Consider the following 71,828-nt stretch of genomic DNA (forward strand, 5'->3'; position numbering starts at 1 on the left):
TAGCAGTGGGGTTACCTGAGCCTGCTTTAATGCCGTAGGGAAGGTGCCTGTAAGAAGAGATGTGTTGAAGATGTGTGTGAGTGCTGGTAAAAGTGTAGGAGAGATTGCTTGAAGAAGTGTGAGGGGATTGAGTCTAGAGGACATGTTGTAGGTAAGGATGTGCGCTATGGCTAATTTGACTGCCGTTTAAATAGAAGTTTTGTATCCAACTAGTCTAAAAGCTAGAAACCCCCCAAAAATGGCAAAAGCAAAAAATATGTGCGTGTATAACAGCCTACACTTGAAATACTTAATCTTTGCATCACACTGTCAAATCCCTCAATGAAATCTGCTAAAAATAGGTCACGACTATGCCGTATGCTTGCCTCACGTTATCATCATTTAATTTTAGGCGGTCATTAAACAGAAAATAAGGAAGAGCATACACTCAACATAAACCAGTGCATAGCTTATTTATTCAGATCAGCTGGAGCAATGCAGAAATGGAAAATTGACTGACAGAATTCTTCATATAACGTTAGCCAACATATTAAAACACAATTCAAAAACAATAGGAAAGTTTATCAAGGAATAGCATTAAAACTGCTTTTAAAAATGTACTTCATGTTGGATATATTGTCTAAAAACAAAACAATGCTCGTTTTACTTACTCAGACCATGCGCATTTGTTCAGTGAATTTAATATGTTAATGTGGTCTGGCGAAAGACGGGACTAGAGGCGATTCTGCACTTGAAAAAAAAACACGCTCGGCAGGAACTGAAGTTACAGGCACACAGAGAGATAACTACAAGCAAGTAGACAGTTTCAAAAAGAGCCTGGAAATCCCGCACCACCACCGAAGTGGGTCTTAGAGGAATAGACGCGGATGGGATCGCAGACCTCAGCGACGGGTTGTAGTGTATGACATGATTGACATTTGCTGGCTTTGGCTAGCCTCAAAGCTAATGCATACGTGCCTGTATTGAATATGATTACGCATCGCTCCAGTAGAGTTATTGTAATCCAATTTGACATTACACAGTTTACACAAAACTTTTCTATTTCCTTCTAATTCAAAATAATCCCACACCTTGCTGGTTCTTCGCGTGGTCATTTCGAGCTCGCCGCAACTGACATGAAGAAAACACATGCGAGGTCTGAGTTAAAAATGTAGTTTCCACCCAGATACGCTTTTAAAAATATTTATAAATTTTGATATTTATTATTTTTCAAAAGTTTTATTTTAGCTTGTTGTTAAAATGTTTTAAATGTAATGTTAAAATTATGGTATTTTTTTTTCTCTCGTGTGATCGACTATTGATTTCAGTGTCGAATAGCAGGAGCTGTACCGTTTAGTCGACTAGTCGACTAGACCCGCACATCCCTAGTTGTAGGATGGCTGGAGAGGAGAAGTTTGGATACTTCCGCCTCAATAAGGGGACAGAAGGAGAAGATGGGAGTTTTATCAGTGGATGTGGTTGATTTGAGGTCCTGTGTGAGTGGAGGTGAGAACTGACTACTGATTGTTCTAGTTTTGTCTGTGAAAAAAGTGGCAAAGTCATCAGCTGTTATAGAAGTGGTGGGAGGTGGTGGAGGGGGACAGAGGAGAGAATGAAATGTTCTGAAGAGATTACGCGTGTCTGGAGCGCTGTTGATCTTGCTGTGGAAATATGAGGATTTGGCAGTGTGGACTTCAGCAGAGAAAGATGAAAGCAAAGACTGATACCTACTCAGGTCTGACGGATCATTTGATTAGCGCCATTTTCTCTCTGCCGCTCTGAGTTTGGTCTGATGCTCATGAAGAACATCGGATAACCAGGGGTTAGAAGGGGCAGCCCGTGCTGGCCTGGAGGAGAGAGGAAAAATGTCGTCTAGACAAGAGGTTAAAGTAGAGCATAAAGTGTCAGTAGCTGCATTCACATCCAGAGATGAGAAATGGGTGGGTGAAGGTAGAGAGGAGGATACTACAGAGGAAAGATGGGAGGGAGAAAGGGAGCATAGGTTTCGTCTAAAAGTAAAGGGGTTGGTGGCACACGGGTAGCGAAATGTAATTTAAATGAAATGAAGAAATGGTCAGAGATATGTAGTGGTTGTACCGAAATGTTATCTGCAGTGCAATTGCGTGTGTAAATTAAATCAAGTTGGTTGCCCGATTTGTGCGTGCTTGTAGTGGTAAGGCATTTAAGATCAAATGAAGCTAGTGAGTGGAAGTCTGTAGCATAAGGCTTGTGTAGATGAATGTTGAAGTCGCCAAAGACTAAGAGTGGAGTGCCATCCTCCATGAAAGAGGACAGCAGCCCGTCCAGCTCCTTTAGGAAGGCGCCTAGAATTTGCCCAGGTGGGCGGTAAATTATCACAATCTGGAGTTTTATAGGAGCTGTTACAGTAATCACATGTGATTCAAATGAGTTGTGATTGCATAGGGGAGAGTGGGTTGAGTATTTCCAATTGTTTGAAATGAGCAAACCAGTGCCCCCACCCCGGCCAACTTGACGTGGGGTCAAGTTGATCAACTTTTCTTATTTCATTTTAAAAATGCATAAAAATGTTACTGAGCAGCTGTTACAAAGTTACAAAGTTTCAGTGCAGATTTTTGTTTTGAGTTTTGGACTTTGAACCCTGTCCCTGGCTAACAAGCAGATAGTGCCACGAGCTACAATTTATTCGGTCTTTTCGCTTATTCGATATTCACAGTTTCGGTTGCCGAAGATTCGATTCATCCTTAGTGTCCAAAGTCTTGTTCAGAAAAAAATTAACACACCATCTTTATTTTTTTGTCCTGTGTTATAGATTGACTTGATGTAATCTCACTGATCAATGCTGTGAAAGTTTGTCTTCTCTACAATCATCAAACTCCTCACTGAGAGAGCTGGATCTGAGTCACAACGACCTGCAGGATTCAGGAGTGAAACTTCTCTCTGATGGACTGAAGAGTTCACACTGTCAAATTAACATACTGAGGTAAGATAAAAAGGTTCACTTGGTTATGAAATTAAAGATAATCTTGACTGTAGCTGTGTGTGTTTGTAGAATATCTGGCTGTATGGTGACAGAGGAAGGCTGTTGTTTTCGGGCTTCAGCTCTGAGTTCAAACCCCTCACACCTGAGAGAGCTGGATCTGAGCTACAATCACCCAGGACAATCATTAGTCAAGCTGCTCTCTGATCCAAACTACAGACTGGACAAACTCAAGTATGTTCAACACTAACAAATCATCTTTCCACAAGTATTTGCACATGTGTGTATCAGTGGGGTTTTCTTTAAGACTGCAAGGGAAGCTCGGCTTCCCCTATAATGTCTAAAAATTAATGGCCAAATATGTACTATTGTGTTAACATTTTATTGACTAAAAATGCGTTAGAACACGTTCATCTCGAAGATGAGTTCGTTCAGAATCAGCTACATCGGCTGACTCGATTTCCTTCTCATACATTCCCTTAGCGTCAGTGCATTTCCCTGTTGAAGCCGAGCGTCCATTGACTTCAATGGGGCTGCTTTGAACAGTTTTTTTCAGTGCCTTGAAACTAGACGGTCATTGGATAAATGCTGCGATTATGTCCCGCCCACGGACGCTCAGCGTCTCTGGGGGTGAATGGAGGAGTGGGCTGGCCTGGACTCTGGGCTTCTGCGTGATGATTGGAGGGTCTGTCGAAAGACTGCATCTCCTTTTGATTGACAGCGATTTTGTACTATAAAAAGTCGTTGACGCTGAAGCTATTCGAGCTCAGTCCCATAGCGGCTTTGCACTTGGTTCTTATCAATCATTATATATTTTTTTTATTCATTTATAATGTTATGTTTTAATATACATGCTGCTAACTCGGAAATTTCAAGATATGCAAGCAAAAAATGCTCCTGACAGTTCGGCAATACAACATGAGCAAGAGTGCTGTTTTTGTTTCGTTTGTGTTCGAATCCAAATCCGCATTGATTTGGGTGAATCACTGATTCACTGAGCCATTCATAAAACAATCATTTGATTCGCTCCTGAAGGATTCAGCCGTTTTGAAAGAGTTATTTGAATGACTCAGTGATTCAGTCACAAACTTCTGCCACCTGCTGGCCGTTTTTAAGTTTCCCGTCTAAAAGTAGGCATATTACATTATTTTCCAACATATTTCTATATTCAGAATTTAGTATTTAAAACATTAATCTCATAACATTATTTATGCAATTATAAATACAGTCTAAATGAATAAATGCCACATCTAAATGTCACTTCATGCAGCTTCTGTGCAGTGCTAAGATGGGTTTTGTTTAGATCATTTCATGGATAACAAAATGAGCTTCCCCTCTTTGAAAGACCAGCAGCCGCCACTGGTGTGTAAATATTAGGCAAAACAAATTCAAAATTCAGGATCAGAGATCACGGTCTAAATGAGAAGAAAAAATAAATAAAAAGGCCCGTGATATTTCAGGCCCTGTTTACACCTGGTATTAAAGTGTTACTCCACCCCAAATTAAAATTCTGTCATTAATTACAATTTTGATGCATTCTGAGAGCTCTCTGACCCTCCAAAGACAGCAAGGTAATTACCACGATCAACGTCCAGAAACGTAGCAAGGACATCTGTAAAATAATCCATGTGGCATCAGGGGTTCAACCGTAATTTTACGAAGCTACGAGAATACTTTTTGTACGCAAAGAAAACAAAAATATCGACTTTATTCAACAATTTGTCTTCTCCGTATATGGGCGTTTCTTCAACTAGGGGCACTTTTAGCCTTGTGAAGTTGAATAAAAAAAACTTGTTCAAAAGTCACATAACATAGTCTCATAAGTTTAAATAATTTGTCTAGTTTTAAGGTCTGTAAGAGGACAAACTTAGATTACAAGAGAAATTGTTAATATTTTACATTTATTCCGACCTGCAATGAACAAATGTAATTTCCAATACATCTCAATATACAGCTGTTATTTAAATATAGAATAACTTATGCCACTCAAGAATTGTCTAAGATCATTTTTTTAACTAGTTTTTCCACAATGTACAATAATTATACATTTGTCAATGAGATAAATTAACTGCCCTAAGGACCAAATGCTGAACTGCACACCTGTCACACTCTGAAATTTAATATTGGTTTGGGTAAGAGCTTATTAGAAAATTAATAACTTTAATTTTTATATTAAGTAGAGCTTGACCTCATAAATTGTGGATACATTTTTAATGTGTGATGACAACTTTTTAAATATTTTTTAAACGTGTGGTGGAAGTGACAATGAAGTAACATGAATGTAGAGAAACAGTAGAGATATTTATTATTTATTTATAACTCATCACACTCATTAAACTCAATTCACTAAGTCATTAAACATATCAATTGTACTTTGTAACCATAAATGTCATGACATTTCTGTAGTTTTTTTGTGAAAAAATGGAAGATAGCTTCACTGATTAGCTTTGAATTAATACTTAGCATTTCATGTATGCAAAATACTCTTATTTAACTTAAAATCTTTAGCTTTTTAAAAACACCCTTGAAGGTACAGCATGTTTGTAAATGACGTAGAATAAATATATTAACTGATCAAGCAATATTTACCTTGATTTTTCTTCACATGTTGTTGATGAAAATTTAAATTCCCTCCATGTCCAACATGTGCTCTGATGTCACTGAACATCTCCATAGAAACCACCTAAACAATCTTTCACACAAACTTTTAAAGGGACATTACAGTGTTGTGGTGGAAATGACACCAATACTGTGCGACAGCTATATTTTGTATAAAAAGTAATATTGAGAGTGGTCTCACATTAAATACTATAATGTATTTTAATTATTTTACTAGTGCTTAATTCAGGTACATTAATAGTTACCAGATAAGTCATATTTTTAAACTGTATTTTCACTGTTGAAATTGAAAAGTCTGGGTGTGTCAAAAAGTTTTTTAGGTGGTTTTATTGTTAGTTTGACAAAGAAAGAGGAATTTGTCCAAAATTATATGTATTTTTAAAAATATGACCAAAGAACATAAAAGTGCCCATAGTCTAAGAATCACCCATATATAGCGCCATTTTGGAGAGTATCCACTGAATGCAAACAGCGTATGCTGTTCTGTGTCAGCTGCGCCACACAGATATGCTGTTTTCATTCAAATCAAAGTGTAAATAAACATAGAAAACGTATCCGTGTAACTTACGGGTTTGGAACGACATGAGGTTGAGTAAGGATGCCTTTTCGCCAATTCGTTCACAAGTGGACAACACTAAATACAGGTGTTAATGCATTAGATCAGATTGCGCTCATAGTGTAGACCAGTGCTGTAGACACTCATGTGGCCAAATGCATTTGAACAGCCACTAAAGTCTGCCTACTCTCCACTGACCGAGCTAATTTTTAAACCTTACAATCTTCGTTTCCTATCTATTCAACAAAATTTGAATCTTAAATTAGATTTAAATTTAATTACAATGGAGTGTGTATGTGACCCATTAAAAAATAAATGTTTTTCTTTTCAGTGGTTTAGTTTTGCATGTACATAAACCCCTGCTAAAAAAAAAACAATAGAAGCCTAATAGAAACCATCACAGAAATTCTAATGGTTTCCATTAAAATACCATTATAAACCGTTAGCTTTTTCCAGTAAAACCATTACAAAATTCCTTTTTGTAGTGTGTTTTGGGCATTTTTCCAATAGGATTTAACACCCCACCAATAGAATCCATCACATACCAGTAGACACCATTATAGTTTCCATTAAAACCAATACAATTTCCATTATAACCATTAAAACCATTACATTTTCTATTGTGTTTTGGGCAGGGTGCTATTGTTTTTTTTTTTCAGCAGGAACAGGAGAAAATGGAGAAAAACAGAATAAAATGACGTGATAGGAATAAAATAAATAGGCTTACACAAAATATGTTTAATTTAAATAATTAACTAATTAACAAAACCAAAGGAAGAAAAAAACTAATCTGTTTCTTTCATTTTTTATGGCTGCACCACAAGTTTAAGGAAACAGAGATGACAAACTGCATCCTGTTTGTTTTCTTTAACAAAGGCACAGTGTTATTTTTATTGTGAGTAGCCTATAACAAAAGTAAACCCTTTACAGTTTTCAAAGGATGTCTTACTCCTATCCTTAAGACCAAAAATGACAGATTATTTTATATTTTTTCCGCTGCGACAAGGACTATCCGTGATCACGCCAGAGCCTCGCTGGGCACACATAAAATATCAGTTATAGCATTGCTAGATATTTATAGGCCTATGTTAATAGGGCCTCCGAGTACTTACAAAGCCAATCAGATGCCAACTGTCGTAAAAGCCTCCGAACAGTAGGCGACGCTGTGAAATCACGGCCCTTCCGAACGGCACCAGAGCGCATGCGCAAGACACGCACCGGCGGAAGTCGTCAGGATTCAGTTTCCCGTCGCTTCATCTTGAACTAAAACACAACAAACCCATACAAGTATAATGGTCGCACCCGTTTAAAAGAGTTATTTTGTTTCGCGCCTCATCGTCATGTGATGTAAATGAATTCCTGGACCAATACTAGCGAGTAATCCTGAGAAAAATGGATATTTCCACGCCGCCAGAAGGTAACAGTGCGCTCGCGCGCGTGATTGTACTGCACCGCGAGCGCGAATGAACTGATATTATATACTCCAAAACTTCACTAATAAACACACAGTTGTTACATAAAAGTAGTATTTATGTTCTGGTTAGTTTGTATTGGCTGTCTAGTGTGGATGGGATGGCAGGTTAAGTTGCTATATCGCCTGGAGGTGTATTCACTTGATTTCTATACAAGTTAAAGCGTTTACAGTTGATGCCAGCATTACTAGTACAAATATATTACTACACTAAAACTGTGCACAGTTGATATTAGCGATTGCTGTCATCACAAAAATATGTGAAAGGAAATGGCTGAAAGCTTCTTGCACTTTGAAAAAGCATTTAAAAATATATTTAAAAAATAATTAAAATAATACTATATAATCTATCATATTTTAAAATATACTATGTATTTATTTTGTGTTTTGTATTTTTTTTTTATCTCTCTCTTTGATTTTTCCCATCAGATCAAGAGCTGCGTAATGTCATTGATAAACTGGCTCAGTTTGTCGCCCGAAATGGACCCGAGTTTGAGAAGATGACCATGGAGAAGCAGAAGGACAACCCCAAGTTCTCCTTTCTGTTCGGAGGGGAATATTTCGGCTACTACAAATACAAACTGGCCATCGAACAGCAGCGTACGTGAATGAACCGCTGCAGAGCACAAGTCGCTTTTATTTCTACTCACCAGTGTTATTTTAATATTATTTATATGTTCTTGTAGTTTGTAGGAACATTTTGAGTGAGCCTTAATTTTTTTTGTTTAGATTTTATTGACATTTTTATTAGTATTTGATTTGTATTTATTTATTTTAAATATTACTGTTTAGGTTTATTTTATATTATTTTAATTGTAGGCTTAGTTCTGTTTTAGTTCTTTGTAATGTTATTTATTTTTGGTGCTATATTTTGGTAACTTGGTGCTTCAACTTAAACTTATTTCAGTTAGTGGTCAAGGCATTTTAAGTTTTACATCTAAAGTTGACTTTTATTTTATTTCAGCTTCAATTGACAAAAATGTTTGAATGTTTTTCGGTTTAGTTTTAGGTAACGCTAATACCCAGCTACTAATATAGGCTTGTGTGATGGAAATGTACAGCTAGATTTGCCTGTTTGACAGATGTATTGTGTATGTATTCGTCTTTAAGGTGTGCTTCTCTCCTTTATAGATTCTGGCACTCATGATGATGAATATAATATGGAAGGTATTTATTAGACCGATGATCAGAAATGTTTCATTTTGCCTGGTATTCATGGAGTTCTTATGTATCATTAGTGCTTGAAACTTTTGTTTTTATCTTTCATTTGTCAGATTATGTTATGGCTTATGTTTTCTCAAACAGATATCAACCTGTATAATTGGTTGAAACTTTCAAAAACCAGCCGTGCAACACTTTTGGTGGTGTTTGCCAACCATCGCTGTTACTATCTCTCATTTTCAGGGATTTGAACCAAGAATTAATAGAATAGTTCACCCATAAATGATAATTGGCTGAAAATGTCCTCACCCTCAGACCGTCCTAGATGTTGATGAGTTTGTTTCTTCATCGGATTTGGAGAAATGTAGCATTACATCACTTGCTCACCAATGGATCCTCTGCAGTGAATGGGTGCCGTCAGAATAAGAGTCCAAACAGCTGATAAAAACATCACAATAATCCACACCGCTCCAGTCCATCAGTTAACATCTTGAGAAGACAAAGTTTTGTGTTTGTAAGAAACAAATCCATCGTTGATGCGTTTTTAACTTGGATGGAGAGTTCTCTATCCATAATGTTGCTTTTGCTTTCTCCAGTGAAAAAATCATCTCATCTGAATCAGGAGAGAAAAATGCACAGATCAAATGCCTGAAGTTGGGATTTGTTTATTACAAACACGCAGTTTTTTTGCTTCTCAAGATGTTAATTGATAGACTGGGGTGGTATGGATTACTTGTGATTTTATTATTTTTTTTAATCAGCTGTTTGGATCCTCATTCTGACGGCACCCATTGTGATGATATTCCTACATCTCTACAAATACATTCTGATGAAGAAACAAACTAAATTTTCAGCAAATTAATATTTTTAGGTAAACTATTTATTTTAAGTAAGCACATTACTTTCCTGCACTGTTTTTTGCTACATACATGATATTTTTGGTTTACTTTTGTTTGCAAATGCAAGTATTCTGTATAAATCTTGATTCGAACTTAAGTTTCGCTTTCAACCTAAGGAAGCCTCAAGCAAGCAGTTTTTCTTTGGGTTCTTTACTTGATTTCTTTTCCCCTCAGTTATTTACAGTCAGTTCAGTATGTCATATCCACATGCTTTCCTCAGCTTAATATTTTCCTACTCCCGAGTTTTTCATGCGACTCTCTCCAGACATGGAAAATCATAGGGGAACAAACCAGCATGAGTGATTTCCTGCATGTTTCTCTGATCTCAATAGCTTTGCTCTGGGAACGTCCGTTCAAAAGAGTCACGTTTCCTTCAGTAGTGTGACTGTTCGTCCTCATCCATCAGATCTGGACGCACTGGCAGGCAGATATTTGTCTCAGCACACAGTAGGAGTTATAGATTTGCGTCTGTGTGTTCTTGTGATTAGCAGTGCTCTGTAAACCTCCGGGAAAAGAGGTCGCTGATGTTCCTGCGCCGATGACGATGCTCCCACCGCCGCCGATCCCGCCGACCACGCCGTCTGTGGAGGAGCTGATCCAGCAGAGCCAGTGGAACCTGCAGCAACAGGAGCAGCACCTGCTCAGCCTCAGACAGGTGCATTAACACACTCCATGCACAAAAGTTTTGACCCCCTCAATGAAAAGTCTGTGGGAGTAGTTTTGTTGGTCCATTTGTGTTCTGCGCACCAGGGTCGTTCAAAAAAATACAGTGATATTGTGAAATACAACTCAAAATAACTGATTTCTGTTTGAATGTATGTCACCCTGGAGCACAAAACCAGTCATAAGTAGCATGGGTATATTTGTAGCAATAACCAACAATACATTGAATGGGTCAAAAATCATTAGGATATTAAGTAAAGATAATGTTCCATGAAGTTTTATAAATTCTAATTTATAAAACTAATTTATAAATAATTTTGATTAGTAATATGCTTTGCTAAGAACTTAATTTGGACACCTTTCAATGCAATTTTCTCAATATTTTAATTTTTTAATGTATTTTTTTTTTAGTAGTTGTATCTCAGCCAAATATTGTCCTATCCCAACAAACCATACATCAATGGAAAGCTTATTTATTTATTCAGCTTTCAGATGATGTACAAATGTCAATTAAAAAAAACATTGACCCTTATGACTGGTTTTGTGGTCCTGGGTCACACATAATATTGGCTTGACAAAGCCAACCTAATGATTTACTATATAAGCTGCTGCTTCATCCAATTTAATAGGGAGCAAAAAACCACCAAATTCGGGTTGCTATATATTTTCTAACTGATCAGATGTTAAACAGACCACCTAAACTACGCAAAGTCCCATAGACTTTCATTGAGGGGGTCAAAACTTTTGTACAATAAATAATATATACAGTATTTAGGCTGTGTATCACTAGCAAAGCCACATACTAACAGCGTGTTAAATCATTCTAGCAACATGTTAATTCATGCTAGCAATTTCTTAAATTGTTAGAATAATGGTAGTAATGGCCAGCAACATGTTAAATTATGCTAGCAATATATTAAAACCTGTTAACAACAAGCTAGCAATTTGTTGAATCACGCTAGAAACACTAAAACATTAAGCAGTAGTGCAACATGTTAATAAAATTTTTTGACTTTGAGCAAAATCTTCAAACTACAAGCTTTTCAAAGTCATTTCATTCAGCAGAGCCGAGAAAATAATTTCTTATCCCAAAATAGTCCTGCTGATCCCATATACTTTTGAACATTGATACATTCTGTTAAGTAAATGTGTTTTTGGGGTTTCAGGAGCAAGTGACGGCTGCCATCTCTCTGGCGATGGAGCAGCAGATGCAGAAGCTACTGGTGGAGACGCAGCTGGACATGAACGAGTTCGACAACCTGCTGCAGCCCATAATAGACACCTGCACCAAAGACGCCATATCGGTACATTACATTTAGTTATTTAGCAGACGCTTTTATCCAAAGCGACTTACAAATGAGGACAATAGAAGCAATCAAAACCAACAAAAGAGCAACAATATGCAAGTGCTATGACAAGTCTCGGTTAGCCTAACACAGGACATGTAGCAAGTTTTTTGTGTTTTTTTAAAGAAAACAAGTGGATAGAATAAAAAAAAATAAAGCTATTGTCCGAGGGTCAGATAGATACAAAGAAGACTAATAGATACAAAGAAGACAGATAGATAAAACAGAATTAGAATAGAGATGTTACGAGTTCCGAGTTAGAGGGTCAAATGAAGATGGAAGAGATGTGTTTTTAGCCGTTTCTTGAAGATGGCTAAGGACTCAGCTGCTCGGATTGAGTTGGGCAGGTCATTCCACTAGGAGGGAACAGTTATTGAAAAAGTCAGTGAAAGTGATTTTGTGCCTCTTTGGGGTGGTACAATAATGCATCGTTCACTTGCAGAACGCAAGCTTCTAGAGGGCACATAAGGTCTAAGGTGCAGAGCCAGTGGTGGTTTTGTAGGCATACATTAATGCCTTGAATTTTATGCAAGCAGCTATTGGTAGCCAGTTCAAATTGATGAACAGAGGTGTGACGTGCATTCTTTTTGGCTCATTAAAGATTAATCTTGCAGCGGCATTTTGGATTAATTGTAGAGGTTTGATGGAACTGGCTGGAAGACCTGCCAAGAGAACATTGCAATAGTCAAGTCTGGACAGAACAAGAGCTTGAACAAGGAGTTGTGTTGCATGTTCTGAAAGAAAGGGCCTGATCTTCCTAATGTTGTATAAAGCAAATCTGCAGGACCGGGCAGTTTTAGCAATGTGGTCTGAGAAATTCAGCTTATCATCAATTACAACTCCAAGGTTTCTGGCTGTTTTTGAAGGAGTAATGGTTGATGAACCTAACTGGAAGGTGAAATTGTGATGAAGTTATGGGTTTGTTGAAACCACAAGCAGTTCTGTCTTAGCTAGGTTGAGTTGAAGGTGATGGTCTGCAAGAAATGTCTGTTAGACATGCTGAGATGCGAGCAGCTATCGTCGGATCATCAGGATAGAATGAGAGGAAGAGTTGAGTGTCATCAGCATAGCAGTGATATGAAAAGCCATGTTTCTGAATGACAGAACCTAGTGATGCCATGTAGACAGAGAAGAGAAGTGGTCCAAAGACTGAGCCCTGAGGTACCCCAGTAGCTAGATGTTGCAACTTGGACACCTCACCTCTCCAAGATACCTTGAAGGACCTATCTGAGAGGTAAGACTCAAACCACTGGAGTGCGGTTCCTGAGATGCCCTTTCTCAATAGGGTTGACAGGAGGATCTGGTGGTTGACCGTATTAAAAGCAGAGGATAGATCCAGCAAGATAAGTAATGAAGACCTGGAAGCCGCTCTTGCAAGTCTTAGGGCTTCAACAACTGAGAGCAAGGCAGTTTCGGTCGAATGTCCACTTCTGAAGCCAGATTGGTTGCTGTCCAGGAGGTTGTTCTGTGTGAGAAAGGCAGAGACGTGGTTGAACAATGCTCGTCCAAGTGTTTTTGCAATGAAAGGTAGAAGGGAAACCGGTCTGTAATTCCCTAAAAGAGTTGGGTTAAGAGTGGGTTTCTTAAGAAGAGGGGTTATACGAGCCTGTTTAAATGCTGAGGGAAAAACTCCAGTGTGAAGGGATGTGTTAACGATGTGAGTGAGTGCAGGTACAACTGCAGGAGAAATGGCTTGAAGGAGATGAGATGGAATGGGATCAAGCGGACAAGTAGTAGGATGACTGGAAAGGATGAGTTTAGAGACTTCTGCCTCAGAGAGTGGAGAGTGGAGAGAAGGATGTGAACGAGTGTATATTTGTTGGTAAGATGTGTTTGACAGTTTGTGGTATGGAGAATTGTGCTGTGAGGTTTGTAATTTTATTAATGAAGAATGTGGCAAAATTGTTTTAAAGAGCATGCGAGAGTTAGGCAAATTGTTAATTTTGTCATGATAGTATGTCCTTTTAGCGGTGGAGACAGTAGCAGAGAAGTCAGAGAGGAGTGATCGATTTAAATTAAGGTCAGTAGGATTTTGTGATTTGCGCCATACCCTTTCAGCAGCCCTGAGCTTAGAACAATGTTTGTGGAGAACGTCAGATAGCCAAGGCGCAGAAGGGATGGTACGGGCTGGCCTGGAAGATAAAGGGCAGAAAGTGTCTAAACAAGACGTCAGAGTGGAACAGAAAGTATCAGTAGCACTGTTAGCATCAAGAGATGATAACTTTAGTTATCATTAGTTAGAGTGTGGAAGTCTGCAGCCTGAGGTTTATCTAAGTGGATGTTGAAGTCTCCAATATAAGTAGGTGAGTACCATCCTCAGGAAAGGTTGAGAGCAACACATCTAATTCTTCCACAAAGTTACCTAGTGGTCCTGGAGGTCGATAAACAACTACAAAATTAATTTTTAGAGGGTAGGTAATAGTAACCGAATGTGATTCAAAGGAACTGTTGATACCGAGAGATGGTAAAGGAGTAAATTTCCAATTATTAGAGATGAGCAAACCAGTACCTCCACCTCTTCCAGTCAAATAGGGAGTGTGGGAAAAGGAGAAATTATTGGAGAATGCTGCAGGTGAAGCATTGTCCTCTGGTTTGATCCACATCTCTGTCAGGATCATGAGGTTTTAGCCTTGAATGAGTAGTAATGCAAGAAATAGAATCAGCTTTGTTAACTGCAGACTGAAAATTCCAGAGACCAATAGAAGAAGAAAGTAGTGTTTTAGTAGACATAGGCAAAGTGCGCAGGTTGTTAGGATTGCACTGCCTACCGTGTATGATGTGTGGTCTGCAAGTGGTAGTGATAGTAGTGATCTGGAAACACATAGTAAGAACTGGTTATAAAAACTAAAACAGAAGTGAAACAAGTAGTAGGAAAGAGGATAAATAAAAAGCGATACTTATGTCCCTTACTGGTGTCCCTGCTCGGTGGAGTCGCACGGTAGAGTCTATCGTCTTTACACTCTTCGGTCTTCACAGGAGGAGGGCTTCACACGAGGGCTGCCATGGTATACTAAGCTTTTTATACCCGTCTAACAACACACTAATTGAATTCAGCTGGACACTCTTTCCTGTTTATCACAACAAATGGCCAAGCAAGCATATTGCGATACAGTATGAGACCAAACGCGATTTCAGCAAGTCTTAAAGGAGTCATGTAATGCTACATGCACTTTTACAAGTTGTTTGAACTGAAATGTGTGTTGGCAGTGTGTGTACACAACCACCCTATAATGATAAAAATCCACCCAGTGTTTTTTTTTTGTTTTCTTTGTTAATCTACTAAAATGTTTACGCCTTTCTCAAATCGAGCCATCTCTCATGGTGTCTTACCTCAGACCCGCCCTGAGTGAGCTGCCATCAGCTGTTTCACCGCCGGAGCAGACGTAGACAAGAATGACTCCTAAGCGATTGAGGTGTTTTGTTGTTGGATGTAATAATGAACATAGCAGTAGTCATTTACTCCCGTTATCTGAGCGGCTGAAGAGGATTAGGTTTGTTTCTGAAGGGAATGCGCCCTCCATCTACCTAAATGCGTCTGTTCGCGCGAATCATTCGTGATCCAGCTTCACCTACAGAAGAAGTGAGTACAAGGTTTTTTTAAATGAATCTTTGCAAATGGCCTTTCCTAATAATGTGCTAATTAGCAAGTTTCACGATGAATGCGGCTAAAGTAAACAGTCCCTCAGAGAGCGGCTCGGAAGAGAGGGGCGGAGTCAGCAGAGTTCATTAACATTTAAAGGAAAATGACACAATACGGCTTGCTCTGAAAAGAGCTGTTTTTGACAGGGTAAAAAAGGTGTTTTTTACACTACCAATGATAAATTTGAACCAAACTATGTAACAGACATTTCATTAAGACTAAAGAATAATATCAACTTGTGGAAAATGGGCATTATATGACTACTTTAACACAGTAAACAAAACAAGAGTTTCCTAGCAACGACAACTGCGCTAAACACTAATGAGACAAGTAAATACACTTACGAGCTGCTTTTAACTTCCGCTGATAGACTGCTTCTCTCAAAGAGTATTTCTTTACACTGAACACACTTTTCTGTTTATCACAACAAATGGCCAAGCAAGCGCACAACACTGTGATACAGTACTAGATCAAACGGTACGTGCCGGAAACCGGCCTCACTCACAACCATTCCGTCTGATTCGTCTCAGATTAGTCATTTTCTGGTTATTTCTCGCTCTCAGGCTGGAAAGAACTGGATGTTCAGTAATGCTAAGACCCCGGCGCACTGCGAGCTGATGGCGTCGCATCTCAGAAACCGCATTACTGCGGATGGGGTGCATTTTGAGCTCCGCCTGCATCTCATCTATCTGACCAACGACGTCCTGCATCACTGGTGAGACTCAGAGTTTTCATCAGAACTGTTACAATGTATTTGAATACTTAAATCAGCTGTTCGGGGAGTGGTATTTTAGTATTTTTAATATGCGATGATAGTATTATAACGTTAACATTTTGAATTAGTTTTTATATTTTAATGAATTTCACATTGTTTTCTATGTTTTTTTTTTTCTTCCAATTTTGTGTATTTTTGTAATTTTTCTTAGGTTTTTAATATGTAAATATTTTAAAATATGTACAATATATTATAAAGTGTTTATTCATTTTTTTATACAATACAAATATATTTATAATGTTATATTTTAAAAAATGTTACAATATTTTAAATGTTGAAATACAATTTTGTTATATTAAATAAAATTTTTAATTACAATTTTAGTTTTAATTGTTTTAGTACTTTAACTTAAACTAAATAAAAATGAGAAATGTTGCCTTGAAAACTAACTGAAATAAGAGTTTAGTAAATGTTTATTTTATTTCAGTTAACAAATGTTTTTTTTTTAATTAGTTTAATTTGCGTTTATAATTAGGGGTTATTTTAATTATACACATCTATAATAAATTTTCAATTAACATAAAACAATTTGATAGTTTTAGTTAATGAGAACAACTCTGGTCAGTAATCTAATTTGACAATTTAATGTAATGCCAAATATATATTTATTTATGTATGTATTTATTTATGATGCCTAATTTTCACGAAAATGATTAATTGTCACTTAAATTTTGGTAACACTTTACAATAAGGTGTCATTTGTTAACATTAGTTAATGTATTAACTAACATGAACAAACAATGAACAATGCATTTATTACACTATTAATTAAACTTTGTTAATGTTAGTTAATGAATATACAGTTGTTCATTGTTTATTCGTGTTAGCTCACAGTGCATTAACTAATGTTGACAAACACAACTTGTGATTTTAATAATGCATCAGTAAATGCTGAAATTAACGTTAACTAAGATTAATAAATGCTGTAGAAATGTTGTTCATTCTTAGTTCATGTTTACTAATGTTTAACTAATGAACCTTATTGTAAGTGATAAGCTCCGAACTATTGGAATTAGAAAATGGAGTTGTACAACTCCGTGTTTTTTTTTATGGTGTTTTATTGATTAAACCCTTGATTTTTCTCCACAGTCAAAGGAAAAATCAGAGGGATCTTTTGGCGGCTCTGCAGAAGGTTGTGGTTCCCATTTACTGCACCAGCTTCCTGGAAGTAGAGGAAGACAAGCAGCAGAAAATCACACGCGTAAGATCATCCATCCCCATTTCTTCCCATTTGCAAGATTTGTAATGTCTTTACGGTGTCAATTTGACATCTAGCAGAAAATTGAGCCGTAGCTCTTCATGTTTTCAGCTGCTGCTGCTCTGGGAGAAGAACGGCTACTTTGATGACGTCACGATTCAGCAGCTTCAGAGTCCGGCTCTGGGTCTCGGACAGTATCAGGTGCATCTCGTGCTCTCAGTATTTGTTTTCTGGTTAAATCCGGAGGATGTGTTTCTCATCACGTCTCTGTTGTGTCTTGTCCAGGCGTCACTCATCACGGAGTACGCGCCGGTGGTGCAGCCGGTCCAGATGGCCTTCCAGCAGCAGATCCAGGCGCTGAAGACACAACACGAGGAGTTCGTGAGCAATCTGAAGCAGCAGCAGACAGCAGCGGTAGCAGCAGCCGCGGCCGCTGTTGGTCAGCTGACGCCTGCAGACGCCGACGTGAAGACTCAAGCGCCCTTGACCTCTCAGCCTGGTAAAAACATTAAATAGTATATATTTTAATGATTATATTACCTATATTTAGAATGTAATATTTTTATTAGTGCTGTCAAACGAATAATCGCGATTAATTGCATCCAAAATAAGTTTTTGTTTACATTATATACGTGTGTTCTTGTATATTTATTATGTATATATAAATACACACACACACACACACACACACACACACACACACAGTGTATATATTTTGAGAACATTTACATGTTTATACATGCATATTCTTATGTATTTTATTTATATATATATATACCGTATTGACCCGAATATAAGACAATGTTTTTTTCTTGGAAATACATCTGAAAAAACGCTGTCGTCTTATATTCGGGGTCTAGACTTTGACATGTCAGTAATACACCCACAACAATAGGTGGCGCCAAAAACGCATAAAACGAGTGTGCCATGAAATATGTAATGTAATGTGTGCTGTAAAGATTGCAAGTGAAAACAAAAGAAAAAGAAAAGCTTACATTGGCATGAGTCGTGACTGTCATGTTAGCCTGATGGGAACAAACTTCCTCTGTAACTGATTTTAAAACATGAGACAGTACCCAGAAGACTACAATAAGATTTCACTTCTACTGTTAATAAAATTTTGGTAGGCTACTATGAGATGGATAGCCTAAATGTTATATAATTCAGATGGGCTATCTGTTATTTCAATGGTATATCAAAAAGTGTATATTTTTCAATGTCATTGTTGGTACATTTTACCAGTATTTACCATACTTTCAAAACAAAAATTAAAATAGGAAAAATATGCAATTTGAAAATAATTTAAGAAAAAAATGTGTTTTACAGAGAGAGAAAAAAAAACAAGATTTGGTTTTCAAAAAGCCTTTTTCCAAAAGGTACATCTGGAAAAAGGGGGGTCGTCTTATAATCAGGGTCGTCTTATATTCGGGACAATACGGTGTGTATATATATATATATATATATATAAGAAATATATAATATTCTTATAAGAAATATATATACACATACACAGTGGGTACGGAAAGTATTCAGACCCCCTTAAATTTTTCACTCTTTGTTATATTGCAGCCATTTGCTAAAATCATTTAAGTTCATTCCTCAATGTACACACAGCACCCCATATTGACAGAAAAACACAGAATTGTTGACATTTTTGCAGATTTATTAAAAAGAAAAACTGAAATATCACATGGTCCTAAGTATTCAGACACTTTGCTCAGTATTTAGTAGAAGCACCCTTTTGATCTAATACAGCCATGAGTCTTTTTGGGAAAGATGCAACAAGTTTTTCACACCTGGATTTGGGGATCCTCTGCCATTCCTCCTTGCAGATCCTCTCCAGTTCTGTCAGGTTGGATGGTAGCGTTGGTGGACAGCCATTTTAGGTCTCTCCAGAGATGCTCAATTGGGTTTAAGTCAGGGCTCTGGCTGGGCCATTCAAGAACAGTCACGGAGTTGTTGTGAAGCCACTCCTTCGTTATTTTAGCTGTGTTTAGGGTCATTGTCTTGTTGGAAGGTAAACCTTCGGCCCAGTCTGAGGTCCTGAGCACTCTGGAGAAGGTTTTCGTCCAGGATATCCCTGTACTTGGCCGCATTCATCTTTCCCTCGATTGCAACCAGTCGTCCTGTCCCTGCAGCTGAAAAACACCCCACAGCATGATGCTGCCACCACCATGCTTCACTGTTGGGACTGTATTGGACAGGTGATGAGCAGTGCCTGGTTTTCTCCACACATACCGCTTAGAATTAAGGCCAAAAGGTTCTATCTTGGTCTCATCAGACCAGAGAATCTTATTCAGGTGTTTTTTAGCAAACTCCATGCGGGCTTTCATGTGTCTTGCACTGAGGAGAGGCTTCCGTCGGGCCACTCTGCCATAAAGCCCCGACTGGTGGAGGGCTGCAGTGATGGTTGACTTTCTACAACTTTCTCCCATCTCCCGACTGCATCTCTGGAGCTCAGCCACAGTGATCTTTGGGTTCTTCTTTACCTCTCTCACCAAGGCTCTTCTCCCCCGATAGCTCAGTTTGGCCGGACGGCCAGCTCTAGGAAGGGTTCTGGTCGTCCCAAACGCCTTCCATTTAAGGATTATGGAGGCCACTGTGCTCTTAGGAACCTTAAGTGCAGCAGAATTTTTTGTAACCTTGGCCAGATCTGTGCCTTGCCACAATTCTGTCTCTGAGCTCTTCAGGCAGTTCCTTTGACCTCATGATTCTCATTTGCTCTGACATGCACTGTGAGCTGTAAGGTCTTATATAGAGAGGTGTGTGGCTTTCCTAATCAAGTCCAATCAGTATAATCAAACACAGCTGGACTCAAATGAAGGTGAAGAACCATCTCAAGGATGATCAGAAGAAATGGACAGCACCTGAGTTAAATATATGAGTGTCACAGCAAAGGGTCTGAATACTTAGGACCATGTGATATTTCAGTTTTTCTTTTTTAATAAATCTGCAAAATGTCAACAATTCTGTGTTTTTCTGTCAATATGGGGTGCTGTGTGTACATTAATGAGGAAAAAATGAACTTAAATGATTTTAGCAAATGGCTGCAATATAACAAAGAGTGAAAAATTTAAGGGGGTCTGAATACATTCCGCACCCACTGTATATTTAATATATAAACAACATATTTTTCTTAAATATATACATGCATGTATTTGTGTGTGTGTGTGTATATATACATGTGTATATATATATGCGTGTGTGTGTGTATATATACATGTGTGTGTGTATATATATGCGTGTGTGTGTGTATATATATATATATATATATATATATATATATATATATATATATATATATATATATATATATATATATATATATATATATATATATATATATATATATATATATATATATATATATATATATATATATATGCGTGTGTATATTTAAAATATATATATATAAAAAAATGTAAACACAAACTTTTATTTTGGATGCAATTAATCGTTTGACAGCACTAATTAATATAATGTATATTTAAAATATTGTAAGATATTTTTATATTAAATCTTAAAAACATTGTTTTTATTTTTATTTTAGTTGTAGTAAATTTAGTACTTAAAGGGATACTCCACCTCAAAATGAAAATTTTGTCATTAATCACTTACCCTCATGTCATTCCAAACCCGTTTAGTCCTCGGAACACAATTTAAGATATTTTGGATGAAAACCGGGAGGCTTGTGACTGCCCATTGACTGCCAAGTAAATTACACTGTCAAGGCACAGAAGATATATATATATATAAAAAAATGTAAACAAACTTTTATTTTGGATGCAATTAATCGTTTGACAGCACTAATTAATATAATGTATATTTAAAATATTGTAAGATATTTTTATATTAAATCTTAAAAACATTGTTTTTATTTTTATTTTAGTTGTAGTAAATTTAGTACTTAAAGGGATACTCCACCTCAAAATGAAAATTTTGTCATTAATCACTTACCCTCATGTCATTCCAAACCCGTTTCGTCCTCGGAACACAATTTAAGATATTTTGGATGAAAACCGGGAGGCTTGTGACTGCCCCATTGACTGCCAAGTAAATTACACTGTCAAGGCACAGAAGAATATATATATATATATATATATTTAAAAAAAAACTCAAAATAGTCCATCTGTCATCAGTGGTTCAATCTGAATTTTATGAAGAGACGAGAATACTTTTTGTACGCAAAGAAAATAAAAATAACATTTATTCAACAATTCGTCTCTTCTCTGTCTCAGCGTAGCGCCATTTTGGAGAGCATCCGATGTAAGTGCGTACGCTATTCTCTGTCATCAGTAACACATGGATACATATTGTACGTTTATTTACGCTTTGATTTGAACGCAAACAGCGTATCCATGCGTTACTGATGACAGAATAGTGTACGCACTTTGCGTCCATCGGATGCTCTCCAAAATGGCGCTACGCTGACACAGAGAGACAGAAAGGAGACGAATTGTTGAAAAGTCGTTATTTTTATTTTCTTTGCTTACAAAAAGTATTCTCGCCGCTTCATTAAATTCAGATTGAACCACTGATGGCAGATGGAGTATTCTGACGATGTTTTTTTTATACTTTTCTGTGCCTTGACTGTAATTTACTTGGCAGTCAATGGGGCAGTCACAAGCCTCGCGGTTTTCATCCAAAATATCTTAAATTGTGTTCCGAAGACGAACAAAGCTTTTACGGGTTTGGAACAACATGGGGGTAAGTGATTAATGACAAAATTTTCATTTTGGGGTGGAGTAACCCTTTAACTTTAATGAAGATTAGATATGTTTCCTTTGGAAGCTATCTGAAATTAGTTTTAGGTCAACCTGGGGGAAAAAAAACTGTTTCACATCATATACAGACAAAGTTGCTTATGAAACACACTGCTGATCAAACGTTTGCAGTCATAAAGTAATTAATGCTTCTACTCAGCAAGAATGCATTAAATTGATCAAAAGTGACAGTTAAGATATTTATAATGTTACATAAGATGGGTCACTGTTTCCACTAAAATATTGAGCGGCACAACTGTTTTCAATGTTGATAATAATCAGAAATGTTTCTTTAGCAGCAAATCAGAATATTAGACTGATTACTGAAGGATCATGTGACACTGAAGACTGGAGTAATGATGCTGAAATTTCAGGTTTGAATTACAGCAATAAATTGGATGTATTTACATAGAACACTGTTATATATGGTAATAATATTTCATAATTTTACTGTATTTTTGATCAAATAAATGCAGCCTTGGTGAGCAGAAGAGACTTAAAAAAATAATAATTGTATGTCAGTTTTAAATTGTGTTTTTCTCCAATTTGCTCTGATTATCACTACTTTATGATTTCTTGGCTTGATATCATACTTTTTTGAGTTAAGAGCTCACACATTGTATTTTTGACTCAATTTGATGTTAATCTTGCTGATATGTGATTTGTGATTATGATATTATTCTTGTCTTATGATTTTATTTATTTTTTATTAATTTCATCAGCAGACCTGAAGCCTCCATTGGCCGGTCCTCCAACTGGCGATTATGAAGGCTCTCAGAGCCGACCATCAGACTCGAACCCGGCAGCGTCGTCTGACATGACCTCCTCTAAACAGGGCTGGTTCGATCCGCAGCACAACATGCCGTCGTGGAACCCGCAACAACCTGTGAGTCAAAAAACACTTTAAAACCTTACAGATCTTACGTTATTTGTAGCTGTTTTTTAATACTAACTCACTAACTGATCATATGTGATCTGGATTACGTAATCAGATTCCAAATATTAGGTATTTGTAATTAGAATATACTATGTTTAAAAATGCTAATAATCAGATTACTGTTACTATTTTATTGATTACATTCTAATCATGTAATGGCAGTAAATCGTTCATAATTAATTTTTCAGTCTTTTTAAATTTTTTCATTCTAAAAAAAAAATAACCACTTTTATTAGTTTTACAAATATTTGTATTATTTAGAAATAGTTATATTTGCATTATAAGTTAAGCAGGTTTTAAACCCTCTGTAGTTTCTTCACAAACCCGCTGTAATGTTTAATACACTTCATGTTGTTGATAACAAATGCATTTTCTTTCTCTTGGTATTTTTATAACAATATAGAGCAAGATTATCCTATTTAGATCAATGTGATAAACAAATTAGGTCAGTAGAATTAGGTCAAGTAAAAGTAATCAAAAAAGTAGTTTAATAGATTGTTACTAATTACAATTTTCGTAACGTAATTTGAAATCAGTAACTGATTACAATGTATTTTCCAAATAAAAATCAAATAGACACCTATTGCAGTATAATTATTTTTTTCTTTAAAAAAATTCATTTAATTATTTTTTTGCATTGTTTTCAGATAAAAAAATTTGTCTATGACTATCTTAAATTTTTATTTTACTTATTTAAATATTTAATCCAGCACTGATACTAATATGTTTCCGCCTCCAGCCGCCTTTCGACCCGACTCAAGCCCCGCCCCCCTGCCCGCCCTGGAACAGCCACGAGGGCATGTGGAACGAGCAGCGGGACCCCAACTGGAGCGGCCCTCGGGATGGGGGCCCCACAGGCCCCTGGAGCAGCCAGAATGAGCCGCCGCCGTCCTGGAGCGGTCAGTTCGACCAGCCGCCGTGGAGCAGCCAGCCGGATCAGCCGCCGCCGTGGGGCCAGAGGGAGCCTCCCTTCCGCATGCAGCGTCCGCCGCATTTCCGCGGGCCCTTCCCTCCTCATCAGCAGCCGCCGCCGTTCAACCAGCCACCGCCACACAACTTCGGACGCTTCCCGCCGCGCTTCATGCAGGACGAGTTTCCTCCGCGGCATCACTTCGAACGGCCGCCGTATCCACCGCACCGATTCGACTACCCGCAGGGAGACTTCCCTGGAGGTGAGACCTCGGCTTTTCTATTCGCAAAACTACTAGAGTTAAAAATGACTCGATTCATGGAAAATTTACACAGCAAGTGTAACTTGTTTGATATATATATTATTTTTTTTCTGTATTTCTACAAATTTCCATTTTTCCATCCTGAATTGCATAAACTTTTATGTTTGAAAGAAAATAAGATGGCAATAAATATTAATGTTAGTGTATTTTATTATTAGTGTAATTTAGCTGTTCTGAAAAATTAAGTTATGATAATTAAATATTCTTCTTAGTAGTTATTTTAAGCATTTAATTAATTTGTTTCATTTATTTATTTTACAGTTATTGTATATTATATTAATATAAATATTTTAAAATAACATAATATTAATTTTAAATACTATTATAGTATACTACTATTTAAGTAAAATTTTAATTCAGATGTGACCAAAAATGGTCATTTATATTTTACAGTACAGTATTATTGTAATAGAAATGTATTTCTTTATTGCTGTTTATTAAATTCAAGTTTATTTGTATAGCGCTTTTTACGATACAATCGTTGCAAAGCAGCTCTACAGGAAATTAAGTTTCTACTATATATATATAATATATAGAATGTTAACAAATAGAGACATAATTAGCGTAGCTGCTGTTCTATTCAAGCAAAAATGATTTGTTCAACCCAAGCTAAAGAATTATAATGTACATTTGATCAGATATAAATGCAGTCCAAGATCATAAGATGCATTATGTGAATGCTTGGCTAAAGAGATGTGTCTTTAATCTAGATTTAAACAGAGAGACTTTGTCTGAACCCCGAACGTTATCAGGAAGGCTATTCCAGAGTTTGGGTGCCAAATGTGAAAAAGCTCTACCTCCTTTAGTGGACTTTGCTATCCTAGGTACTACCAAAAGTCCAGAGTTTTGTGACCTTAGGGAGCGGGTTGGATTGTAGCGTGGTAGAAGACTAGTTAGGTACGCAGGAGATAAACCATTTAGGGCCTTATAGGCAAGTAATAATATTTTGTAACTGATCCGGAACTTAATAGGTAGCCAGTGCAGAGACTGTAAAATTGGGGTAATATGATCATATTTTCTTGACCTGGTAAGGACTTTAGCCGCTGCATTTTGGACTATCTGTAGCTTGTTTATTGAAGATGCAGGACAACCACCTAACAGTGCATTACAATACTCCAGTCTAGAGGTCATGAATGCATGAACTAGCTTTTCTGCATCTGAAACAGGTAGCATGTTTCAAAGCTTGGCAATGTTTCTAAGATGGAAGAATGCTGTTTTTGTAACATGGGAAATATGATTTTGAAAGGACAAGTTGCTGTCTAATATTACACCCAGATTTTTGACTTTAGAGGACGTAACAGTACATCCGTCTAGTTGCAAATTGTAATCCAAGAGATTCTGAGTACTGTTTTTTGGTCCAATAAGTAATATCTCTGTCTTTATCTGAATTTAATAGGAGGAAATTATTGGTCATCCAATCTTTTACATTTTTAACACAATCTATTAGCTTAGATAGTTCAGAAGTTTCCTCTGGTCTTGTTGAGATATATAGTTGAGTATCATCAGCATAACAATGAAAACTAATCCTGTATTTTCTGATAATATCACCAAGGGGCAACATGTATATTGAAAATAGCAGAGGACCTAGGACAGATCCTTGTGGTACTCCATACTTTACTGGTGATAATTGAGATGACTGTTTAATTTTTACAATTTAAATATTAAAATACTGTTTTGAATATTAATAACAGTATTTATTACTGTTCTGTTGTCTTAAATTTCTTGAATTAATTATTATAAAACAAATCGCCTATTTTCCAAATAAAAATAAAAACAAATAGAGACGTATTGCAGTGTAATATTTTACTATTTAAATTAACCTTTTTTTCCAAAATAAGAAACAATTAGACACACATTGCAGTATAATAATCGCATAGTTCACAGACAGTTGTTGTTTTGCTCCAAAAAGTCTGCCTAAATTAGGCAAATTGTTTTCTGATTTTGTTGTGCATGTTTTATTTTTATTCAATTCAGACAGTTTTGAAACTTTAAAAAAATTCTAAAAATAGATAGAACGTAATGGTAAAGAGAAATTAATAATTTATTTCAGATATTTAGTGGAGTTTATATTGAACAGTTTTGAGTAGCATGCTGAAATTTTAGACTTGGCATAAGTAGGACTTAAATTCCCAGTTTACTCCATGCTTTGTCATGCATAATCTATTGTTCTTCTCACCAGAGATCGGTCCGCCTCCTCATCACCACCCAAACCAGAGGATTCCTCCTCCTGGGATGTCTGATCCTCCTCCGTGGGGTGGGAACCAGCATCCGGATTTCGGACCGCCTCCTCACGGCTTTAACGGTCAGGCGCCCCAAATGCGGCGGCAGACCCCGTCTCACGTCAGTCAGGACGACCCCAGCCTGGTGCCCAACGTGCCCTACTTTGACCTTCCTGCCGGACTCATGGCGCCGCTTGTGAAGGTGATTTCACGTTTGATGTAATCTGGTAAAGTAGATGTTCATTTTTGTCAGTCTCGTCTTAAATCTGACATTAAGCATTCTCTTTAACGATAGCTTGAAGATCATGATTATAAGCCTCTGGACCCCAAAGACATCCGTCTGCCGCCCCCGATGCCTCCCAGTGACCGTCTTCTGGCCGCGGTGGAGGCATTTTACAGCCCGCCGTCCCACGATAGACCCAGAAACAGGTGAACACCAATGTGGCTGCTCTTGAGTTGTAGTTTTGTTGGTTGTTTTTATTTAATACTTCAGTTGTATTGACTAAAAATTATGATTTTTCCAGTGAGGGTTGGGAACAGAATGGCCTGTACGAGTTCTTCCGGGCCAAAATGAGAGCGAGGCGGAAAAAGGAACAGGACAAACGCAACAGGTTTGGAAGAAATTAATTGTTTCCGTGTATTCTAACAAAAACTAAAACCTTTTCATTAGTTGAAATGAAGATGAATTAAAATAATGTAAATATTAGATGAAAAAGCTGAAACTAAATTATAATTACTATTTTGCCGTTGCAACTCACTTGTTGAAATGCTGAAATTAAGACTAACACTGAAATAAAAAGACATTTATATAAAAATAAACTTACTAGAATGACAAACAAGGAAAACTCACAAGAATAAAAAACAAGAACACAACAAAATTGATAGAATTAAAATGAAAGCTGAAAATGGGAAAATTAAACTAAATTAAAATATTAGTGGATATTATAATAGAATACAAAAAATTCTGAAAAAAACTGAAATAAAATACATAATTGCTAAAACTTTAACATTATACTGAAATCTGAAAAATTGAAACTGAATATAAATACAACAATAAATGATTTATAAAAAAGCTAATAAAAATGACAAATATCAAAACTAAAATTTAAGTTAAATTAAGAAAATAAAATGTAATATAAATATTAATAAATACTATAATGGTATACTAAAATTACTAAAACTGAAATACAAACTAAATAAAAAAAAGCCTAATAAAAAAGACAAAATACAATGTTAGTAAAATTTGGATTAAAGTGAAAATATAAAACTAAGATACTATAAAATATTAATAAATACTATTACAGTATACTTCTAATATTAAAATAAGACTAATTCAGATGTGACCAAACAAAAGTGATTCCCATTGTTTCCTTTTTTTGGCAGCACCCGAGGGAGTCCTTCGCGCAGTCGGTCACGCAGTCGAGGACGATCCACGTCACGCTCCAGCTCCAGGTCTTCCAAATCCTCTCGCTCCAGATCCCGATCCAGATCTCGCTCTCGTTCTCGCTCCTACTCCAGATCTCACTCCAGGTATCCCAAAAAAAAAAAAAATCTTCTAATATTTATAAAATTTTTCCAGCCACACGAAGTTGTTGAACACATTTTTGACTTTCACCCGTAGGAGCAGGAGTCACTCCAGATCCAGGTCCCGAAGTCGCTCCCGCTCCAGATCTCGCTCCAAGTCACGATCTCCAGACAAGCGTCGTCACGCTGCAAAATCACGCAGTCCGACCCCACCGTAAGTCAATCTACTTTTGGTACCCAAATCCAGTTTGCATTTGAAAAGCAGATTTTTGCTTTGTAATCTGTGTCTGCATTTTTACATGGGTTTATTTGGTGTAGTTATTACTATCAGGATTTCATTTATTTTTATTCTTAAATGTATGTAATTTTACATAATTTTTATGTTTATGCTTAATTTAAAAAATAATACAATTAAATAAATGAATCCACTTATTGAATTAGATTTAAATATTTTTCATTGTTTTTAATTATTTGTCAAATGAATAATGAAAAACAATATTAATACAAAAGGTGATATTGCAACATTTTTATTTAGTGAAATTTCAAATAAAAATATTGAAATAAAATATCAGTAAAAATTATGGAGCAAATTACCTAAATTCTTTTTACTCATTAGGGGCTCCTAAATTTAAATCTAATCCCATCCTACGAAATCACATGACAAAATCTATTGTTGTATTTTTAGTTACAAATTTTAAACTACTTGTTGCGTTGCATGATAAAAATGATAAACAATTATAACTGGCGGTATCACAAAATTGATCAAATCCAAATTGTGATTTAGCATGATGTTGACATGAAATACGGCCTCTCTGCAGCTCCACATCTGGTTTGGGTTCAGGCCCTGCTGCATTACCAGCCGAACTCAGGCTGGGCGAAGAAAACAAGGGCCATCAGATGCTCATGAAGATGGGTATGTAATCTAGAACATGTTTGACTAAGACCACATGAACCGATCTCTCCATTGATCCAGCAATAATTCTCTTCCTGTTCATCCTGCAGGCTGGAGTGGATCAGGAGGTCTTGGTGCTAAAGAACAGGGCATTCAAGACCCCATCAAAGGAGGAGACATCCGGGACAAGTGGGACCAGTATAAAGGAGTGGGAGTCTCGCTGGACGACCCGTACGTGAACTACAGGCGAAACAAAAGCTACAACTTTGTGGCAAGGATGAAAGCACGAGAAAAAGGTATTCATGTTTTTGAAATGGAGACCTTAATGTTAGCGAAAGCCTGTTTGCCAAGTGAAACATCACTAATATTGATGATGATACTTGGTCAATAGTTTGAATAAACCCCTAACCCTAAGTATTGAACTTACTATTAATTGTAACCAAGTATGTATGCGTTTTATCTTTCTTCATCCTCAGTAAGCAGAGACCCCCAGGAGCCCTCCAGCACAGAGTGATCACCCATCATACTTTTTTTTTTTTTTTTTTTTTTATACTGTAGATGCCATAAAGCTGTTTTCACATTCGTTTGGACGTTTTATCTTGCCCTTGGTTCTTTTTTGTTGTAAAATGCATCAAAGCATCATATTGTAACTCAGAAGTGTCATTGCAAGTGCTTCCTTTGATTAATCTGAGACTCTGTACAAGCAAAATAAAGATGTTTTAAAAAGGGCACAGTGTTGTATGTAAACATTTCATTTATGCATGAACGATTGAAGTGAAACACAATGAACAGATACTGAAAAATGCTGGTGTATTTAGGCACGTTATTACATGAACAATGATTGAAAAGTTTTGGCTGTTTATAATCTATGGATGATGCATCCAAAATATTGATCATCTATTCAACTGTACTGATAGTCTCTCATTTCCTGTAGAACTTCCTCTAAAGCGTCTTCAATACTCATTTTGGGTGGCCTGTGAGTGCGAATAAACTAGAAAAGAAAAAATCCTGTTAGCAAACACAGAAGATATTATTATAGGAATATAAAAAAAAAAAGATACATAAACTTGATACAATTGACATCGGTAAGCCCCGCTCCCCTTAGTTGCTATTACTCCCTCGGACAAACAAAGGGAGTTGCTCAGTTTTACAATGACAGCTGTCAGTGTGAAAACCTCGTCACAAGATGTTGTTGAACAATTTTGGACACAGAAGGACCACCGTTCAAGTGGGAATTAAATATGCCATGGAGGGATATATAAAAGATTTTAAAATAAACATGGTGGGTAATTTGATTAATTTGGAAGCGAGGGTTTACAAATCACAATGCAAGCAGTCTCATATTATGGTCATCACGATCACAGATGACAACATGCAGGATCAACACTTCATGTATCGCAGGGTACGATTAAATTAATTTACATTTAACCAGTTTAATATGGAGATGCACTGAAATGTAGACCTTCTTTTATGTGTTTTTGACCTACACTGTACAAGACGTGAGAACAGTCCGCTATTTAGGTTTGTACGTTAGCATGGACTCACTAACTTTAACGTTGTCTAGCTTTGGCCAGAGCTTGCTGAAGGACAAGATAATATTAATGTTCTGTTCTCCTTGAGTAGATGAAAATTGTAACTTAAGAGTATGACAACCAGAAAATTTATGTTTTTGTCTTCATTGGGATTAGGGGTGAATGCTTAGGGACATTTTGCTATGTTTTGTTTGGGTTCTGGAAATGGAATAAATAAATTCCATTGCCCATCCTCTCAGGATACCTGGAATCAGTGTTACAAATACCTCTGGCACATCGTTTTTTCCATTTTTGTAGCATAAACGCCATCAAACCGATGTGAGCTTCAGATCTTCCAGTGTTTCTCTATGGCGCTGAAACGTACAGATGTCCAGAGTTCTGCTCCCCGTGCAACTGATACTCGACTGCCATTGGCTCATCTGCGTTTGAGGGGAGGGGCTTACCGATAGGTCAATTGTTGTACGTCTAACCCTCACATCCTCAATCTGTTATTTGTCAAATTCTTACCTCTTTAGTATCCTCTAGTGTGGTGTATTTGTAGTCAGCAGGTCCCAATGACTCAATCACTGACGTGTAGTGACGTCTGGTGGAGTCGATGAATCCTCTAGTGAGTTCCAACTGCTGCCGCAACATATCGTTGAGTGCAAAAACGGCAGGACTGTATGCCGTCAAGCCTGTTAGCATGGAAAATGAGCTGGTTCAACTAGTAAAATAATTTTCTCAGTGACTGAAATGTTCTGATTCTTTATAATAACCACTTAAGATGTATATGTTTTCTAGGTTCAGGGTCATTCAGACGTAAAGCGTGTAGTTCATATTGTATACTCACTCTCAATGGCTTCAGCGCTGACTGTATGACTGGCTATTGGGGTGGGGTCCACGTACGTCATGCCCACTGACGGACCAACAGCAGCCATCCCTGAAAAAAATTCCCAAAATAAATGAGTGGATCTCACAAAATCGTCTTTCCAGGTTTTTTGCATTACGATAATGGAAATTTGGAGCAAAATGCTTAAATTTCATGACATTTGTGTCAATACATATAGAAAAAATGTATTATCGATGAAAAGGACTTGAATATGTTCTTGACCCAAATATGTTTTTTGCAGAAAAAGAATGAAAGTGGTCCTAAACCATAACCCTGAGGTTCACCCCAAAGAAATGTAGTTTGGCTGGACTGAAGTATAAGATAATGTAAACCTACCAGAAGACCATGTGTAAGTTAGTCCATCTGTCTGAGTCTGTACCGCAACCTCCTTTACATGACGGTCAGGACTGGGGCCATGTGTCACTGTTGCATTGGACAAGCTAGACCTCAAGGAAGAGTCTGAGTGGTGACTGGATGACGATGATTGTGATAAAGTATGGTCATCGTCGTCGCCATCCTGGGATTTGTATGTGCTGTGCCTCACCTCGCTGATCAGTGAGGCATCTTTGTCTTTATCTGTGAGACGTTCGGAGATCTCACTGGCGCTCTGTGGTGTCTCAGATGGGATCTCGCTCTCAAAATCGCTCTCGTAGGCAGCCGAGGCATCTTCCATTGTGGGTGGTGAAGCAACCTTTGAAATGTTGGATGACTTCTTGTTACGATCTTCTGTTCTGGCTTGTGTTTCTTTCTGAGTAAAAACAATGTTTTTCAATTAAAAAAAAATAATACTTATGTAAATTATGTTCAGAAATGACATTTTAATGCACCTTTTCTTGTGAGATTTCAGCTGCTTCAAAAGGTAGAGGGGCAAGATCATCCAGTGTCATTACGTTCAGTTTGAAATCTGTGGGAAATCATCAAGAGAGAAAAATGTATTTAAAACACTTGGCTGAACAATTCTATTTAACAACAGTAAAGAACGGTTTCAGATGATTGCTAGATTTTGAATCCACAGGTGTTTTACCATCCAATGCCGCACTCCTCTCACTCAGAGTATCATCAGAATCAAGTGCCGCAGCAACAGGAAAAAGATCATCCAAAGACCGGATCTCACTGTGATCTGTTTCAGAGGACACTGAATGTTCAGTAAACCGGACTATACGTGACTCAGGCCTGCTGGGGGGAGGGGAAAGACTTTGATGGTTGAAAACCTTGTGTCTTTCAGGAGTTGGTGAAGGTACGGTGGACTTTTCACCGCTCTTTTTGTATAACTGGAAGAAAAAAAGTCAAACAGGTTTATAACGACAATAAGGTGAGTAAACCGTGGTCAACCAACTCTTAACAGTTCCGATACCTTTTTAACTGGTTGAGGACTCTTCTGCCTCACTGCATTTTGCAAGGAACCTTCTGATAAGCTAAAAGATTCTCCTAGAAGTCTTCGCATGTCCTGTTCATCACTGTCTAAACTGTCTCTCCTTTCTTTATGTTCATTCGGACCAGACGTTCTTTCAGGAACCTTCTGCTCTTGAGGTGCCGACACGGTCGTCTTCTTTAGAAAGTGACTGCCTGTCATGCTCAGATCGCTGCTGGACTGGACAGATAAACATGTCTCTTGTGGTTCGGAGAAGTTTGTATGTATACTGGGGCCATCGTTTTTGATTTTCTGCTTTCTGATGCGGTTCTCGATGAGCGCTAGTCTACTCAAAGCCACGCTTTGTGAACTGCGTTGAGGTATTAACTTAAATTCATCTATTCCAGCAGGACTTCCTGTAGGAGCAGATGACAGTCTGTCACCAGTGACATCTTTAGAAGTTTTCTTCAGAAATCGGCTCCCGCCACCCAAGCTGAAACTCTCCAATGCTGTCGTTTTCACAAGCTCCTGGTTTTCACTCTCTGATGGTGAAAAGATGTCATTCAGGTCCTGGAATTGCATCTGCTTAGACGGTGGCATGTATTTTCCAGGGTTTTCCTGGGTAAATAAGAGTTATTGAAAAACATCACAAACATTTAATAACAGAATGGGGTTAGAAACAAGATCTGCACATATCCCAATGGTAATGCACTAAATTAGTGCATTCTATTATAGCCCTAACCTTTGTTACAATAACATTAAACAACATTAAAATACTTAATTATTTGTAAAAAGTTTAGAAAGGCCACATTACCTATAGCAGTAGACTGAAACAATGACTAATTAACTGTTTATCATTCAGTTTACACTTCGGTACAACACAATAATTAAGAAAAAACAAAAGTCAAGGAAAAAGGAAACATGAACAACCAATACCATAGCTCAAAATAGAAACATAATAAAGGAAAAAGAAAGAAGAGGGCATTATACAGAACGATAAAAATTATATATCAAATACAGTAGAACATTTGTAGACTGTGCAAATTGTACATGTTCTGAGTGCTTTCTTGTTTAGCGAAACTGAAATTGACTAAATAATTTTAATAATCTTTTGTAAAAAGACTACAAACATATGTTTACAATTCAAAGTTATAAAAGATTACAAAGAATAACGTGATGAATCGTGCGCAATTACACCAGAATCGTCTATTAAGAAAGTAAACATCGTTCCTTTTGTTTTAATGTCGAATGTGGAGCAATTGTGTAATACATACTAACCACATCTCTTTTGTCCCTTGCTAACCCTTTGTTTGTGATTCTCTGTCCAGAGAGCTGAGCCTTTGCCCGGTCTAGAACTGAACTCGGTCCTCCACGACTCCACATCTCGACTAACTGGCAAACATCACCTATTTGCTAAACTAGGCACCGTTTAGACAAGACGAGAACGCGACGCTCGAGCATGTTCACCATGACAACGTCGCGAGCGTTCCGACGTCACCGGAAGCGGATGAGGATATTTTGGTTTCACTTCCTTGACTCGATTGTTTTTATTTTATATTTTAAACAGTTATTTTTGCATCGATTTAAATTAGTTTTTTAACGAATAATCCGCGAACATTCCTTTAAATATAGCAAATGAGACATGAGGAAAATCCTTGCATTTATTTATATTTAATTATTATTTGTATTTTATTAAGAATTGTATTGTATCTCCCTCTAATTCGTGTGTTTGGTGTTTGTTTTCATTTAAATAAACGAGAAAAGAAAAGGTTCAGGTAAGAATCAAGCACATCAGTCATTAAAACCCAAAACTTTTTTTTTTAAATTATTATTATTATTCAAATTAAAATTTTATTCACATTTTATTCACGTTTGAAATCTTTATGAAAAAATATACAAAATTAATTAAAAATGAAATAGTGCAATCAGGTCAGTTTGTGAGTGAAATTGGACTGCTTGGTGAAGCTTTATTTATTTATTTTTTCTGCCATTTTCTCTCTTGCTAATATGAACTCACAATCTTCTCTTCCACACACAACATCTTTACACTGAAATACAGCCAATCCATCTACAATTAAATAAGTGCCAGAGGTCATATAGAGCTCACATCAACACTAAATAACACACAAGTGGATATCTAATTTAATATAAAAGCAATATGTCACGTTCCTCATATTAGCTTTCATACAAGGCCATAATTTTTTTTTTTTGAAGATCAGCTTGTTCATTTTCATGACTTCCTGCAATAAAGGAAACAGTGATGTAGGCTGAATGCTGTTAAGGCAAATCTACACTCAGATAAAAATCACAGTTCAGTCGTGTTTCTGATCAATCTTCAGAGATTTCAGACATTTTAAGCATTGCTGCCTTGGGGTTTTTAGCGAACGGATGAAGAAAATGTTTCTCAAATGTGTTTTGTTCTGTTTGTGTTTGTGGCGTCTGGTTGATGAGTTTGAAATGTGTTTTTATAGCTTTCGTTGTTTCTGTTCTGGTACCATGTAATAAATTACTGGTTAAATTTGTCAGAGAGGATTAACATATTAACAGTTATTCTCATATAGAAATAACTGAACTGAACTTTCTGAGGTCAAGTTTGGGTAGTCAGTTAATAAGGATAATTCAATAAAATGACATAAAAATGAAGCTCAAATGCCATCAGCACTGGTTTTAGTTATAGTACAAGTCTCTTTAAATCTGTGAAAAACTCTGTTCTTCAGGTGTGTTTGGTGTTGAAACAAAGTCAGAGACGGAGGGAGATTCAGTCACTCTAAACTCTGGTCTTATTGAAATAATGGATAATGATCTGATTTTGTGGACTAACAGCTAACTAATGGGAGATTCAGAGACAGACTGAAGCTGGACAATCAGACTGGATCTCTGACCATCACAAACACCAGAACTGAAGATTCTGGAGAATATGGACTAATTACTAACAATGTGTTCAAGACTTTCAATGCTACCGTCTGGTGAGTTACGGTATGAGTTTAACCTGTTCTATTTATTACAGTTTTAAAGTAGATCTAAAAATATACCTTATTCAGATTTATTTAACTCTCTATATCAGATTATCTTCAATGATCCTCAATTGTCTTTCCTTCTCTAATGTTTTCAGCTCGTCTGTCTGTTCCTGTCATCAGCAGTAACTCTTCACAATGTTCTTCATCATCATCATCATCATCGTATTGTTCATTGTTGTGTTCAGTGGTGAATGTGAGTCATGTGACTCTCTCCTGGTACAAAGGAAACAGTTTATTGTCCAGCATCAGTGTGTCTGATCTCAGCATCAGTCTCTCTCTACCTCTGGAGGTGGAATATCAGGATAAAAACACCTACAGCTGTGTGCTCAACAATCCCATCAGCAACCAGACCAGACATCTGGACATCAGTCAACTCTGTCACACATGTTCAGGTACAGCAGCGCTGATATTAGCGTAACAGCAACGCATTCTCACATTAGTACTCAAAGTATCAGATGTGAGTGTTTGCCATGATAAATACTGAAGATTGCCAAATATTGCTTTGCTCACACTAGATTAGCATAACATTTTTTTTTTTTTAAGGGGCCATGACATGAAAAATTACCCTATCGGCATCATTTCTTTAGGTCCAGGTTTCTCCAGAAGAAAAGACCAAGATCGCAACTCGCATGTGCTTCAACTAGAGTTTCACAAGTTATTTTGATCAGATTCACCAAAGTCTACAGTGAAATGCCTCGTTATGACATATTTTTTTTCTCATTAAGACCAAATCTCACAGGTAGCCAAATATGCAGATACGCATCTCTCAACACTCATACAAAATTTCACTCATGCAGCACCAGAATTCACTTTAAAATGCAAGATCAGCAAAAGTTTGCTGATTTTTATTTCATAAAGGAAACTGTGATAGAGATTACATTTCAAGATTTCAAGATTCACAGTTCAGTCATGTTTCAGATCAGTCATATTAAATTTGATCTTTTATATTTATATCATATGTTGAGGAATATCACACGAGCGAGTTGATTGCAAATGTGATATTGATTTTATGCAACAGTTCAACAAACAAAGTTAATGTCTTCTTTAGCATCTTCATATAAGTTCACAGTGAATCCAGTGAACTCCATCTCTGCTGTGAGCTGAACATGCATTTGGGAACGCAACATGTCCCAGTTACACATTATTTTCATATAGCATAACTTCCGGCATTTTCTGGAAACAGGTTTGAGTCCACGTTAAAGTCCAGGTACAAGTCAGTGCAAAGGCTTTTTACTCTGTTCAAGTTGGACACTGAAAATGTGTTAATTTTAGACCGCCAAAGTGGGAAACACTGTAGTCGTAGCGCTAATTTGATGAACCGTTTGCAAGCTTTATATTCTAATCACTGAACACATGCAAACACGCTTTTGGCTGAGCTATAGTGTCTTTGTGTAATTTAGGCACTCTTCTGCTATTAGATTTCTTTCAGGCTCAGAATTCATTTAAAAATGTAAGATCAGCAAAAGCTTTTTGATTTTCATGATGATAAAGGAGATGGACGTGTGAACGGAAACTGTGACACGGGTCACATCCAGATAAATATCACAGTTCAGTCGTGAGTGTCTTCAGACATTTCAAGTGTCACTATCGTGGGCTTTTCAGTGAATCGACAAGGAAAATGTTTCTTAAATTAGTTTTGCTCAGTTTCTGTTTGTGGCATCTGGTTGGTGAGTTATTTATTTATTTTACATCTTCAGTTGTTGCTGTTTTGTCACAGAGATGTAGCATTCATACTGTCAAAAATAAAACAAAAAAAACTTTTGTTATGTGTCTTGCTCTTATTGATGATACAGTATTGTTCAAAATAATAGCAGTACAATGTGACTAACCAGAATAATCAAGGTTTTTAGTATATTTTTTATTGCTACGTGGCAAACAAGTTACCAGTAGGTGCAGTAGATTCTCAGAAAACAAACAAGACCCAGCATTCATGATATGCACGCTCTTAAGGCTGTGCAATTGGGCAATTAGTTGAAAGGGGTGTGTTCAAAAAAAATAGCAGTGTCTGCCTTTGACTGTACAAACTCAAAACTATTTTATACAAACGTTTTTGTTTCTAGGATTTAGCAATCCTGTGAATCACTAAACTAATATTTAGTTGTATGACCACAGTTTTTTAAAACTGCTTCACTTCTGTGTGGCATGGAGTCAACCAACTTGTGGCACCTCTCAGCTGTTATTCCACTCCATGATTCTTTAACAACATTCCACATTTCATTCACATTTCTTGGTTTTGCTTCAGAAACAGCATTTTTGATATCACCCCACAAGTTCTCGATTGGATTAAGGTCCGGAGATTGGGCTGGCCACTCCATAACATTAATTTTGTTGGTTTGGAACCAAGACTTTGCTCGTTTACTAGTGTGTTTGGGGTCATTGTCTTGTTGAAACAACCATTTCAAGGGCATGTCCTCTTCAGCATCATCCTGGAGGTGATCATTGGCTGAGCCTTTGCCATTCTGGTTATTCTTCGATCCATTTTGATGGTTGTCTTCCGTTTTCTTCCACGTTTCTCTGGTTTTGCTCTCCATTTTAAGGCATTGGAGATCATTTTAGCTGAACAGCCTATAAGTTTTTGCACCTCTTTATAGGTTTCCCCCTCTCCAATCAACTTTTTAATCAAAGTACACTGTTCTTCTGAACAATGTCTTGAACGACCCATTTTCCTCAGGCTTTCAAATGCATGTTTAGCAAGTGCTGAACCTGATTCACACCTGTTTCTTCACAAAATTGATGAACCTCAGTGATTGAATGCCACACTGCTATTTTTTTGAACACACCCCTTTTAACTAATTCAACTAATTGCCCAATTGCACAGCCTTAAGAGGGTCCATATCATGAATGCTGGGTGTTGTTTGTTTTCTGAGAATCTACTGCACCTACTGGTAACTTGTTTGCCACGTAGCAATAAAAAATATACTAAAAACCTTGATTATTCTGGTTAGTCACATTGTACTGCTATTATTTTGAACAATACTGTACATTTACTTGCTATTTGCCTTATTTTTCTTAAATATGATAATGGTATTATTCAGTGTTGGCTAATTTCCATATCGTAAAGCCCTAGTTTTTTGAGAGCAGCACATGTTACGTCTCATTTGCTGACAGAGACTTTAACTGAGCAGGAGGTTGCAGGGACATCAGGTGACACTGCTTAATGAACTTAAACATTTGCTTAAGCATTCTGTGGCCTTTGTATCTTTTTGTTTATTGCAGTGGGATCTTATGCAGATTTTTCAGAGCAAACAACCCAGCAACCTTCCACTGCAAGCACAGAAGCAGGAATCCCTTTTTATCAGCCAGGTATCTAAAATCTACTTTCATTTAGTGCGGTTTGTGCAGAATGTTCTTCACTTCACTTTTACATGAATAAAAATGTTTTTGTGAAGTCTTCATTGAAATGAAATTATTTTAATGTTACAAACCCTGTGTTTTTCAGAAGTGTTTGTTGAGACAGAAACAGAGAAGTCAGTGATGGAGGGAGATTCAGTCACTCTACACACTGGTCGTACTTACCTGAATGATGATTGGATTCAGTGGTGGTTTATAAATAAAAACAATTTCATAGCCGAAATCAATGTACCGGAGGGCAGATTCAATGTATATGATGATGTTCTTGATGGGAGATTCAGAGACAGACTGAATGTAGATCATCAAACAGGATCTCTGACCGTCACAAACACCACAACTGAACATGCTGGAGTCTACGAACTAGAGTACAACACTATGAGCAGGCCTTCTTTTTATCTCACTGTCTACGGTGAGTTAAATATCAGTTTCACCTGTTTTATTTATTACTGCTTTATAGATGTTCTAAACAAAAATCCTATTTAGATGTTGCATTATTCTTGAAATGACCAATTAACCTTTTTTTTTGCAGATTTATATTGAACCTATATCACCAGAGCTGTAAAGTATTTGAGTAAATGTAATCAATTAACTTTTACTATTAACTACATTTTTGAATAAGTATCTGTACTCTTTACTCCACTTCATTTGAAATAAGTGTTGCAGTACACATTCAACTTTTCATGGCAGCTGGCTTTTTCTGCAGCCAATGAGGCTGAAACCAGCACATCCAGTGCAAGAAGGCTTTGTCGCTTTGTCGTATACTGAAGCAACCTTTTTGAAGGATATTGCTGTTACTGTTTTTCACTGGCATGTCTTTTTCCATCTTTGAGCCTATATTTAATACAAGTAAAATATTCAGATACTCTAAGACTTTTAATTGGTGGCTTGTGACTTGTAATGGAGTGATTTTCACTGTAAGGTGTCTGTACTTTTAATCAAGTATGGATTTCAGGTACTCTATACTCTTCTATAAATCACAATGTTTTTAAACACTCATCTGCTTGAATATCTTCACTCATTCATCTTTATTCTCTTGTGTTTTCAGCTCGTCTGTCTGTTCCTGTCATCAGCAGTAACTCTTCACAGTGTTCTTCATCATCATCATCATCATCATATTGTTCATTGGTGTGTTCAGTGGTGAATGTAGGTCATGTGACTCTCTCCTGGTACAAAGGAAACAGTTTATTGTCCAGCATCAGTGTGTCTGATCTCAGCATCAGTCTCTCTCTACCTCTGGAGGTGGAATATCAGGATAACAACACCTACAGCTGTGTGCTCAACAATCCCATCAGAAACCAGACGAGACATCTGGACATCAGTCAACTCTGTCACACATGTTCAGGTACAGCAGCGCTGATATTAACATTTATTGACTGAGCTGATCTCAGTTTGATGTTTTTATTCCTCAGACTCTGTCCACTGTTGTGGTTCTACTGAAGCCGTGATCCGATTGGTCCTCTCTGCTCTGGTGGGCGTGGCTACTGTGATTCTTCTGGTTTATGACATCAGATCCAGAAGAGCTGAACAAGATCAAACACATATTCACACATCAGAAACCTAAATGACGATGTCGCTTTTCTTATTTATTAATCTTCATGTATTTGTAATGGCTTTATCCACCTTTTTCTTGCTGTAAAAATGGGTGCGGCCATTTGTAAATTCTATGGGTGTAGCTTCCGGTCTCATCCGCGTCCAGCTATTTTTAGCTATACAAAACAGTTTGTTTTTCTGCTTGATATTGAAAATTGGTGTGTCTTACCATATTATTTTAATGTATTATCTTAATTATGAACACACTGGTTTGTAGTGCAAACAGTTTTACCGTTTACTGCAGGTTGTTATTCTCCTCGTTATTTACCTATAGCGGCTAATGAACTGGAAGTCTCACCCATAGGCTTACTTCCGCATTGAAGAAAAAGGTGGATATATTAATCTGCTGGTATCAATGTTAATTTACAGGCAGCTCATTTCAGTACATAACAGCAGACAACAGACATTTAATTGTTTAATCAAAGTTATTGCTAAGGATAATTTAGTAGTCGCTGGATATTGGTAGGGACATGTCATAGTATCTCTACTAAATTCTACATCTTTGACAATCATAACAAGCGATGTCCGACTTTAGAAACTATAGTTCTCTCCTTAAATATGAAGGGATCATGCAAAAGATTAATGAGTTACTCCAAATTTCACAAAAAAACTTACGGACAATTATAATGAAAGTCAGACACTTAAGTGAGTTCCTGTTTCTGTCACTCTTCTGAGGAAGATTCATTCACTTGTTTTATACCCACACAGAGAAATGTTGGTCAGATTTTTTTAATGTTCATCCGGATCTCATTTTGTAAGTGACTTCTTTTCGTTATAAAGATGTTTTCTTTTGGATTGTCTGAGCACTCAGAAGAGAACATAGGAAAATATAACTTACTTAATTTGTGTTTCCTGTTAGCTAAATTTCACATAAACAAAAATCTGGCTCTAACCTCTGCCAGGTAGTTGTGCAGGCTTTGTACGTGAATAAAATTCAAATTGTGTGGGGTGTAAGCAAAGTTTATGTTTTATTTTGTAATAATTTAAAAATACATTTATTTCACCACTCTTGTGAATACCCAGGTATTAAATAATAATTAAAAAAAAATCAATGGCTCTATGTATATTTTTCTGATAGCCTATTGAAAAATCAGGAAAAAATTGTGGATTTGTTTTTTTTTGTTTTTTTCAGTTATTAGAGAAAATTCTAAAGCTATACACACACTGGGTCATTTTAAAATGATAGAAATTAGAATGCAGATTCATGTTTTTATGTCTGCAGAATAAGTAGCACTTAATTTACAGTAGCGCTTACAGCTTTTGCGTAAACAGTAAAGTACCACAAATTACCATATACAGTAAACTACTCTAAATGGCATAAATGATATCCATAATGCAGTGCATATTACAGTTACACATTCACTTTTTTGTAGCACCTGATACCTCCATATTCTGGCATTTCTTTCTCAGAATTGTGAGATTAAAACAAAGACTTATGTCAATTCAGACTTTTTTCTCGCAATTCTGACTTATTTTCTGAGATGGTCCTCACTGCAGAACACAAGATCCAGGGGGTGTGATTGGATCTAGATCCAACTCCTCCCACCTTAAATTTACCTAAACCTACCCGTCTCCACCCCCTGATCCCTAAACACATCCATCCCCACCCCTAAACCTACCAATCTCCACCCCCTGGATGTGGATCCAACCCCGCCCCCTGGATCTTTGTTCTGCAGTGAGGGGCTACTGTAATTCCTTGCTATTCTGATTTCTCAGATAGATAAACTATTGGAGTTATAAAGTACAATTCAGTGGGGAAAAAAAACAAAACTATTCTCTTACAATTTATATCTCACAATTCTGACCTTATAACCCATAATTGAAAGTGAAAAAAGAAAGTGAAAGTGAAGGTGACCCATACTCGGAATTCGTGCTCTCCATCCAAAGTGCACACACACAGCAGTGAACACACACCCAGAGCAGTGGGCAGCCATTTATGCTGCGGTGCCTGGGCAGCAGTTGGGGGTTCGGTGCCTTGCTCAAGGGCACCTCAGACATTGTACTGAGGGCGGAGAGAGAATTCACTTCCCCCACCTACAATTTCTGCCGGCCTGAGACTCGAACTTGCAACCTTTAGGCCACGACTTCCCCATTGTGTATAGTCACCTGGTGTGAAATAAAGAGGGTACCATTTCAGTAGCTATTTGACCTGTCAAAGCCTTACTAATTATATCAATATCTGATCAATATGCTTTATAATGCAGAAAAAAGTAGACAAATTAAGTAATTACAGTAAACAGTTAAACGAATAAAGATAAGCCTACATTTATCAGACAATCAGAATATATTTTATAGCTATTAAACAGTAAAGCACTATTGTAAAACATCTAGTAGCTAACATATTAGCAGACAACAACAGCAGAATTAATGTTTCATTTGTTCTCTATATAAGCATTTAGACGCTCATAACAATATCTAGGTCAGGGGTCTCCAACCTTATTTTGGAAGCTACTTTTTTAAAAATGAAAGTGGCTGAGAGCTACCCATATTATACAATACTTAAAATGTGCTGGAAATATTTAAAAAAGTACTGATACACACACTGAAATCATTTTACTAAGTTTTATGACAAAAGCCAACAAATACAATTAGCAGCACTATACAATTTTTGTTTGCATAAACAAAAAATAATGACATAAAAACATTAGAAAATGATGGCCGGATTTTAAACGAACAAAAATTTTCATAACATGTTAGCTACTGACATGTACTACATGTTCAAATAAAGTTTTGACCATTTTTAAAATTTGTAACATTTCAGACTTTAAATCTTTTTTTGTTTGTTTTCAAAGAAAAAGGATGAGTCAGAATGATAAATTACTTTTTATTTGCTCCATAAACAGTTCTAATGTGCATTCTAAAAATCTTAACACTTCTGATATTTTTCATCGACCGTTTAAGATTTACTATTTTCTGATTTTCGCATTGGTCTGAACAAAAATATGCCAGACAGACTGAATGAATTTGTAAATCCACAGATTGTCAGCAGGTGGCGCTTAGAACAGCAGAACAGAGCTATGTACCGTTTCCACGGTATGTAAACGAAGCGCTGCGCTTCTAAAAACGGTTTATGCATTAAACGGAGGGAAGATGGAAAGCAAATTCCATCAAAACTTTTCTGAAGTCATCGGTTTCCTATTATGCATTCATACAAATAATTCAGTCATACATTCTTTAATTTCTTTCAGCTGTCTGCCTTGAGTCATGTTTTCACACAATCTCTTCGTGTTGCCAGCTGCATGAGACTTAGCTTTGATTAAAGCTGAGCAATATTTACTGTGAGTTTTTCAAATCGTGATCATTAAACTAATTAAAATATGAAACGGGATAATTAAAATAATCTCACGGCCGGTATGTCAAGTAGGCTCTTGGCAAGCTACCTCCAATCAGGCCACGAACCACTGGTAGCTCGCGAGCGACGTGTTGGAGAACCCAGATCTAGGTTCTTCAGTGGATGTGTTTCTCAAGACGTGAAACATCTTTGCAGAGCTTGGCTCCTCTGACGTTGATCATTGTCTGCTTTAATGTCTGTGCTCTCCTGCGTGAACATTTGCGACTCCTGGGGCCTGTTTCATAAAACTAGTTTACCAAATAAGCCAGGCTTATTTCAGTTTTTCTGACTTGTCACTTGATTTGGTTTCTGAAAGCTCAAGCCTCAAGCACAGTCAACTGTCAGGCTAAAGCTGGCTGCACACTAGAGGATTTTAAAGCCAATTCTAAGCCCGATTTGCACCCCCGAACAATCGGGGGTTGTGGCCCGATTCGCAGCTTGTCACAAGCTATTTTTTTGTCCAAAAATCCTGTATTGTGTGGTGTCATTACGATTATTTATCTGTTCCCGATCGAGATGGAGCGTCACCGAACTCAAATCGTAAATATCAAACATGTTGATATTTAAATGTAAACGTAAACATTTTTGATATTTACGACTCTTGATCGGGCTGCCTCTGACGTGATACCCGCGATAGCCAATGAGAGCGAGCAGTGTCACCTACCGGATGTTGCGTGCTTCTATAGCTGAAACCACTGATCTATAATAGAGATCCACAAACATGCCAAGAAAGCAGAGAATATCACCCATATTCTTTTGTATACTTTGTTTTCACTGTGAAACAGAACGCACGCCTGGAGAGCCAGCTGACAACGTTGATTGTCCTCTATTTGTTTTTATTCTCTAGTCACGTTTGATCTTGCGATCAAGTGTCTGTGAGATCTTGTGTCACTGTGAAATCTTTCCTACAATCTTCAAGTGTGTGGTCTCGTGGTCTGGTCTAATCATCTAGTGTTCGTTCAGAGGATTATAAGGCTAAATCGGTTGAACTGTCTTCATGTCTGTGGTCTCCCATGGTTTTAAAATCGTTTAAGATTTGGAAATCTCACGTGTGCAACCAGCTTAAGCTGAGCTCCTCTAATACTGACCTATAGGAACGCATCGATATTACCACTGACTCTCTCACATAGCCTACAATTAGTTGACTGGGGGGGGGGGACTCTATGGTATAGAGCATATATATATATACATACATTTAGTAATTTAACAAATTAGCAGACACTTTTATCCAAAGTGACTTACAAATGAGAACAATGGATATATATATATATATATATATATATATATTATGTGTGTGTGTGTTTTTTTATTTTTTATTATTCTAATGCAATATTCTCATCGGTTTTCTATCAGCTGTGACATAGGCTATAAATCTGCATGTTTTTTATATTGCATGACCTTGTGCCTTTTTATTTATCGCAGTGGGACTCAATGTAGATTTTTCTGAATCCTCCACAAGCACAGAAGCAGGAATCCTTTTACATCAGCCAGGTATCTAAATCTACGTTCATTTAGTGCGGTTTGTGCAGAATGTTCTTCACTTCACATTTACATGATTGAAAGTATTGTGAAGGCTTCATTGAAATAAAGTTATTTTATTGCTATAATCCGTGACAAACTCTGTGTTCTTCAGAAGTGTTTGTTGAGACAGAAGAGAAGTCAGTGATGGAGGGAGATTCAGTCACTCTACACACTGGTCGTACTTACCTGAATGATGATTGGATTCAGTGGTGGTTTATAAATAAAAACAGTCTCATAGCCGAAATCAATGTACTGGAGATCATATTCACTGTATATGATGATGTTCTTGATGGGAGATTCAGAGACAGACTGAATGTAGATCATCAAACAGGATCTCTGACCGTCACAAACACCACAACTGAACATGCTGGAGTCTATGAACTAGAGTACAACACTATGAGCAGGCCTTTTATCTCACTGTCTACGGTGAGATAAATATAAGTTTCACCTGTTTTATTTATTATTGTTGATAATATAAATATATCCTATTTGGATGCTGTTTTATTCTACTTAGCCATTTTTAACATTTATAACACTTAAGTTTATGTTTAACTTTCTATTGTATATCAGATATCAGATCTACTTTTGATCAGTCTTGGTTTCTCTCAATTTCTCTTCATTGTCTGCTTGAATATCTTCATTCATGCTCATTTCTGTTTATTCTCTCATGTTTTCAGCTCGTCTGCCTGTTCCTGTCATCAGCAGTAACTCTTCACAGTGTTCTTCATCATCATCATCATATTGTTCATTGTTGTGTTCAGTGGTGAATGTGGGTCATGTGACTCTCTCCTGGTACAAAGGAAACAGTTTATTGTCCAGCATCAGTGTGTCTGATCTCAGCATCAGTCTCTCTCTACCTCTGGAGGTGGAATATCAGGATAAAAACACCTACAGCTGTGTGCTCAACAATCCCATCAGCAACCAGACGAGACATCTGGACATCAGTCAACTCTGTCACACATGTTCAGGTACAGCAGCGCTGATATTAGTTGATGTCGGCGCTGATATTAATGTTTATTGACTGAGTTGATGTTTTTATTCCTTAGATTCTGTGAAGCTGTGATCTGATTGGTCCTCTCTGCTCTGGTGGGCGTGGCTACTGTCATTCTTCTGGTTTATGACATCTGATACAGAGCTGAACAAGAACAAGCACATATTCACACATCAGAAGCCTAAATGATGTCATTTCTCATATATAATTTATCAATCTTCATTTATTTTTAATGGCTTCATACTCATCTGCTGGATTTAATGTTCATTTATCGGCGGCAGTATTTGAACAAATCAGTTGAATGAATGACAGAATGACTCGCTCATTGAAGCAATTTGCCGCCAGTTTACACTAGTGTGTTTTCATTTTAAAACGGTGTTTAAAACGCATGTCACATGACCATTCATGCAGGTACAACCATTATACAAGCATTATGTTATTGTTTACACAGTCATCAAGGATACACAGAGAGAATGTGGGCAGCCATGCCGTCGTTTTCAAAAGTCTCCGTTTTGGTCCATTTACACTGAAACGCAACCCCGGAGTTTTCAAACTAAAATGGGTCTGTAGCATTTTCAAAAGTCTCCATTTTCGAGGGTGGAAAACTCTGGAGTAGTGTAAACGATAGGCGTAACTGTCGCAAAAGTTATGCGTTTTAAAATGAAAATGCACTAGTGTAAACAGGGCCTTATAAAACGGATAGTTCCGGTCCTTCTGATTGGTTGAGCAGCATTCAAAGCTGTTGTAAATTAGGCCCCGTTTACACTATAGTGTGTTTTAGTTTTAACTTTTGCTACGGTTATGGCTATCGTTTACATTACTCTGGTGTTTTCAAGCCTTGAAAATGGGGAGTTTTGAAAACGCCGCAGACCCCGTTTCAGTTTGAAAACTCCGGGGTTGCGTTTCAGTGTAAACGGAGCAAAACGGAGACTTTTGAAAACAATGGCGTGGCTGTCCACATTCGCTCTGCGTATCCTTGACGACTGTGTAAACAATAACATCATGCTCATTGTTGTACCCATAGATATGTATAAGTAGATTCCCCATTTGACCGCCCCAAGCACGTAGACGCATCCGCCATCTAAATAATATGGAATCCAACTATACATATCTACGGTTGTACATGCATGAATGGTCAAAATTATCGATTTTTTTTTTTTATGCCAAAAGTCATTAGGATATTAAGTAAAGATCATGTTGCATGAAGATATTTTGTAAATTTCCTACCATAAATATATCAAAATTTTAATTTTTGATTAGTAATATGCATTGCTTCATTTGGACAACTTTAAAGGCCATTTGGTCCCACTTTATATTAGGTGGCCTTAACTACTATGTACTTACATTTAAATTAATCATTTGGTACAATGCACATGAACATACATGTTTTTACATTGTACTTATATTTTTAAAAATACCTGTATGTAATTACATCTGTAATTACTTTTTGTAATTACATTTATAATTACACTGTTGACCCATCCCTTACACACCCTTAAACCTACCCATACCACCAAACCTGTCCCTAACCTTACCCATATAACACCTCAATAGCAGCAATAGTGTTTTGCAATACAGTATGAACACAATAAGTACATTGTACTTTTTTTTTTTTGATGTAAGTACATAGTAATTAAGGCCACCTGATATAAAGTGTGACCGGCCATTTTCTCAATATTTTTATTTTTTTTTCACCCTCAGATTCCAGATTTTCAAATAGTTGTATCTCAGTTGTATACCAAATATTGTTACTATGGCTACTGTCATTGTTCTGGTTTATGACATCAGATCCAGAGCTGAACAAGATCAAGCACATATTCACAGAAACCTATATGGTGATGTCATTTCAATGATTGACATTTCAATCATTTAATCTCCATTTATTTGTAATGGCTTTATATATTCATCTGCTGGTATTGATGTTCATTTATCAGTGGCTCATTTCCACTCTTAAAAGATGATTTAAAAAATGCTTGATTGCTTGTTAAACCTGTTGTGGTCTGATTTGTTTACAGCTAATGTGGTTTGACTTTTACTGCATACTATGCATGATTACTAGTTTTTCTTTTGTAATTTGACGCCAGTGTAATATAACACAATGTATCGTGTTACAAACATACATCAAAATGCTAATAACTGAACATCATCACAGTCTGTGAATGTTTCTCCTCTCAATGGTTCATCCAGGCACTTGGCGCTTCAGAAGCCATGTCTCAGGTAATCAAATGCATTTTTTTCCAAATGAACAATTATATTTACAGTTTACTTTATGTTTTTGTTCACTTACACTCATACGTGTTGTTGTACAACACAAGTAAACATTATAAATGTGATTTAATGGTTTTTGAGTGAAATGGACTTTGCATGGTTTTCCTCTCGTTTATCTTTCTGTACACAAATGTGGTTTGATCTGTGTGGTGGATAAATAGCTTCTGCTGGATGTTTGTGTGTGGTTTTTCCCTTCTAGTACGATAAACTAGTGCATGTGCATGCTGAGAGTGCACGCTTTCACTGCGTGATGTAGCCTATTATTAGTGCCTATTATAATCACCCTGAAATTTACGATATGTAGGCAATATGACTATATTAAATATGATCTTTTATATTTATATCATATGTTAAGGAATATCACGCGAGCAAGAGTGCTGTTTTCTCGAATATCAGCATGATTGCAAATGTGATATTGATTTTATGCAACAGTTCAACAAACAAGAAGTTAAACACCCTAAAATGAAAATTCTGTCATTAATTACTCACCCGCATGTCGTTCCAGACCTGTAAGACCTTCGTTCATCTTCAGAACACAAATTAAGATGTTTTTGATTAAATCAGAGAGCTCTCAGACCCTCCATATATAGCAACACAACTGAAATATTCCCAGGTCCAGAAACGTAGTAAATACATCGGTAAAACAGTCCATGTGACCTTAGTGGCTCAACTTCAGTTTTGCGATGCTACGAGAATAATGCTGCAAAGAAAACAAAAATAACATAATTTACTCAAGCATTCTTCTCCCCCGAGTTACGTCTTCCGCCATTTTTGAGAGTACCCAAGAACGTATTTGACGTAACCAGCGTTGTTTACGTTTGGGGGTAAAGCGCGCGCATGAACATAATCTGCGTATTAAGCATTGTTTATGCTTAGGGGAAAGCGTGCGTATGCATTGTGATACTCTCTAAAATGGTGGAAGACGTGACTCGGGGGAGAAGAATGCTTGAGTAAATTATGTTATTTTTGTTTTATTTGTGCAAAAAAAAAGTATTCTCTTAGCATCGCAAAACTGAAGTTGAGCCACTGGTATGACATGGACTGTTTTACCGATGTATTTACTACGTTTCTGGACCTGGGAACATTTCAGTTGCGTTGCTGTATATGGAGGGTCTGAGAGCTCTCCGATTTAATCAAAAACATCTTAATTTGTGTTCCAAAGATGAACGAAGGTCTTACGGGTCTGGAACGACATGAGGGTGAGTAATTAATGACAGAATTTTCATTTTGGGGGTGAACTAACCCTTTAATGTCTTCTTTAGCATCTTCATATAAGTTCACAGTGAATCCAGTGAACTCCATCTCTGCTGTGAGCTGAACATGCATTTGGGAACGCAACATGTCCCAGTTACACATTATTTTCATATAGCATAATTTCCAGAATTTTCTGGAAACAGGTTTGAGTCCACGTTAAAGTCCAGGTACAAGTCAGTGCAAAGGCTTTTTACTCTGTTCAAGTTGGACACTGAAAATGTGTTGGAGCTCTTAATTTTAGACCGCCAAAGTGGGAAACACTGTAGTCGTAGCGCTAATTTGATAAACCGTTTGCAAGCTTTATATTCTAATCACTGAACACATGCAAACACGCTTTTGGCTGAGCTATAGTGTCTTTGTGTAATTTAGGCACTCTTCTGCTATTAGATTTCCTTCAGGCTCAGAATTTATTTGAAAATGTAAGATCAGCAAAAGCTTGTTGATTTTCATGATGATAAAGGAGATGGATGTGTGAACGGAAACTGTGACACGGGTCACATCCAGATAAATATCACAGTTCAGTCGTGAGTGTCTTCAGACATTTTAAGCATCACTATCGTGGGCTTTTCAGTGAACTGATGAAGAAAATGTTTCTCAAATTAGTTTTGTTCTGTTTGTGTTTTTGGCGTCTGGTTGGTGAGTTTGAAATGTGTTTTACGGTTGCTTCTGTTCTGGTACCATGTAGTAAATTACTGGTTAAATTAGTCAGAGATGATTAACATTCACTGTTGAACTGTGATTTTACTGTGAGATGAAGTTTAAATTCAGATTTTACTCAGTTATTAGGGATTGATTAAAGAAAACAATTATGAAGCTCAAATACCGAACAGCATTAGTTTTAGTATTACTCTTAGTTAAATGAAGATAAGTGCCAATTTTGAGTTATTTCTCAATTTTAATTCTTTAGTTATTGGTCCATATAGAGAATATCTATATTACTTTTTTAATGTAGGATCCTTTGTGCTGCTGCAGAACATTATTTGCATCACGTTTAAATGATTACTTTAGTAAAGCTTCATTAAACCAACATCAAGTGATTTTAAAGCTTTAATCTGTGTTAAACTCTCCAGGTGTGTTTGGTGATGGTCTTACATCAGTGTCAGTGATGGAGGGAAATTCAGTCACTCTAAACTCTGGTCTTACTGAAATAATGGATGATGATCTGATTCTGTGGGTGTGTTTAAATAAATTCACTTTAATGGCTGAAATCAATAAACGGGGCGACAGCATGACTGTATATGATGATGTTTTTGATGGGAGATTCAGAGACAGACTGAAGCTGGACAATCAAACTGGATCTCTGACCATCACAAACATCACAACTGATCATTCGGGATTTTATGAACTACAGATCAACCGTATGAAGAAGATTTTCATTCTCACTGTCTATGGTGAGTGAGTTAAATATTTGTTTCAAATGTTTTATTGTATAATCATCACAAAGACACAACTATTCATCCACACACCATTTTGCCTCTGTTGTTTTATGATATTATTTATTTCGAATGTAAACTTCAAGCTTTTCTTTACTAAAACCCTGTTTTTGTTTGTTCTTCAGGTGTGTTTGGTGATGAAATGAAGTCAGTGTCAGTGTTTGAGGGAGATTCAGTCACTCTAAACTCTGGTCTTACTGAAATAATGGATGATGATCTGATTCTGTGGAGGTTTATAGATGCTTTAATAGCTGGCGTCAGTAAAGTGTTTAACATCTTCAGTGTATATGATGACAATGGGAAATTCAGCAACAGACTGAAGCTGGATCATGAAACTGGATCTCTGACCATCACAGACATCAAAATTAAACATGCTGGACTTTATAAACTTCAGACCAACAGCATGAACAAGAGTTTCACTCTCACTGTCTATGGTGGTAAGTATGTGTTTTACCTGTTTTATTTTTTTTATTTGAGTCGATATCCTCGGTCAAGTCAAGTCAAGTCACCTTTATTTATATAGCGCTTTTACAATACAGATTGTGTCAAAGCACTTAACAGTATCAAATTGGAGGATAGAGTGTCAGTAATGTATAATGATAAGATTAAACACTCAATTTTCAGTTAAAGGCATTTCATTATTGAATTCAGAGATGTCATTGTCTAGCTCAGTTTAGTTTAAATAGTATCTGTGCAATCAAATCGGCGATAATCGCTAGAAATTAAGTGTCCCCAACTGAGCAAGCCAGAGGCGACAGCGGCAAGGAACCAAAACTCCCTCTGAGACAGAATGGAGAAAAAAAACCTTGGGAGAAACCAGGCTCAGTCGGGGGGCCAGTTCTCCTCTGACCAGACGAAACCCGCAGTTCAAAAGTTTATATTTTAATTTTGTTGCAATTTCTAACAATAGTAGTATTATGTAGTTAGGTATTTTATTATATTTTAGTTATTTTGTTATTTTTGGTTGATATATCTGGGGATATATCTCTGGGGGTCATCTGGGTGTCCTGGTCTCCGCTGACGATCAGGGCTGTAGACATCATCTCTTGGTGCTGATCCACCATCTGATCGGATACGGACTGAGAAACAGACTAGGAAAGAAACAGACAAATATTAGTGTAGATGCCATTCAATTTACGATGTAACGAGTACATCGTGTGTTATGGGGAGTGTTCCCGGTTCCGGTTGATCTAATTAATGCAGCCTAACAATCCTTTAACGGATTTGAATAATAGAAGCGTATTAATGTGTTATGTGTAAGCCAGGCTAAAGAGATGGGTCTTTAATCTAGATTTAAACTGACAGAGTGTGTCTGCCTCCCGAACAGTGTTAGGTAGACTGTTCCAGAGTTTGGGTGCTAAATAGGAATAGGATCTGCCGCCCGCAGTCGATTTTGATATTCTAGGTATTATCAAACGGCCGGAGTTTTGAGAACGCAGCGGACGTGGAGGACTATAGCGTGATAAGAGCTCGCTCAAGTACTGAGGAGCTAAACCATTCAGGGCTTTATAAGTAATTAACAAGATTTTAAAATCTATCCGATGCTTGATAGGGAGCCAGTGCAGTGTTGACAGAACCGGGCTAATATGGTCATATTTCCTGGTTCTAGTAAGGACTCTAGCTGCTGCATTTTGGACTAACTGTAGTTTGTTGATCAAGCGTGCAGAACAACCACCTAATAAAGCATTACAATAGTCTAACCTTGAGGTCATAAACGCATGAATTAACATTTCTGCATTTGACGTTGAGAGCATTGGTCGCAATTTAGATATGCTTTTGAGATGAAAAATGCAGTTTTACAGATGCTAGAAACATGGCTTTCAAATGACAGATTGCTATCGAACAGCACACCTAGGTTCCTGACTGATGAAGAAGAATTGACAGAGCAGCCGTCAAGTGTTAGATAATGTTCTAGGTTACATGTGGGGTTTTAGGTCCGATAATTAACACCTCTGTTTTTCAGAATTTAGCAGTAAAAATTACTCGTCATCCAGTTTTTATATCGACTATGCATTCCGTTAGTTTCTGAATTTGGTGTGTTTCACCGGGCCGAAGAAATATAGAGCTGAGTATCATCAGCATAACAGTGAAAGCTAACACCATGTCTCCTGATAATATCTCCCAAGGGTAACATATAGAGCGTGAAAAGTAACGGCCCTAGTACTGAGCCTTGAGGTACTCCATACTGCACTTGTGATCGATATGATACCTCTTCATTCACTGCTACGAACTGATGGCGGTCAGATAAGTACGATTTGAACCATGCTAAGGCACTTCCACTAATGCCAACAAAGTTTTGTAGTCTATTCAAAAGAATGTTGTGGTCGATAGTGTCGAACGCAACGCTAAGATCCAGTAGAACTAATAAAGAGATACAACCACGATCAGATGATAGAAGCAGGTCATTTGTAACTCTAATGAGAGCAGTCTCAGTACTATGATACGATCTAAATCCTGACTGGAATTCCTCACAGATATCATTTTTCTCTAGGAAGGAATATAATTGTGAGGATACTACCTGTTCTAGTATCTTTGACAGAAAAGGGAGATTTGAGATCGGTCTGTAATTAACTAGATCTTTGGGGTCAAGTTGTGGTTTTTTAATGAGAGGCTTAATAACAGCCAATTTGAAGGTTTTGGGGACATATCCTAATGACAACGATGAATTAATAATAGCCAAAAGAGGATCTATGACTTCTGGAAGCAGCTCTTTTAGTAGTTTAGATGGAATCGGGTCTAACATACATGTTGTTGGTTTAGATGATTTAACAAGTTTATACAATTCTTCCTCTCCCACAGTAGAGAATGAGTGGAATTGTTCCTCAGGGGGTCTATAGTGCGCTATCTGATGCGATACTGTAGCTGATGGCTGCAGGGATACAATTTTATCTCTGATAGTATCGATCTTGGAAGTGAAGTAGTTCATAAAGTCATTACTGCTATGCTCTTGGGAAATGCCAACACCTGTTGATGCTTGATTTTTCGTTAATTTAGTTACTGTATTGAATAAATACCGGGGGTTATGTTTGTTTTCTTCTATAAGAGACGAAAAGTAATCGGTCTGCCTCGGTCTGACACATTGTGCAGTTTGTGGTTGCCTTCCTTTCTGTCTTTCTCGCATTTCACTTCATTTCTACTCTTCATACCATTCTGTATAAATGAAAGCAAAAATTCCAAAAATAAAACAAAATGAATAAATAAATAAAATAAAAAATAAATAAATGAATTAAAAATAGCAAATTATTTCAGTAAACCATAACAGAGTTATTTAAAGATCGTAATCTATGACAAAACCTGTTTGGTGTTTGTTTTCCAGGTGTTGCAAATGCACTGATGCCAGTGTCAGTGATGGAGGGAGATTCAGTCACTTTGAACACTGGTCTTACTGAAATGCCAGATAATTTGATTCAGTGGACATTTGGAGATGAAAACGCTATAATAGCTGATGTATTGCCTGCCAGCTTTACTGTGTTTAATGATGGTCCTGATGAGAGATTCAGAGACAGACTGAAGCTGGACAATCAAACTGGATCTCTGACCATCATGAACACCAGACCTGAACACGCTGGACGTTATAAACTACATGCCAAACGTATGATGACGGTTTTTGTTCTTGTTGTCTATGGTGGGTTAAATATCTGTGTCACCTATTTTATGTTTTAATCCCCACAACATTGAGATTATTAATCCACACCCCATTTTGTTTCTGTTTGTTCTCCAGGTGTTACAGATGCAGTGAAGTCAGTGTCAGTGATGGAGGGGGATTCAGTCACTCTAAACTCTGGTCTTACTGAATTAGATGGTGATGTGTTTCAGTGGGTGTTCATAAACTCTTTAATAGCTCATATCAATGTAAAGGCTGACCACATTACTGTATTTGATTATAACGATGGGAGATTCAGAGACAGACTGAAGCTGGACAAACAAACTGGATCTCTGACCATCACAAACACCAGAAATGAGCACGCTGGACTTTATGAACTACAGATCTACAGAGAGGTCAAATCCAGGAAATTCAGTCTTACCGTCTATAGTGAGTTTATTTTGTTTGATACAACTTTAAAGTTGATTTGAAGTATCATATCGTTCAGATGTTTTGCTCTTAAAATAACTAATTAATTTGTACATTAAAGGCATTTAGGTTTACTATTTAACTTTCTATATTTAAATGCTCTACTTTTGATCAGTCATAAAATCTAAATCAAGTTCATTCATTCTGAACAGAAATGCTTATTTGAAATTAACATTAACCTTTTAAAACACTATTTTCTCGTTATGTTTGATATTTTTTATTTAGCAGTCAACCAATCATGAAATAAAGCAGCGATATGCAAATATGACACATCTATGACACAGTTTAAACTGCTAAATGAGTCTCATATTTACATTGTGTTTTCAGTGTGTTAGTTATAATTAAAGCATTTGTGAAACTGCAGAAATAGTTGTCGTTTCTTCCTTATCGAGTTTAATATTAACCTCATTTATCTTTATTCTCTGATGTTTTCAAGCTAGTCCACCTGTACCTGTCATTAGCAGAGACTGTTCTTCATCATCCTCATCATCTGGATCATCAAAGACCAAATGTTCATTTCTGTGCTCAATGGTGAATGTGAGTCATGTGACTCTCTCCTGGTACAAAGGAAACAGTTTATTGTCCAGCATCAGTGTGTCTGATCTCAGCATCAGTCTCTCTCTACCTCTGGAGGTGGAATATCAGGATAAAAACACCTACAGCTGTGTGCTCAACAATCCCATCAGCAACCAGACGAGACATCTGGACATCAGTCAACTCTGTCACACATGTTCAGGTACAGCAGCGCTGATATTAGTTGATGTTGGTGCAGATACTAGTGTTTATTGACTGAGCTGATCTCAGTTTAATGTTTTTATTCCTCAGACTCTGTCCGTGGTTGTGATTCTGCTGAAGCTGTGATCCGATTGGTCGTCACTGCTCTGGTGGGTGTGGCTGCTGTAGCTGCTGTTGTTCTTCTGGTTTATGACGTCAGGTCCAGAAGAGCTGAACAAGATCGAGCACATTTTCACACATCAGAAACCTAAATCATGATGTAATTTCTACTACAACTATTTTAATCATTTATTAATTTTCATTTATTTTTAAAAGCTTTATATATTCATCTGCTGGTATTGATGTTCATTTATTTGCGGCTCATTTTAGAAGATGATTTGAGAACAAACAGCAACACATTCTCACATTAATGCTCAAATTATTGTTAAATACAAAAGATTATCAAGATTGCTTTGCTCACACTTAATATAACATGCTTTTTATATATGTACGATTGAATCTTTCATATTTGATAAGGCAATGATGCTCGTCTACTGGCTGAACACATGAAAGCGCAATGCTCTGCATTTAACACACACACAGAGCAGTGGGCAGCCTTGCTCCAGCGCCCAGGGAGCAATTAGAGGTTCGGTGCCTTGCTCAAGGGCACCTTAGTCATGGTATCGAAGGTGGAGAGAGTGCTGTTCATTCACAATCCCCACCTTCAATTCCTGCCGGTGAATCGAACCAGCAACCTTCAGGTTACAAGCCCAACTCCCTAACCATTAGGCCACGAGTTACCCATGGGTAACAGTATTTACTATACTGCTATCCATTTTCCATGTATTTCATGCAATTATTTCATTGCAATTGTCAATAAAATTCATTATCATGCAGACCTTAAAGCCTCATTGATTTATTACAGTTGGAATACTAACTTGTATAACATTTTTTATAAAACATCCAAACATACCTTTGTTGAATTTGTATGAGAAATGAGAACCCTGTTTGAAAAGTAGTGTTTAGCTTTTAGGGTTAACAGTCTTGAACAACTGCAAGAACTCATTTTGCTTGAAGAGTTTAAAAACTGTATTCCTTGAGAACATTGTAGTGCACCTGAATGAGCAAAAGATAAGTTCACTTTCTGAAGCTGCAGTGTTAGCGGACGAGTTTGCACTCACACACAGGTCAGTATTTTCTTCTACACATTAGTTTAGACACCAGAATGAGTAGACAGAGAGGATAATATCATCTGTTCATCCCTCTGAGAAATCGGAGAAAGAGAAGCCTATGTTGACTCGCTCGAAGCGCAAACGTGTCTGTTTTTACTGCTTAGATCCAGGTCACCTGATCTCCACCTGCAAAGCATTCTGCTGAAAAATCCAAGAGTGCAGTTTATTCTCAAGCTGGTTCTGTCCCTGACCACTCATTTCCACAGCTCTAGAATTCTTGCTGCCAACCCTTCCTGTTAACTAGCTCTGGGTCTCTTTCAGCTGACTCACCTGACCGACCAGTATCCATCCTGTGAGATACGGGGGCAGCTCAGTCCTTTATGCTAGTGTAACCAGGAGGGCAAATGCCACCTAAGACAGGACATAATAATGTAGCTATTTTCCACCACTACAGGGTTTTCCAAACAAATGGAAGAGACAAGCAGAGAGGTGTACAAACACTCTTCTTTAATTGACGCTCAAACATATCATCATACAAAACAATTCATTAGAAAAACACAAATTTCAAATACAATACTGTTTTGTTTACAAAAAAGATAACATTCAGTGGCCACCTGTACCAAGGTATCTTGACTTGACAACCTTGGGATAATTCAACATTTAATAAGGAGGAGGAGAAAAAAAAAAAAAAGAAACCCCAAAAAAACCCAAATGCAATTGAAAAAACTGCTTTCTACTCGTCTAACTCAGGTTCGGATTCATTGAATGGCTACAGGATGTCCGGTCAGAACATTAGGTCTCACACCAGTAACATACTTCAGGGTGATTTATTGTGCAAAGATGGGTGTGGTTCTGTAAATATAAAACAGTACATAAATATAAATAAATGAATAAATATTAATTAACAGATCTTTACAACAGTACTTAAATACTCATAAGTAACAGCATTGTAAATGATATATTATTGAACTTAACATGAAGTAAACAATATAAATGTAATATAGATACAAATACAAATCGAAGTTCTTTAAAATGATTTCACTACTGCAGTGTGTGTCTAGCTCACGTGACTAACTCGTCAGGTGAACAAGCCCGAACATGTTCCCTGAGATGCGTTGTGTCTATGCATTATAGCTTAATATGCCATATAACATTAAATACTCTAACTGACAAATAACACAGGAGAATTATAACGTTTGTCAACAGGATAATGTGCAAATATAATTAACAATGTAAACATTTAGGCGGAATGCCGCTATAGCGGTCATTAATCTCTATCGTGAAATTATCATCCAATAAATTATGTAAATATACTTACGATTAGTTGTACGCACACATATCCACACAATCCTTAAACGGGGCACTTCTAACTAATTTATCTTGAACTATTGACTATAAACATCTACACATCCAGCCTCAATACGGTCTTGTTTTTTACTCCGCGGAAAGTTTTGGAACAGTCCAAATCACGAACACAAGCGGGAGGGTTTGGAAGAGTTCACTTTCGAGGGGTGGCCTTTCTTACAGCCGCCCCCAAATTCACACAGCGAATTTGAACAACAAGAAAGGCCTTACTAAGAATTGGAATGTCATTCAGGCAAAGGAGGTAGGCAGATGATCTTTGTCACTGGCCTTAGGTAAGTTCTGTCCTTTACTTTGATCTCAGCTGATCTGACTCTGTTATCATTTCCAGGGAAAACTTGAACAATCCTTCCAACAGGCCAAAGTGAGCGAGGTAGCTGCTGGTCCACAATCATAACAGTTTCACCTATCTGTAGGTTGTCTGTTTCTGACATCCATTTTTGTCTGGTCTGAAGGCTAGGTAAGTAGTTATGGATGAATTGCCTCCAAAAGTGATCAGCTAGCAGCTGACTATGCCTCCATCTCCTTCGACTCAGAAGCTCAGAATCCTGGTATGCCACTTGTGGAAGTGAGGTGTCCCGCCGCCCCATCAACAAGATGTTGGGTGTAACTGGGTCTGGGTCAGCAATGTCTGAAGATGTGTAACCAAGGGGTTTGGCATTGAGGATCCCCTCAATTTCAATGAGAACAGTCCGCAACACTTCTTCAGTGACCGTCTGTGCTCCAAGGGTCACAGTTTTCAGAGACTGAATTTCCCGCTCCCAGCATCCACCGAAATGTGGGGCATTAGGTGGATTGAATATAAACTTGATTTGCTGGCTTGCAAGTTGAGCTTGGAGCTCAGGTTGAAGAGCAGCGTAGGCATCCCGAAGCTCCTTTTCCCCACCTTTGAAATTCGTTCCCTGATCTGATAGGATTTCAAAGGGTTTGCCTCTTTGAGCAATGAAGCGACGAAGGGCCATCAGAAATGAATCACTGTCCATACTTGTGAGGAGATCAATATGTACTGCACGGGTGGTCATACACTTGAATATAATTCCCCAACGCTTCTCATTTCAAGGCCCAATCTTTATGAGATAAGGACCAAAGCAATCTATACCGGTTGAATAGAAAACTGACTGGTGAATTCTTAACCTGGCAGGTGGGAGGTCTGCCATCCTGGGGGGATGTGGTTTGGCTCGCCATTTTTGGCATTCTGTGCATTGCCGCTGATGATGTCTCACTGCTGCTCGTCCTCGTAATATCCAGTATTTTCTCCTGAGCTCCGCAAATACCCTCTCTGGTCCAGGGTGATGCAAGCGATCATCATAGTCTCTGATAATCAGCTTGGTGAGCGGGTGATGTGGGTCAAGGACAATGGGGTGAATGGTATCTTCTTCTAGTTGACTGATTTGTCTGAGGCGACCACCAACCCGTATGAGATTTGAACTGTTATCTAGTTCTGGGGCTAGGCACAGCAGTCGACTATTGCTTGGTAGAGATTTACCAGATTTCAAGTGCAACATCTCATCGGTGAATGACTCTGCCTGGATCTGTCGGAGGGCTGTAAGCTCGGCTTCCTTATAGTCTTCTGCAGTTGCGATGGAGGGGGAGCTTTCAGCTGATGATTGTATAAGAGCATTTAGATAGTCTGTGAAGGTGCAAAATTGATGAGGATCTGGCAGTGACAGAGCAGAGGTTAACAATCCACAGAAGGTCGACTTCTTTAGCTCACTGTCTTGATTTACATGGCTTAATGGTGGCATCTCTGGCCAGCGGTCTGGTGTGTGTCTGAGGAATTCTGGGCCTTGGTTCCATCTGCTTTCTCTGTTGAGATTAGAGGGAGACCTTCCTCTTGTAATGGCATCTGCTGGGTTGTCGGCAGACTGTACATAACGCCAGGTGTCAGATTCAGTCAAGTCCTGTACCTCTGCCACTCTGGTCCCCACAAACACCTTAAAGCGGCAGGAATCTGATAAAATCCAGGTTAGCACTGTGGTGGAATCAGACCACAGCGTAACACTACTGAGTGGTAATGTTAGCTCCGCCTTCAGGACTTTAGCAAGCTGTGCACCTGTGAGTGCTGCACACAGCTCAAGACGAGGGATTCTCTGCTGTTTCTTGGGAGCAACACGGGACCTAGCTGTTACAAAGGCCATCTCCACTTTACCTTGAGGGTTCTCTGTTCTCAAGTAGGCCACAGATCCATATGCCTTCTCTGAGGCATCACAAAAGATGTGAAGTTGCCTAATGTTAGTAGAGCAGTCCATTTCTTTGCTGCAGTAACATCTGGGCAAACTGATATGCTGCAGATCTTCCAATTCACTCTCCCAGTGTTTCCAAGAGTCCAATAGGTCCTCTGGCAGCCTTGGATCATCCCACTCCCTCTGTTTGTCCCACAACCTCTGTACTATCACCTTGGCTCGAGTGGTGAAGGGTACGATGTAGCCAAGGGGATCATACTGACTGGCAAGGATCTGGTAGATGCTTCGCATTGTGGGCACTTGACTGTCTGGTTTGCGTCGTTTGTAAGAGAGGGTATCTGATTGGCAATTCCAGTGCAGGCCAATAGTTGATTCCTGAGCTTCTTGGTGGCCTTCGCTGAGCCAGAGGATGGAGGACTCTGAGACTGAATGTCGGCTGGCAGATGGCTGATAACTGAAGGGTCGTTGCTAGCCCATTGTCGTAGTTCGAAGCCACCAGATGCTAGAAGGTTGCAGAGTTTGTCTACAAGAGTCTTGGCCGTGTCATGGGAAGCAAAGCTCTAGAGGCAATTGTCCACATAAAATGACTTCTCCACTGAAACTCGTGTGTCCTCTCCAGGCTGGCTGTGATCTAGAACGTGCTTCTGTAAAGCAAACGAAGCACAACACGGACTGCAAGTGGTCCCAAAAGGCAGTACCTGCCATTCATAGACATCTGGGATTCTGTCTCTTTGCATGTGTCTCCAAATGTATCTCAGCAGTGCTTTATCTTGTGGTAAGAGGCGTACCTGATGGAACATGCCACGGATGTCACTGCTGATGGCAACAGAGTGCTCCCAGAAACGCAGAAGGACTGCCAGGAGAGATGGACCAAGTGTTGGACCAGGTAACAAGAGCTCATTCAGGTTGTGCCCTTGGTATGAGAATGAACAGTTAAAGACCACACTGTTCTTCCCATTATGCTGCACCATGTGGTGCGGGATGTACCAGGCTTCCTTTGTTTCGTCCACTTGCTCCTGACTAAGTTTGACAACATACCCAGCTTGCACTAGCTTGGCCAGCTCCTCTTGGTATGCTGCACCTAAATCAGGGTCCCTTTCCAGCCGTTTCTCGATTCCTCTCAACTGTGGCAGGACAGCTTCCTTTGGTGCATAGAGACGAGGCATGTTCTTGACACGGAGCAGAGGAGTAGCGTATCGCTGGACACCATTAACATCCACTCTCACTGTGTTTTCTTGTAGGAGCTGAACGGACTCTTTGTCTTGGCGTGACCTGGTGATCACCTTTTCACTCTGGTAGGGTAGAACATCCATTTGCCACAGTCTCTCCACATTTGCATAAAGGTCATTGACAGGCCGCAGTGAGGTGAAGAAGCATTGCTTAGAGGAAAGATGACTGCTCAATTCTTCAGCTGGACCCTGCAGTGTCCATCCCAGACGTGTTCTTACTGCTGCTGGCCCACCAGGAGGCCCCAGTCGGACTGGTTCTATGGGTGTAAGGAGGTGGGGGCAATCAGAGCCAATGAGAAGAACAGGATGCACCTGGTCCAGCTGTTGTAAAGGTAACCCGGCAAGATGCTTGAATTTCCGTTGCAGGACACTGACTGGGTGTGTATGTTCTGCCAGACCAAGTGATTTGGCTGTGAAGGCGTTACGGATCTTGTAAGCTTTGCTGGGGTTAACAGTTGGGGACACAGTAAAAGCCACTGCCGCCCCGTGAATGACCTGGGTGTCCTGTCTCACTGTACGGAGTACAAGGTCCTCTGGCTCCCCCACAAGTCTTAATTTCTGCATTGCATCATGCAGAATGATGGTCCGCTCTGATCCATCATCTAATACGGCGTAGGCTTCCATTGACACATTGCCATTCCTTATCAGAACCTTAGTCACTTTGAGCAGCACTTTACTGCCGGAGGTTGGGCGGTCCACATATAAAACTGCACTGGAAGGAACTGCACTTGGCTGAGATGGCTTGCCCTGATCATTGACATCATGCAGTACCAAAAGGTGCTTCTTGTTGCACGTTGGGCAGAGATTCTTTAGTGTACAGTTAGCTGCTTGATGTCCACGACCACAACGCCAGCAGCGGTTCTTTGTCTTTATCCAGTCTATCTTCAGGTCTTTGCTAAGAAGCTTGAAGTTGTCACAGCCATTCAGATAATGTTTATTATTTTCACAGTATGGACAATAAGCTCTTACTTTCTGTTCTCTGACTGAATCTGGTTTAGACGTGGCTGACGACGTTGGTGAGAAATGTGATTTATCAGTACCAAATAGAATGGTGGTCGGTCTGCGAGGCTGCTTAGACTCTCTTCTCACCTCTCTGCCACGCACTGAAGATTCCTGCCTTGGGTAACAAGCGTACTGGCTATTGTCTTCCTGTACTTGTAGTTCATATTCCAGCCAATCAGCGAAGTCCAATAAGGTGGGAATAGAAACTTGCAAAGGGTGGGTGTACCGCTTGAAACTCGATCTGAGGTCATGTGGCAGTTTACTCAGGAGTCGAGACACATGTGACCCACATTCCAGCTCTACAGTACCTTTGTGGCCCAGTTGCTGCAACATACTGACAAGCGAGCGCACCTGCAGTCCAAACATCCTGAAGGCCTTTACATCTCCACTGCGTATATTAGCTCCATCCATCAATTCAGCGATTCGTTGCAGGGCTAATTGGTGGGGTTGACCATACATCTTATCCAGAGCTTTCATGGTGTTGGTGAAGGGAAATCTGGAATTGCTGTAAGAGTCTGCCACCAGGAGGGCCTCCTCCAGTTTTAGATGGTCTGTGAGGATTTGAAATTTAAAACGTTCTGTGGCATCATCAGGCAGGATGTTCTCTAAAGCAATTCTCAGTCTTGAAAACTCCCTAGGGTCAGAAGATGTTAGGTAGGGAATGGTAGGGGTTGGACCTCTGTAGATTTTCTCTTGGGTAGATGAGGGTAAGAGATGTTCAGACGTGTATTCAGCTTGGTCTGGCCTCTTCCCTTCCTGTGATGGAACAACGGACTTAGGTAGCTGAGGTGGCTGGGAATATGGGGGAGAGTTGAGATACCTGAACTGAGCTGAGTCACTATAATGTGCTGTAAAGGAGGGTCTCTCATGAGGTGAGGAAGAAATGTTCATGTTTCTCAGATCTTCTGTCAGCTCTGAGGTTTCCTCTGGCACAGCTGTGTGAGGCGGTATCTTAGTGGCAGATGGTGGCAGCCTGGAACGTGGAGCTGGTATTGGGCGGTATGGCTGTGGAGTCTGAAGGTTGTCAAGGTTGCAAAATACCCTATGAGAACCTACCTGCAGCACACTTAACTGGCTCTCGATACGAGTGGTGAACGATCCATCAATCCTGCCTGGGTCAAGCCTGAAATGCGTTGATGCGGTTGAATACCCTCAGGCCCACGCCCAGAGTTAAAGAAGAATTCCAACCTTATACAGGTTACTGTGTTTCCTAGCACAAAGCTTAAAGCACATCAAATAGTTTTCTCGACACGATCCACATGCAGCCAGTATACCATGCCGGACGAAACGGAAGTGAATGGAAGTCTCCGCGCTTTCTTTTAAAGGGGCCGTAAACTGGACTTCCGCCCAACTCCATCCACCCACACAGAACGGAAAACTCACCAAAGGAGGTCACCCCATTACACTAGCTAATACCTTACTTTTCTCATCTGATGCAGATGATACACACTCTGGTGCAGATGTAGTTTGAGGGATTGAACTAGGCTGTGTTAAAGTACCTTTGCATACTCTCTTCTTGAAATCAGATTTGGCCACAGGTCCGGCTCGGATTGGAGTAAGGACCGAAATGCAGGTGGAGGGCATCAGTGTCATCCTAGGAAATGACCTGGCTGGAGGTAATGCTGCCTTCATGCGCTAACGGAAACTTTGTTGTGTTCAAGTTCTTTGTTGTTGGAAAGAGTACAAATCATGGTGGACAGCCTATTCATTTTCCCTGTTTCTTGGGGAAATTTTATTAAAACCAAAAGGTATAGATTAGAAGATATTTAGTCTTATTTAGAAGATATGAAGCATCGTGAAGCGCTGTAGTTGCCTAGTGCTTTGCGCAAATTTTGAATACTTTTTTAACATCAATGCTTAGTGTTATGTTATCGTCAAGCAAGCAGGGCAATAATGTTAACGTTGGCTGGAAACTCTTTCCTGATATAATAAATGTGATTTTATTCCTGCGTGCAAGTGAATTTAATTAACTTAGTGGCAGAAATGTCCATGATTATCGCTATGAAGTTAGCAAGATTGGATTAAGTTAATGAAATCTGACTTGACTGGAAATAGTATAATATACTAATACTATAATACTAATAATGTACTGTTACTGGAAATATAATAAATGAAAATTTTCTTCTCTTGCAGTGTGAAATGGATGCTTCAATAATCAATAATACATCAACTTAAATGGAGTGGAAATGCAAGTTGTGTCCCGTCTCCTCAGACACCAAGGCACAGTTATTTAGTCACTACCGTTTACAGCATAGCAATTATTTACGAATTAGCCCTTTGCCTTGTCTATATGACACTTGTATTTGTACATTCCTTTCATTTAATGCACTGAAAATTCATTTCTCAAGAAGTCACAAAGACACACGTATAACTAGTGCAAGTGAAGGAGCACAAGCAGATCATGCAGTTTTTCATGTCCCTTGTGTGACTTTAAACAGCCCTTCTCAGAGGCAACAATGTTCACTCATTTCAGGAAACACTTAAAAAAAACACGAATCTGTAACATGCCCATTTAAGAGCTGTGGCTACACAAATGTATATTCTTCATTTAATGCACACAAAAGTAGGAAACATGCAGGAAGTTTAGACATTTGCGATGACATTGTATCAACTGAAAAAGACGATAGTTTCCCAGTGTTAAGCACCGGTGTCCTTGATGTCAAGGGTCGTTTTCAATCTGAGCATGCAGACGAATTTGATTCTCCTGAACCTGACAGTTGGTGTGACACCAGCCAGTTAAGAGCTCAGTTACACCGTAGTTTGTCTTCCTTGTTTCTCAAAATGCAAACTATTCTTCATGTTTCTGACATGCATCTCAACAAATAGTTGATGATCTGTCTCAGATATCTTCTATGAGTCAACCTCTTGTCAAAGAAACTTTAAAAGACATACTACAGATGCATCATGTGTGTCCTACTGAAGCTATACTGAATGATTTGGCAGATGCTGTTGAAGGCACAAATATTTTTGTCAGTGCCACAACTAAAGGTAAGGAGTTGTCTTCAACTAAATGAAGAAAAACATTTATTTAGCAAAATTACCCTGTGGTAAAGCCAGTTCAGTATGTGTTAGAGCCTGGACACACAGTAGTTTATGTTCCTGTACTCCAGATGATTCAGGAAATGTTCAAACATACTGACATCCTTGACAGAATTAGGTAAACCAAAATCTCCCAAAAAGGCAATTACATGAGTCATCAAGATGGCTCATATTTCCAAGAGAATGAGTTATTATTGTCTTCAGAGTTTTCACTTCCACTGATTTTGTACATTGATGATCTTGAAATTGCAAATCCACTCGGCACATCCCGAAAAATCCACAAACTGTGTTCTGTGTACTGGACTTTTGCTGATCTACCAGGTAAATACATCTGCACTACATGTGATTCAGCTAGCAGCACTATGTAAGGTGTCTGATCTTCAGAGGTGTGGCTACTAAAGAGCACTTGGTCCTCTGTTACAAGACCTTCGCACACTTGAACAAGACGGTGTATTCCTTGAGTGCCTTGGCTGGTCAGTGTGAGGCACTGTTTTATGTGTTGTGTCCGATAATCTGACAGCCCATTCCCTAGCAGGCTTTACGCAGTCTTTCAGAGCAGGATATATATGTAGATTCTGCAATGCTACACGAGACCAAATTCAGTCTCATGAAGTTGGAGATGGCAAATTTAGCCTAAGAACAAAAGCCAGCCATGGCCATGATGTGCAGGATGTTGTACAAGGGGATGGTCAAAGTCAGTTTGGTGTCCAAAGGGAATGTGTTTTGAGAGAGCGTTTGCAGTATTTTCATACAACCACTGGTTTCCCACCAGACATACTGCATGATCTTCTTGAGGGAATTGTTCCTGTTGAGTTGGCCCTGTGTATTCAGGAGATGATTCGGCTCAAATATTTTACCCTTGAGTATTTGAATAGGAAAATTGTGTCATTCCCTTACCAACATTTAGACAGAAATGACAAACCACAGCCTATCTCAAAGAACTTTGCTCCAAAGAAAACCATTGCTGGCAATGGCCAAAATTGCACAATGTTGAGACTACTTCCACTGATGATTGGAAATACAGTTCCTGAGGGAGATGGTGCATGGAATGTTTTGATGGATTTGAAAGAGCTTGTAGAGCTGGTGTTGTCTCCATCATTTGATGATGAATCCATGCAGTATTTGCAGACTAAGATACAGGATCACAGACAGATGCTTCAGGAGGTTTTTCCTGAGTTAAGACTGCTCCCTAAGCATCACTATGTGGAGCATAATCCACATCTCATTCGTTGTTTTGGGCCTCTTGTCCATTTGTGGACAATGAGATTTGAGGGGAAACACCGCTTTTTCAAGCATGTAGTACATGACACACAAAACGTCAAGAATGTGTTAAATACACTAGCAACTAGGCACCAGCACATGGTGGCATATTACCTGAATGCACCATGATTCTTTAAACCACATCAGCAGACATCAAATGTCTCTTCTGTTTTGGTTTCATCACTTCCTGAGGTCGCAAAAGTACACATTGAACAAAAAACAGACAGCAATGTGATTTTGCAGCACATCGAAGATCAACACCACCACATTTCTTTGTGAAGACCACAAATCATGCTACATTGAACACTTGAGATCATATGAGCTTTCACCAGGAAATATGACTGTCCACAGCATATCAGAGCTCAATGACTGTCTCCCCTTTATCTGCTTACTGTGTGGAAGGAAAAATGCTGTTGACACCCAAACGATTCTGCTTCACTGAAAGTAGATTAACATTTTTTTATTTATTTTGTCAACAGCTGAACTGTTCATTTTAACGCCGTTTTTTTACATGAGGTCAAAAAATAAGGCTGGTATATATATAATTTTTTATTGTTGTCAGCAATGCCTACAAAAATTAAGGGTTATAGTGCTTATTCTATTCTAGGTTGCACTTTATATTAGGTGGCCTTAACTACTATGTACTTACATCAAAAAATAAGTACAATGTTTAAGGGTGGGTTAAGGTGTAAGGGATGGGTTGACAGTGGGTTGACAGTGTAATTATAAATGTAATTACAGAAATTAATTACAGATTTTTTTTACAGAGGAGGCTAAGAGTAAAAGTTTTCTATTTTAATTTATTTTATAATGTCATTTATTTCTGTGATTCAAAGCTGAATTTTCAGCATCATTACTCCAGTCTTCAGTGTCATGTGATCCTTCAGAAATCATTGCTGCTTAAAGGGATAGGTCACTCAGAAATGAAAACTGTCATCATTTACTCACCCTCAAGTTATTTTATACCCGTACAACGCAAAAAAAAAAAAAAAAAAAAAAGATATTTTGAAGAATGTTATTGACCAAACAGTTGTGGGTCCCCATTGACTTTCATAGTATGAAAAAATACACCATTGAAGTCAAAGGGGACCTAAGCAGAACAAAGAAACTCTACAAATTTAGAACAACTTGAGTGTGAGTTATCAGTGTTGAAAAAGGGTTAGGGTTGATGCATTAAATTGATCAAAAGTGATGTTTACATTTATAATGCAACAAAATATTTCTATTTAATAAAATTAACAAATACAAAAATGCTGTTCATTACATTTTCTTAAAGACTCCTAAAAAAAGTATCAACATTTCCACAGATATACAAAGCAGCACAACTGTTTTCATCATTGATAATTATAAATGTTTCTTGAGCATCAAATCGGCATGTTATAATGATTTCTGAAGGATCATGTGACACTGAACACTGGAGGAATGATGCTAAAAATTCAGCTTTGCCATTAAAGGAATAATTTGGATTTTAAAATATTAAAATAGACAACAGTTCTTTTTAATTTTTTTGTCATTTTCACAATATTATTATTATTTAATTAGTTTTTTTTTAAATTGTATTTGGATTAAATAAGTGCAGCCTTGGTAAGCATAAGAGACTTCTTTCAAAAGAATTAAAATGTTATTTACAAAATTATACATAAATTGCAAGACTATGCACTTGTGAACACCTATCAATATAATTGCATGTTGAGCAGTGCAATACTGTTGTTTATTATAAATGCTATTATCTAATTCTAATGTACTATGTTAAACTTAAACCTCTACGTTGCTTCCAGATGGAGGAGTCAGACGAACCAGACATCACAGACTGTCCTGTTGCTCTTGTCACAGTGATCAACAGAGGCACTACGAGTCCGCTTCACTTCAATCCTGCAAGCACCTCTATTGTGGTGGAAGATGATGTTGTGATGAGTGATATCCCCAGGTTTGCCGATGCATTTGCACTGTTGTTTGGGTTGATCTATGCACTGCATTTGGACTACCCCAAGAAACTCTCTTACTTTTAACTTCATCCAGAAAGTACTGATGGGTCTTGATGATGGCAAACCACTGAAACACTGCCGTCTCAGTCTCAAAAATGACCTGTTGCAGAATGTGTAGACCACGTTAAGAGTTCAATGTTTTTGTAAGTCTTAAATTGCATGGACTTGGTGTTTTTTTTTTGTATTTTAAATAGACCCTATATATATATATATATATATATATATATATATATAAATCATTATATTATATAATTTTTGACTTCAACTTTTTTAGTCTAATGTAGCTCTCCAGTGGCATCAATTCTCATCCCCTCTCATTGGCAAATGCTGTGAGCAAATCAGCATCTATTCAAGCTGTCCACATCCCTGGCTGTCTGAACTGCAGGGTGGACATGCTGTCGAGACGAGGGGATAGTGCAGGGAGAATGGAGACTTCACCCTCAGATGGTAAATATGGTGTTTTCTGTGTATGGTGTTGTGTGGAGCTCAAATAAACTTCAGTTCCTGTGTCAGGAAATAAGAGTTTTATTCAAAATCACCACAAAGATGCAATTATTAAACCTCACTCCCATCTGGGTCACAGCACCAAATGTAGCTGGTCCTACTTGACCCGCTCCAAGCAAGATTCAAACCGAGATCTCTGGCATTGGAAGAGGGTATGCTAGCAAAGACACTAAAGACAGCTGGCCTCTACTAACTCTTACTAGCCTCTGTTACTAAATCAGTCTAATAGTTATGTTCATTTAGTAGTCCTACCCCAGAAAAAAATGCATTTTTGAGCCTTGCATTGTCCCACTTTTTTGTTTGTTTGTTTGTTTTGGCAAAATGTTTGATGGTGAATATTACTTGAATACATTTTACAGATTACTTTTTGTTTTTCAAAATAAATTACACACAACCACACCTCAAATAGAACAAAATAAAAATTCACCCAAAATAAAAATTCCATCATAATTTCAAACCTGTATGAGATTTTTTCTTCTGTGGAATATAAAGGAAAGGCAGCTACTACACTGAAAAAAAAAATGGTACTAAATTATACTTGGTTGCAAAATTTGTTTATTTAAATGTAGCTAAAATTGAATGTAGCTAAACATTGCATGCAGCTAAATTGATTGCAAGATTCAATTAATAATTTTTTCAGTGTATTTTCATATTTTCTTAGTGATAGATGCTATTTACACTAAGTCCAAATATAGCGATGAATGCTATTTACACTATTTTAAAATAGCAGGATGTTCTGCTATTTATACTACATAATGCAATTAGTGGCAATTATCTGCACCTCAGTATTGTAGTACATTATAAAACAGTATGCAATAATAACATATTGAGTGAAAATTATAATTTTAATTAAAATGAAATGGATGCCACCTTATTGGGAAAATAAAGCCCTCCTATATCTACCCCAACCCTACCTGATACTTTATTTTAAACGTTTTGATTATTTCCTTAATTTTTATTGAATTTCCGATGTGATATGAGATTTGAAAGGGAGGAAAAAATGTTCGCCAAAAGGCGGATTCGAACCCGGGTTGATGGTGTCAAAAAGACTGCCGTACATGCTTTACCATCTACACACACTGAAGCTGACAAATGTAAGCTGTCTTTTGCAGTGTTGACTAGACAATCACACATTGGTGGGCAGAGTTAGTGTAAATAGCTTCTGCCAAAAAGGCGGGATATTTGCACTCAGTGTAAATAAACACTCCGTAAAAGAAAACTGCTGATTGGTTTCCACTATGGAATATTAATCTAAATATCTTCTTTTATGTCCAAATAAAAAAGAAACCTACGGGTTTGGACTGTAATGAGGGGGAGTAAATGATGACCAAATATTTATTTGTTTGTTTATTTAGACCTATCCCTTTAACCTTTTTCTTTGGACAGGATATGAGGAATGTCAAACAAAAAGATAATTTCATATAATCAAGCATTTTAGATTCATAGAAAGATGAGAAAATTAAAAAATAAATAAATAATACAATTAAATTAAATTAGAAAATAAAATAAAATAAAAATAACAAAATAAAACACGATTTTTACAAGAAATTTTGAGCTGGATGGTAATATTGGTACTAACAAGACATCAACATCAAAAACTTGTAACTATAACATCTTCATTTAACATCCTCATTTGTAAGTCACTTTGGATAAAAGCTTCTGGTAAATGACTAAATGTAGAGTAAATGTAAATGTATCTTTGAGATTTGATTGAAGTAAGTCAGGAAACAAATTTAAAAAACAGGAGCTGATTGCATCTGATGTGCTATCCTTATGAACTGAAACACAAAATGTATCACAATGTTCATAACACAAGATTTTTTTGTTTACCTCTCAAGTCTAAAGCCAAAATGCAATGAGACAAACTCTTCCTGCTTTGTCAAATCTAGTATTACAGTTTGCAAGTCTTTTGAAAGAGTTTGCTCAGATGGACAATTCTCTTATGATGTTTCAGTAAACCTTCAAA

At 37.8% G+C, this 71,828-nt stretch overlaps 4 protein-coding genes and 1 pseudogene across 13 annotated transcripts; 4 read left to right on the plus strand and 1 right to left on the minus strand.

The window, feature by feature from the left end:
• Positions 1–7,301: 7,301 nt before the first annotated feature.
• On the plus strand, positions 7,302–29,464 carry LOC131530336 (calcium homeostasis endoplasmic reticulum protein-like). 8 transcript variants are annotated; one of them, XM_058760533.1, is made up of 20 exons: positions 7,302–7,530; positions 8,014–8,184; positions 8,716–8,751; positions 10,133–10,299; positions 11,474–11,611; positions 15,857–16,008; positions 17,158–17,269; positions 17,378–17,467; positions 17,552–17,765; positions 22,326–22,403; positions 22,752–22,915; positions 23,706–24,138; positions 26,378–26,619; positions 26,713–26,846; positions 26,942–27,028; positions 27,801–27,947; positions 28,039–28,155; positions 28,760–28,854; positions 28,944–29,129; positions 29,310–29,464. In XM_058760533.1, exons 1-20 carry the CDS (start codon positions 7,506–7,508, stop codon positions 29,345–29,347), a joined length of 2,826 nt encoding a protein of 941 aa, XP_058616516.1. In that variant the 5' UTR covers positions 7,302–7,505; the 3' UTR covers positions 29,348–29,464. The 8 variants fall into 8 exon arrangements, with proteins under 8 accessions (XP_058616516.1, XP_058616517.1, XP_058616518.1 ...); XM_058760534.1 differs by having other exon boundaries at positions 22,755–22,915; XM_058760535.1 differs by having other exon boundaries at positions 22,329–22,403.
• On the minus strand, positions 26,504–34,092 carry c22h19orf44 (chromosome 22 C19orf44 homolog). Of its 2 annotated transcripts, none has more exons than XM_058760542.1 (8): positions 33,863–34,092; positions 32,588–33,202; positions 32,258–32,504; positions 32,061–32,137; positions 31,570–31,981; positions 31,195–31,284; positions 30,873–31,039; positions 26,504–26,641 (listed from the first exon to the last, which is right to left on the minus strand). In XM_058760542.1, the coding sequence occupies exons 1-8, from the start codon at positions 33,965–33,967 to the stop codon at positions 26,600–26,602; spliced, it is 1,755 nt and encodes a 584-aa protein (XP_058616525.1). In that variant the 5' UTR covers positions 33,968–34,092; the 3' UTR covers positions 26,504–26,599. The 2 variants fall into 2 exon arrangements, with proteins under 2 accessions (XP_058616525.1, XP_058616524.1); XM_058760541.1 differs by lacking the exon at positions 26,504–26,641 and adding an exon at positions 29,589–29,824 and having other exon boundaries at positions 33,863–34,091.
• On the plus strand, positions 34,066–41,559 carry LOC131530338 (uncharacterized). Of its 2 annotated transcripts, none has more exons than XM_058760544.1 (7): positions 34,066–34,359; positions 35,408–35,550; positions 35,697–35,993; positions 38,818–38,904; positions 39,041–39,361; positions 39,998–40,294; positions 40,362–41,559. In XM_058760544.1, the coding sequence occupies exons 2-7, from the start codon at positions 35,520–35,522 to the stop codon at positions 40,511–40,513; spliced, it is 1,185 nt and encodes a 394-aa protein (XP_058616527.1). In that variant the 5' UTR covers positions 34,066–34,359; positions 35,408–35,519; the 3' UTR covers positions 40,514–41,559. The 2 variants fall into 2 exon arrangements, with proteins under 2 accessions (XP_058616527.1, XP_058616526.1); XM_058760543.1 differs by having other exon boundaries at positions 34,067–34,359; positions 35,302–35,550.
• A 3,979-nt stretch (positions 41,560–45,538) lies between these two features.
• Positions 45,539–46,462, plus strand: LOC131529831 (SLAM family member 9-like). The gene is made up of 3 exons (XM_058759758.1): positions 45,539–45,818; positions 46,066–46,372; positions 46,441–46,462. The coding sequence occupies exons 1-3, from the start codon at positions 45,539–45,541 to the stop codon at positions 46,460–46,462; spliced, it is 609 nt and encodes a 202-aa protein (XP_058615741.1).
• Positions 46,463–54,864: 8,402 nt separating this feature from the next.
• On the plus strand, positions 54,865–56,398 carry LOC131530238 (uncharacterized; annotated as a pseudogene).
• Positions 56,399–71,828: the final 15,430 nt, after the last annotated feature.

Source organism: Onychostoma macrolepis, chromosome 22 (assembly GCF_012432095.1).
Source record: "Onychostoma macrolepis isolate SWU-2019 chromosome 22, ASM1243209v1, whole genome shotgun sequence".
Classification (NCBI taxonomy): Eukaryota; Metazoa; Chordata; class Actinopteri; order Cypriniformes; family Cyprinidae; genus Onychostoma; species Onychostoma macrolepis.

Excerpts from the sequence above, each read along its gene's own strand:
- LOC131529831 (XM_058759758.1), top strand. The coding sequence starts at position 45,539 with ATGGAGGGAGATTCAGTCACTCTACACACTGGTCGTACTTACCTGAAT. Across the intron at positions 45,819-46,065 it reads GCCTTTTATCTCACTGTCTA|TTTCAGCTCGTCTGCCTGTT; the intron begins CGGTGAGATAAA and ends ATTCTCTCATGT. Across the intron at positions 46,373-46,440 it reads ACATGTTCAGGTACAGCAGC|ATTCTGTGAAGCTGTGATCT; the intron begins GCTGATATTAGT and ends TTTATTCCTTAG.
- LOC131530338 (XM_058760544.1), top strand. The coding sequence starts at position 35,520 with ATGTGTTCAAGACTTTCAATGCTACCGTCTG. Across the intron at positions 35,551-35,696 it reads ACTTTCAATGCTACCGTCTG|CTCGTCTGTCTGTTCCTGTC; the intron begins GTGAGTTACGGT and ends TAATGTTTTCAG. Across the intron at positions 40,295-40,361 it reads ACTCTGTCACACATGTTCAG|ACTCTGTCCACTGTTGTGGT; the intron begins GTACAGCAGCGC and ends TTTATTCCTCAG.
- LOC131530336 (XM_058760533.1), top strand. The coding sequence starts at position 7,506 with ATGGATATTTCCACGCCGCCAGAAG. Across the intron at positions 24,139-26,377 it reads GCAGGGAGACTTCCCTGGAG|AGATCGGTCCGCCTCCTCAT; the intron begins GTGAGACCTCGG and ends TCTTCTCACCAG. Across the intron at positions 26,847-26,941 it reads CACGATAGACCCAGAAACAG|TGAGGGTTGGGAACAGAATG; the intron begins GTGAACACCAAT and ends TGATTTTTCCAG.
- c22h19orf44 (XM_058760541.1), bottom strand. The coding sequence starts at position 33,967 with ATGTGGAGTCGTGGAGGACCGAGTTCAGTTCTAGACCGGGCAAAGGCT. Across the intron at positions 33,203-33,862 it reads CAAGGGACAAAAGAGATGTG|GAAAACCCTGGAAAATACAT; the intron begins GTTAGTATGTAT and ends TTATTTACCCAG. Across the intron at positions 32,138-32,257 it reads GAGGAGTGCGGCATTGGATG|ATTTCAAACTGAACGTAATG; the intron begins GTAAAACACCTG and ends GATTTCCCACAG.